The sequence below is a fragment of the Glycine soja genome, chromosome 2 (genome assembly GCF_004193775.1).
Source record: "Glycine soja cultivar W05 chromosome 2, ASM419377v2, whole genome shotgun sequence".
NCBI lineage: Eukaryota > Viridiplantae > Streptophyta > Magnoliopsida > Fabales > Fabaceae > Glycine > Glycine soja.
The window spans coordinates 20,999,267-21,071,355 of record NC_041003.1 but is presented as its reverse complement, the minus strand read 5'-3'; the positions used below and the strand labels follow the sequence as shown (position 1 = coordinate 21,071,355).

Genomic DNA, 72,089 nt, shown 5'->3' with positions numbered 1-72,089 from the left:
AACCACAACTTAGGAACCAACATGAGTCATCATTCATCTAGTGTTAATGGTGAGGGTACTAGTCATAAGGACCCTCTGTCTAGAATATTAGATGAGTTGAGTTCCCTCAAGTTATGGAAAGAAAAACTAGAAAGAAAAGAAAAAGAAAAAGAGAGGGTATAGATAAGTCAAGATGAGAGGGAACAAATAAGGGAAGAAGAAAGAAGGAAAATACTAAAAGAGTAAAGACAAGAAAAACATGCTTCCTATAGTAGTCCTCCTTCAAAAGCCTAAGTGAAGAACTTAGTGACTATTATCGATGAAGGCATAGGTCACATCCTAGACCTCACTCCCATAGGAGAGAAAAGGAAAGAAAGCCTCAAGAGGCTAATATTAACATCTCATACTTCCATGGGAAGGACAATGTAAAGGCTTATTTAGATTGGGAAATAAAGGTTGAGCAACTCTTTGCTTGCTATCATACAAGTGAGGAAAGGAAGGTTCCTTTGGCTACCCTTAGCTTCCAAGGGTATGCCCTCTATTGGTGGACTTCCCTTGTTAGGGAAAGAAAGATTCAAGGGGATCCTCCAATAGAGTATTGGAATGACTTGAAAAGTGCCCTTAGGAAGAGGCACATCGCCTCCTACTATGAAAGGGAGCTTATGGACAAGCTCCCAAAGGCTTAGACAAGGGAGTATGAGTTTTGAAAAGTATAGGCAACAAATGGAACTACTCCTTTTAAGATTTGGGCTTAGGGAGGAGGAAAGAAAAAGCATTGCTAGGTTCCTTAGCGGACTTAATATGGAAGTGAGGGACAAGGTTGAGCTCCTTCCATATAGGGACCTAGATGACCTAGTCCAACTTAGCATAAGGATAGAGCAACAACTTAAAATGAAGCCTACTTAAAAATCTTACGGCTCTCACTCTTATCCAAAGAAAGACCAAGGTCAAGGCATATTAGGGGCTACACCTTCTAATCCCAAAGATGATAAGGGGAAGACAATAGAAAAGCAAATCCCTAAGGCTAGTATGCAAGAGAAGACTAGCTTTATAAAGTGCTTTAAATGTCTTGGAAGAGGACACATTGCTTCTCAATGCCCCACCAAGAAAAACATGATTATGAGAGGCCAAGAAATTTATAGTAGCCAAGATAATTCTACTACTTCATCTTCCTCTAATGAAAGTGAAGAAGCAAAAGGGGAAGAATCTAGGGAAGAAATCTACCCCCAAGAAGAAGGGGACCTTTTAATGGTCAAAAGGCTTCTAGGAGGTCAATCTTATGACTTGACCCAATCTCAAAGAGAGAATCTTTTTCACACAAGGTGTAAATTTTTTTAAAACATATGCTCTCTCATTGTAGATAGTGGTTCATGTTGCAATTGTTGCAGCACAAGATTAGTCTCTAAGTTGAGCCTTGCTATCACTCCCCATCCAAAGCCGTACAAACTTCAATGGCTCAATGAGTAAAGGGAGCTGATAGTCAATCAATAAGTGAAAGTGCCCTTCTCCATTGGAACATATAAGGATGAAGTGATTTATGATGTAGTTCCTATGGAGCCAGGACACCTTCTCTTAGGTAAGCCATGGCAATATGATAGGAAAATCATCTATAATGGCCTAACTAATGAGATAACCCTCACCCACCTTGGAACAAAGTTTGTGTTGTATCCTCAAACACCTTCACAAGTAGCTAAGGATCAAGTAGAAATAAAATTCAAATGGGATGAGGAAAAGAATAGGAAGACAAAAGAAGAACAAACTTTAATAGTTAAGGAGGAGTGTAAGGAGGTAAGTGTCTCCTCCAAGAGGTTAGCTAAGAAGGAAAGTCATTTTGCAATAAAGAAAAATATTAACAAAACTTCCCTTCTAAGACAACCTTCACGTCTTCTCCTTTGTAAAAGAACACTTGTTAGCACTACCATACCTCTTGAGCTTGAGGTTATTCCTCAAGTAAAGTAGTTGTTGGATGAGGCTTTGGGTCGTAAAAGCTTAAATCCTTGTGCTTTATTGGTGCCCAAAATAGGTATTATAAGGCACCAAATCCCTATGATAGGTGGTATGATGAATGTGTTGAGTGGTACAACCTTCTTTTGTAAAATCACCCATGCATCCAACATCTTCATGATTCACATACATAAGGACTCATTAGGTAGGCTTGTTATTATTTTTGGTTTCAATACAAACCTAGGTGCTCATATGGGACACCTTAGGTTTGTCATACTTTTTGGTAGGAGTAATCAACATGAAAATACAGAAAAGGTATGTTTTGTTCCATTATTTTTCTTAAATTTTTAAATAGTGATCAATGGTTTCCACGAACCCTAAGAGAATAAAGGTCATCCCAGAGTGGCCCACTCCACCAAGTATAAGGGAAATTTGGGGCTTGCATAACTTAATAAACTTTTACAAAAGGTTTGTCCCATATTTTTTTATACTTGTATCATCACTCTTTGAGTTGGTGAGGAACCATGTTCACTCATGGGAAGATGCCCAGGAAAAGGGATTTCGGACCTCACCCTACTCTAGCATACCCAACACCACTAATGTATATGTTTTTATTCTTTTTACATGTGTTGAGGGAAGAAGCTCAAAGTTTCAAGAACCTTTGGATTTGAGTTCAAATCCTTTACAAAGGAGAGGGGATGATGCAATCCTACGCCCCAAGGGCATTCGATAAACGACTCCAAGAAGATTGGGCCAAAGATGAAGGAGAAGGCCCTAGGGTTCTCATGAGCCTTAGGATAGATTTTGGGCCCATGGGCTATGTATGTGCCCACTTATCTTTGTAAATATTAGAATAGGTTTTTCTTATTTTGGGCCTTGTATTTTGGTCATTTTAGGTTTGTAGGGTACCCTACAAATTAAGGGCACCCTACCCTACAAGTTACGGGTACCCTAATAGTGTAGGATTTTAGCCTTGTATTTCAGGACATTTTGAGTAGTCTTTGTAGTAGGGACTTTTTTGTATTTTCATGTATTTTGGCATGGGTTGAGCTTAGCTATTGGAGGGGTATAAGCAACCCCTCTCTAGCTTCTCAAGGAAGCTTTCTTCCTTGCTTCTCAAGGAAGCTTCCCATATGTTAGGCTATAAATAGAAACATGTGTAACACTTCTCATAACTTTGATGAATGAGAAACTTGTGAGACACACTTCAAAGTTCAACTTATCTCCCTATTCTCCATCAATTTCTATGCCACAGTCTCTCTTTTATTCGCTTCCTTTCTAAGCTTCTTATCCAAGGCACTCTCTTGGAGGTGAAGCTTCTTCTTTCATGGCTTATTCTTTAGTGGATGGCGCCTCCTCTCACCTTTTCTCCTTTATCTTGCGCTGCAACTCCATGGATAAAAATCACCATTAAAGGACCTTATTGTAGCTCAAAGATCCAGCCTCCATAGAAGCTTATCAAGCAAGCTTCCATCAGATCATCATTCAAATCTCATGAGAAAGGTGTTGCACTTAGTAAAAATAATTCTAACCCTACTCCTACTTCTTCAAAAAAAAGTTCTATTAAATGTTTTAAGTGTTTAGGAAAGGGTCACATTGCCTCCCAATGTGCTAACTAGGACTATGGTTGTGTTGGGTAATGGGGATATCACTAGTGCATCTTCTTCTAGCTCTTATAGTTCTTCTAGTGAGAGTGAAAGTGAATGTGATGTACAGCCCCTGGAATGTGATCTTTTGATGATTAGGAGGTTAATAGGTAATGTGTGTAAGGATAGAGATGAAACTCAAAGGGAGAACATTTTTCATACTAGGTGCATGGTCATGGGGAAAATATGTTCTTTGATTATTGATGGGGTAGTTGCAGTAATGTAGCTAGCCAAAGATTGATTGAAAAGCTTGCTTTGAAAACTTCCCATCACCCTAGGCCTTACAATTACAAACTACAATGGTTGAGTGAGAATGGGGAGCTAGTTGTAAATAGACAAGTTTTGATATACTTCTCCATTGGAAAATATGTTCATGAGATAGTATTTGATGTTGTCCCTATGGAGGCTAGCCATCTTTTACTTGCAAGGCCTTGGCAATATGATATGGATGATGTCCATAATGGTGTCACAACTAATTTTCATTTGTACATAAAGGGCAAAAGTTTACCCTTACACTTTTGTCTCTGAGTGAGGTTTGTGAGGGTCAAATAAAAATGAGAGTGAAAAGAGAAGAGAGAAAATAAGAGAAAAGCAAAAATAATAAAAAGATAGAAAAACATGAAAGGAGAGAAAAAGAAGGAAAAGAATGGAGATAAAAAATGAAACTGTAAAAGAAAAATGAAAATCAGGAGGAGAGAAAAATACATAGCTTGTTCATGAGAGAAAAAGAGGTGAAGAGGTTTGGAGATGTCTTCCCCAAAGACACCCCTCATAAGTTGCCTCCTTCAAGAGGGATAAAGAACCAAATTGATCTCATGCCGGGATTTTACATACCATATAGGCCAACATATAGAAGTAATCCAGAAGAGACAAACAAGAGCCAAAGACAAGTGGAGAGTTTCATTGAAAAAGAATGGGTGAGAGAAAGTTTGAGCCCATGTGCTATGCCTATCATCCCTGTAAATCGAACTCTATCTCAACTTCTAAGGTGCTTGTTAGGTAAGAATTTGAAAACTTGGGAGGAATGCCTACCCCATGCTAAATTTGCTTATAATAGGGTAGTAAACTCTACTACTTCTTATTCTCCTTTTCAGGTGGTTTACAGTTTTAATCCATTGTCCCCTCTTAATTTATTACCTTTGCCTCACACTCACACCCCGTGTATTTTTTCCAAATTGTAGTCAACACCCCTCCTTTTATGCATCCTGAAACCCTTAATTGTTTAGCTCACATTACACCCAGACCCCCCTACTAAACATTGTTTCATAATTTAACAAAAAGTAGGCATATGCTGGTCACATGACTTTTGATGAAAATTTGTCTAAAATACCCTCATCTTCTTCCTCTTAACTACATAAAAGACATGACACCATTTTCAACTTGAAAATATTTTAACACTCTTGCTTCTTCTTTTTTCTTTGATTGGACATGAACCCACCTTGTTGGTACGCATGTGTTAACACCCTTCCTTCTTCTTCTTTTTTTTAGTTCAATTATTTTTTGTGTTGGGTCATTTGGTTGTTGTATTTTTGTTGGACGTGTTCCCAGCAATGCCTATTGATTGAGTATGGTCCTTTGCTTCAAATTTTAGTGTTTTGCATAAAGAAGGAATCTGGAAGAGCACCTGAATTGAAGCAGCGCGCTAAGCGCGAGATCAACTCTCTAAGCGAGTCATCCATCTCTTGCCAGGCTCAGCGCAGCATTGGTGCCAAGCCCAAATCCACTTACTCACGCTAAGCGACAGTGGCGCTAAGCGCGAAGGTGCGATTTCAGAGCCTATTTAAAGCCTGAATTGTCAGAATTAGGGTAACGAAATTATTACGCTTTTGCACAGAATTTTACACACAGACTTTAGAGAGTGAGCTTTGAAGATAGTAGAGGAGAGGCAGCATAGCAAGGAGCCTAGGGTTCATCTTTGAGTGAGATTAGAGAGTGTTTAAGTTATTGTGAGGTGCCAAGAAGAGGAGGAGGGATCCCCCTTCCCGTTTAAGCAACAATTTCTTTGTATTCTCTGTCTAATTGTAGAAAAGCTCTCCTTGTTATGGCTTGCTAAAATCCTAGTTGGGGATTTCTAATGAACAATTGATGTAAACACTTTTCATATCTAATTAAGTGTGTTTTATGTGTTCAGTGCTTCTATCGATACTTCATTGTTGCATGCGTTTGGTCTAATCACCCATTGGTGTGTATTGTTAGGAACTTTAGCACTAGGAAGTGTACTATTTCCTTAGAACTTGATAGAGCAGGGCTAGATAATTGCATTGCTAGGGATAGATTGCAGTTTTTTTAGTTTTTTTAATTATGTTGTGATTATAATGCTGTTTAAATTAAGCCTAGTCCAACAAGAGGGATCTGAGGATGAAGCTTGGTTTAAATTAGTCTAAACTTATGAGGGATCGAGGTTTAGTACTTTAGTCTTCAGCATAAAACACAAGAACATTCTTAATTAGAGAAATATTTTTATATGCATCAACTTGTTTCTTAGAAAGACCCAACGCTTTTAAACCACATTTGTCACTTTTAATTGCTTGCGTTTACTGTTTTTCTAATTAGGATATATCATATTTTTACTTCAATTCACAATTATTATTTTCTGTCAACAAAATGCCTGATTATTGAATACTTGATGACTTGGTGCGCTTGCCGATATATCACTTCCCCTTTGATATAAGTGTTTGTAAATTTAAGAAAAAGGAATTGTGTGGGGAGGCGAACAAGTATTTTGGCGCCGTTGCCGGGGAAACTTTTTCCATTTGGAAAGTTTAGTTCAGTTTGAAGGCATTAATTCATTATTCATTGATTTATTAATTTTTGTTTTTGTTAATATTTGTTTAGTTAAAAATTTATTTTCTTGAATTGGTTAACTGTTGTTCCTGTTAGTGTTTGCATGCGTAGATCTTCTACAGGTGAATTGGTTCCATTGGATTTAGAAATTGAAGCCACCTTTAGAAGCAACAACGCAGAAAGGAAAATAAAGCTTTTGCATGACAGAACAATAGCATCAATCCTTGAAAAGGCTCACTTTTATCAGTCACCATCTTCTAATTCACCTACATCTAGGGAATCTCAAACAAAAGAATTTGAAGCCAAAGTCATGGCTAAAGAGCAACCTCGACGAGTGACCTTGGAAGATTACTCAAGTACTTTAGTGTCGTAATATTTCTCAAGTGTTGCGCGGCCAGAGGGTCGCAACGTGCCCTTCGCGGGCGAGCGAGGGCGAGGCTCACGGGCGCGCTTTCCAAAGGAGGAAAGATGCGCGGAGTCGCCACCAACATTTATTTATGGAAAACGTCGGAAAAACCGAAGGAAACCAGTCAAAATGAAAATTCTAAGTTCGGGAGTTGTATTTACGCTTGAGGAAGGTAGTAGCACCTCTTACGTTTGTCTCGAAGGACAACAGCCTATTTTTTAGAATTGTGGAATTGTGTTATCTTAATTTTTATTTCTTTTTATTTTTTGAGGTCGACAAAAGCGGGGCTTTTGCTCCTACGTACCCTTCTTTGGAGAGGAAATCAGACCTACGTAGTTCTTTCTTATGCGTGAATCAAGTGATTCTTTTTACTTGAGGGGTGATCATTTTAAGGCGTTGGACCTTAAAAATGATCCCTTTTTACTTAGTAATAAATTGAAATGATAAACTTTCAAAACCCTATTTTTGTGGACGAGCATGACTAGGCGAGTTAATTTTAGCCTTAGTTTCACTTTAGTTATTAGTCAATTCAATTAAGAATGAGAAATCCCAAAGAGAAAACGTCCGATTGATTTTTCGCTTTTATTTTACTAAAAAGCATTTTTTGGATTATTATATTATTATTTTACCTCTTTTTTTTTATTTCCAACGTGGTTACGGCATGACCGAACGGTCGGAATTCATTTTAACCAAAATTAACGGATGATACAATTCAAACGATCGGTGGAAATTTATTTTATTTTTAGATTAAGCGAGAAATGACTTAAATAAATGGCTTAAGCACGTCAAAAGGGGGTATAAAAAGTAGACGAAAACAAGAATAAAAATACATGAAACAAAATGTGGACCACCACTGGTACATAGAATGAATTGAAAAGCTTGGTCTGAGGTACTTACCCGTTGAAGACTGAAGAAAACGAAGAACGAACGATGAATCTTGAAGAACGGTCGATAATCTTCGCGTAATTACTCACGGAAACGTTACGGAAGCGCCTCGGCTTGGATTTTCTTCACGGAACTAATTTTCCTCAGCCATTTCGAGAGAGAGAGAAGTGCCTAAGGGGCCGAACCCCTTTCTTCTTCACTTCTCCCCCTATTTATAGCAAAATAGGGGAGAAGCTTGCCGCCCAGCTCGCCCAGGCGAGCAAGGTTGCTTCCTCCAGAAGCAACAGCCTTCTGGAGGAATCTTCTGGAGGGCCCAAGTGGGCCTGGTTGCTATTTGCACCCCCCTATTTACTAAGTGCACCCCCTTTCTATTTTTTTGTAATTCTTTTTCTGTAACGTTACGAAACTTTACGAATTTCGTAACGATACTTATTTTCCTTCTGCAAGGTTATGAATCCTTATGGATTATGTATTTACTCTTTTTTAGCTTTCGAAGAAGTTACAGAAACTCACGGATTGCGCAAAAATACCTCTTTTCGATTTCCGCCACATTACGGAATTTCACGAATCACGCAAGCCTGCTCCATTTCGATTTCTGAGACGTCTCGGGACTTCATTTATTGCATGTCATCAAGTAATAATCCCCGGACGAAATTAGGGTATGACAGTTGCCCCTCTTTACTTACCTCTCATCGGAGATAAGAGGAAAGCAAAGATAGGACACTGATTTCGTCCGTCCTGCCCTTTCTGTGATGACGACTCTCGTCTCCACTCCTTCTTTTTTTTTTCTTCTGCACAAAACAAAATACAAACAGCAACAAAGAACAACGAACATAATATACACAGATACCCATACACATATTTGACGAAGGAACCGATCCGGAAAACAACATAATAACGTGTTTCCTAGTCACCAGAGACTTCGCGCTTGATAAGGGAGGACACATGAACAGCGCTAGGCAATAACATTCATGTGGCTCCGGAACAAAGGTGGAGTATGGAGGATTGCCTTGAGGGTCCGCACTTAGGCAATCATGAAACTCAGCTCCAAACTCGAAAGTCGAGGACACATGAACAGCCCTAAGCAATAACATTCATGTGGCTCCGGAAAAGGGTGAGAATGGAGGATTGCCTTGAGGGTCCTCTCTTAGGCAATCATGAAACTCAGCTCCAAACTCGAAAGTGGAGAACACATGAACAGCGCTAAGCAATAACATTCATGTGGCTCCGGAAAAGGGTGAGAATGGAGGATTGCCTTGAGGGTCCTCTCTTAGGCAATCATGGAACACAACTCCAAACTCGAAAATGGAGGACACACGAATGACAACGCAATTCATTCATGTGGCTCCGGAAAAGGATGAGAATGGAGGATTGCCTTGAGGGTCCTCTCTTAGGCAATCATGAAACACAACTCCAAACTCAAAAGCGGAGGACACATGAACAGCCCTAAGCAATAACATTCATGTGGCTCCGGAAAAGGGTGAGAAAGGAGGATTGCCTTGAGGGTCCTCTCTTAGGCAATCATGGAACACAGCTCCAAACTCGAAAGTGGAGAACACATGAACAGCCCTAAGCAATAACATTCATGTGGCTCCGGAAAAGGGTGAGAATGGAGGATTGCCTTGAGGGTCCTCTCTTAGGCAATCATGGAACACAGCTCCAAACTCGAAAATGGAGGACACACGAATGACAACGCAATTCATTCATGTGGCTTTGGAAAAGGATGAGAATGGAGGATTTCCTTGAGGGTCCTCTCTTAGGCAATCATGAAACACAACTCCAAACTCGAAAATTAAGGACACACGAATGACAACGCAATTCATTCATGTGGCTCCGGAAAAGGATGAGAATGGAGGATTGCCTTGAGGGTTCTCTCTTAGGCAATCATGAAACACAGCTCCAAACTCGAAAATGGAGGACACATGAATGACAACGCAATTCATTCATGGGCTCCGAAAAAGGGTGAGAATGGAGGATTGCCTTGAGGGTCCCCTCTTAGGCAATCATAAAATACAGCTCCAAACTCGAAAGTGGAGAACACATGAACAGCCTTAAGCAATAACATTCATGTGGCTCCGAAAAAGATTGGCAGGACCGAACGGTCCACCAGGTTTTTTCACCTGAAAGGCAAACATGCTTTTTGCAAAGAAAATATAAATCATTCGCGAGAGCACCACATCTTAGAGAAACAATAGACTTGTGCCAAGGGTAATCTTCCTTGTAACCGAGAATGAAGGGTAGGATGTCAACTTCTAGCTTTCAAATGAACACGCAGGGGAAACATCGGGCTAAGCTGAAAATAAATCACTCATAGTGTATAAAACTCACAAGGCAAGTGTCTCATCCTATTCCCAAACCATAACTGCACCATGACTCTATTTTGCACACGACTTCCTATCGAATCAAAGATCAAACGTACGATCACGGACCAATAGGATTTTCTCGAGGTTAGTGTTTTTGGAGAGGAAGCTGGGTGTTTCGGTCTTTTCCTCTTTGTTCAGGTGGGGTGGGATATTGCTAGTCGAGAATGATTTCGAATGGCAATCTGGCTTGAAGTATATTCTTCTAAGGTGTGGATATGGAGCACACTAAAAATGAGGACGCGTAGCCTTCTAAAGGCGAGGGCGTGCAGTCCTCTGATGGCGAGGACATATAGTCCTCTAAAGGTGATAGGTACTAGTACCCAAGGGTCCACCTTTATGAGAAAGCAAGAGATCGACTCATCGAGAGGGCAGGTCATCCAAAAAGATTGGACACGAGATGTAGGAAATCTATGCAGTTAACATGATTTTTAGGGATGCAGACGCATGCAACCTTTATTGTGAAATTTGGTAATGCTGACCTCATATGAAACAATGCAATGCAATAGAAAGTTGTACAATGTTCATGACATTCTTTCCCTATTTTGTGATTTTGATTTTGATTTAATCTGTTTGGAAAACACAGATTGACTGTCCTTTTGAAAAAGGTGATAATTCATGCAACCTTATCCTATCTTTTGCAAATCTCTCTGGGAACTCCCTCAGAGTGTATATTTTGTTTGATTTTGTCACTTGACCATTTTGGAGTGACGGCAATGGAGCCGTTTGACGTTTAATCAATCTATTTGAAATTCCAGGGTTTGTCCCCCTTTTCTTTGTTTAAAAACATCGACGGGTGAGAACTTTTGATCTGTCCCTATGTTCACTTGAGGCTCATGCACGATGCCCCTCATTGCCTCAATGTAAGGCTTTGGGGTACCAATTGTTATCTTTCATCATGACCTTGTATCTGGGAACCTATTGGGTGAAAACTTCTAATCTGCCCCTAGGTTCGCTTGAGGTTTTTGCATGGTGCCTTTCATTGCCCCAGTGTAAGGCTTTGAGGTACAATCGTTGTCTTTCGTCATGACCTGGTAGCAAGGAACCTATTGGGTGAGAACTTCTAATCTGCCCCTAGGTTCGTTTGAGGTTTATGCATGGGGCCTTTCATTGCCCCAGTGTAGGGCTTTGAGGTACAATCATTGTCTTTCATCATGACCTCGTAGCAAGGAACCTATTGGGTGAGAACTTCTAATCTGCCCCTAGGTTCGTTTGAGGTTTATGCATGGGGCCTTTCATTGCCCCAGTGTAGGGCTTAGAGGTACCAATTGTTGTCTTGTTTTCATAACCTCGCAGTGAGGAAGAACGAAAGATGCAGTTGATTCTTGCAAAAAGAATTTTCCAAGGACGAGAAATAGTTGAAGGATCTTTCAGTTGATGGATTAAGTCAAATGACTCCTATGTAGAAGCAAGATGTTTTGATGTCTTGATGATGCTAAAGGATCAAGTGCTTCTAAGTTTTATTCAAGACAAGAATCCAAGAAAATCAAGATATATGATCAAGTTGATCTCTAGAATCTTTAGGAAGAAGTTTCCAAATTGAAAAAACAAAAGGTTTGACCAAAGAGTTCTATCATTTCAAATTGAGATTTTCTCTCTGGTAATCGATTACCAGCAGCTGAAGATGTTTATAACAGTCACTAGAAATTTGAATTCAAAATTTATAACGTGTAATTGATTACACATGGATGGTAATTGATTACCAGCTGTCGCAACCTACCCTTCGGCGGGAGGGCGACGCGTGACTCGCGGGATGCGTGTTCCACGAAAGGAATACGCACGGAGTCGCCACCAACGTTTATTTGAGGAAAACGTCAGAAAAACCGGAAAAGACGCGATCTACGAACTTTTAAGTGAAAGGTTCGGGAGTTGTATTTACGCACGGGGAAGGTATTAGCACCCCACACGTCCGCCCCAAGGGACGGCAGCCTTTAATCGAATGTGCAAACATGACTTTGATTTTTTATGTTCCCTTTTTATGTCTCTATATCCTTTATACCCTTTTTATATTTTCTCTTTTTGTGGTCGACAAGGGTGTTTCCCTTTGCTCCTACGTATTCCTCAATTTGGGATGAGAAAATCAGACCTACGTAGTTCTTTTTTATCAAGTGATTCTTTTTTTACTTTAAGAGGTGATCATTTTAAGGCGTTTGGACCTTTAAAAATGATCCATTTTACTTAGTGAGAAAATGAAATGACAAACTTCAAAAGCCTATTTTTATGGACGAGCTTGACTAGGCGAATTGATTTTAGCCTTTAGTTTCACTTTAGTTATTAATCAATTCGATTAAGAATGAGAAATCCCAAAGAGAAAACGTCCGATTGATTTTCCGCTTTATTTTACTAAAAGATGTCTTTTTGATTATTATATTATTTTTTACCTCTTTTTGATTTCCAACGTGGTTACGGCACGACCGAACGGTCGGAATTTATTTTAACCGAAGTTAATGGATAATAAAATTCAAACGTTCGGTGGAAATTTATTTTATTTTTAAGTTAAGCGAGAAATGACTTAAGTAAAATGGCTTAAGCACGTCTACAGGGGGTATAAAAAGTAAACAAAACGAGAATAAAAATGCACGAAACACAGTGTGGACCACTATGGGTACATAGAATGAATCGAAAAGCTTGGTTCGAGGTACTTACCCGTTGAAGATCGAAGAACGATGAAGAACGAATGAAGAACGTCGAAGAACGGTTGAAACCTTTGCGAAATTCTTCACGGAAAACGTTACGGAAACGTTTCGGAAGCGCCTCGGCTTAGATTTCCTTCACGGAAACGATTTTTCCAAGCAAATTCGAAAGAGAGAGAAGTGCCAAAGGGGATGAACCCTTTTCTTCTTCACTTCCTCCCCTATTTATAGCAAAATAGGGGAGGTGGTTGCCGCCCAGCTCGCCCAGGCGAGCCAGGTTGCTTCCTCCAGAAGCAACAGCCTTCTGGAGGAATATTTTGGAGGGCCCAAGTGGGCCTGGGTGCTATTTGCACCCCCATTTTTACTAAGTACACCCCCCTCTGCTGTTTTTTGGTGATTCTTTTTTCGTAAAGTTACGGAAACTTACGAATTTCGTAACGATACTTGTTTTCTTTCCGTAATGTTACGGAACCTTGCGGATTACATAATCATCCCCCTTTTGACTTACGGAATGTTACAGAACCTCACTTAATTATGCAACGATGCTTCCGTTTGATTTCCGGTGTGTCACGGAAACTTACGGATTGTGCATCAATATTTTTTTGATTTTCCGGCATGTCCTGGAATTTCACAAACTGCCTAATGATGGGTGTCAAGCACCTCACAAGGACCAAAGAAAGGTCGCATGTCATCAAGCAAAGGTCCCCGCACGAAATTAGGGTATGACAGTTGCCCCTCTTTACTTGTCTTTTATTGGAGATAAAAGGGAAGTAAAGATAAGACACTAATTTCGTTCCTCTCGATTTGACGAGAGTCGCGGGTGACCATAAAATCTCCACATGCAAATGACTTGTTGTTCCCAGAATATCACAAATTGCCTAATGATGGGTGCCAAGCACCTCACAAGGACCAAAGAATGGTCGCATGTCATCAAGCAAAGGTCCCCGGACGAAAATCAGTGTATGACACTAATTTCGCTCCTCTCGGTTGACGAGAGTCGCGGGTGACCATGACTTGTCGTTCCTAGAATTTCACAAATTGCCTAATGATGGATGCCAAGCACCTCACAAGGACCAAAGAATGGTCGCATGTCATCAAGCAAAGGTCCCCGGACGAAAATCAGTGTATGACACTAATTTCGCTCCTCTCGGTTGACGAGAGTCGCGGGTGACCATGAAATTTCCGCATGTAAATGACTTGTTGTTCCCGGAGGAACAAAAGGTGCAGAAGACTATGTCAGTCTCTGCATGCTATCAAGCGTTCTGTCTTATAGATAGCAAAAGAATGTTTATACGGATAACCACTCGGGTATTTCCGCGTATCATCGGGCCCGCCGCCTCTGGATGATACAAGGGTGCAGAATGACCAAACTTGGTCTCTGCTTGTCATCGGGTCCGCCGCCTCTGGATGACAAAAGGGTGCGGATAACCGTAAGGTATCTCCGCGTATCATCGGGCCCGCCGCCTCTGGATGATACAAGGGTGCAGAATGACCAAACTTGGTCTCTGCTTGTCATCGGGCCCGCCGCCTCTGGATGACAAAAGGGTGCGGATAACCGTAAGGTATCTCCGCGTATCATCGGGCCCGCCGCCTCTGGATGATACAAGGGTGCAGAATGACCAAATTTGGTCTCTGCTTGTCATCGGGCCCGCCGCCTCTGGATGACAAAAGGGTGCGGATAACCGTAAGGTATCTCCGCGTATCATCGGGCCCGCCGCCTCTGGATGATACAAGGGTGCAGAATGACCAAACTTGGTCTCTGCTTGTCATCGGGCCCGCCGCCTCTGGATGACAAAAGGGTGCGGATAATCGTAAGGTATCTCCGCGTATCATCGGGCCCGCCGCCTCTGGATGATACAAGGGTGCAGAATGACCAAATTTGGTCTCTGCTTGTCATCGGGCCCGCCGCCTCTGGATGACAAAAGGGTGCGGATAACCGTAAGGTATCTCCGCGTATCATCGGGCCCGCCGCCTCTGGATGATACAAGGGTGCAGAATGACCAAACTTGGTCTCTGCTTGTCATCGGGCCCGCCGCCTCTGGATGACAAAAGGGTGCGGATAACCGTAAGGTATCTCCGCGTATCATCGGGCCCGCCGCCTCTGGATGACAAAAGGGTGCGGATAACCGTAAGGTATCTCCGCGTATCATCGGGCCCGCCGCCTCTGGATGATACAAGGGTGCAGAATGACCAAACTTGGTCTCTGCTTGTCATCGGGCCCGCCGCCTCTGGATGACAAAAGGGTGCGGATAACCGTAAGGTATCTCCGCGTATCATCGGGCCCGCCGCCTCTGGATGATACAAGGGTGCATGTCACATGACCTCAGGGTCAGTATGACAAAGATTATGGGGCGGCCGACAAAAGCAAGGCTCTTGCTCCTACGTATCCTCCAATGAGGAATTCAGACCTACGTAGTTCTTGATAACTTGTGAGACTTGAAAAGTCTCCATTGGAAAATGCTGACATCTCCGGAAAGGGCGCAGATGACCATATTGGTCTCTGCTCGTCAATCACACTTGGGATCACTGAATGACGAGGTGCGGATAACCGTAAGGTGTCTCCGCGGGCTACCAGCTCTTGAGTCATGGCAACAAAAGGCGGTGTGGTCGACAAAAGCGAGGCTCTTGCTCCTACGTATCCTCCAATGAGGAACTCAGACCTACGTAGTTCTGGATAACTTGTGAGACTTGAAAAAGTATCGGTGTTTTCTCCACTAAAATGCAAACATGCTTTAGCAAAGAGACAAATATTCCAACTGATTTAGAGCAGCATATGCTTTTTTGAGTGAAAAACAATGCGTCTACCGGGGAAGGAGAGTCTGCTGATGAAATCTCCCATAACCATAAATGAGATTTTGGATGTTAGCATTTCGTTTCTAAATGACAATTTAGAGGAAACACTGGGTTCGACAAAAATAAAAGAAATCCACTCAAAGTGTATCAATCTCGCACAGGTAAGTGTTTCATCCTAATTCCAGACCATAGATATGTCATGACTTGACTTTGCAAATTATTTCCTATCAAATCAAAAATTACATGCGTGATCATGGATCAATAGGGCTTCCCTTGGGAATGGGTTCTTTTGGTGGTTTTTTTTCGGCTTTTGTGTGTTTTTGGCTTTTGATTTTTCTGGCTTTTTCTTTTTCTGTTTTTTTTGTTTAGTGCGGGGCGAGGAAAAAAAAGTCGCTAGCGCACGGGATTTTGGTTGGTAATCAAAGGGAGAAGACCATTTTAGGTCGTGGTTTTCTTTCCTTCTTTTTTTTGTTCATTTGGTGACAATTCTGTATTGTTCAGATATTGTCCGGTCCAAAGACCTCTCTGCACATTTCTTCTGTTTTTCCTTGACCAGGAGCTTCCTTCTTTTTTACTTTCTCCCATTCTTTGGTTGGGAATTTTCTTTCTTTTCTTTTTTCTTTCTCCCACTCTTTGATTGGGAATTTCCTTTCTTTTCTTTTTTCTCTTTCTCCCACTCTTTGATTGGGAATTTCCTTTCCTTCTTTTTTTGCTTTCTCTTTGATTGGAAATTCCCTTTCCTTCTTTTTTTTGCTTCCGAGGGTAAGGTTTATGGTGAGTCAGGATTTTGGCTCAAGGCTTGTAGAATGGCTAGACATGATACATGTCAGGGTTTGGTTTGGTTCAAGGATAAAAAGGGATGCCCCACATTATTTCCATGACACAAATGCAAAAATGATGATTTGGAAATTTTATGCAAAACTGGCCACGCATGCACCTATGCGGACACTCAAGTGTCAAATTTTTATGGTCATGTGATGCTAGGGCTCAGGATTCATTTCCTCTATTTTAGTCAACCCAATGTTTCCAAAATATGTTCTTTTATCAATTTGTGCATTCATCCGAGTCCATTTTGGGCGTCTGGGAAAATCTTCACAGCATTCACCCTTCAGGTGTATACACATTTTTTCAAAAACTAGTTATGATAAGTGAATTTTTCCAAAGAAAAGTTGGAAATCATCTCTTTTCAAAAGCATGTTGGTTTTTCAGCTTGACAACTTATTTTTTCTTTTTTCTCCTTCTTCTTTTTTTTTATCATTATCATTTGTTTATTTCTTTTTCTTGTTTGTTTTGTTTTTTTTTTCTTCTTTTTTCTTCTTTTTTTTTTTTCATGAGGTATTTTGCTACCTAAACATGTGTATATTTTTGCGAGGTATTTTTGCTATATACATGCATATCCCAAGGTATCTTGCTACCTAAACATACATATATATGTTTTGTAAGGTATTTTTGCTGTATACAAGCATATCCAAGGTATCTTGCTACCTAAACATACATATATATATTTTGTGAGGTATCTTTTTGCTACATACATGCATATCTAAGGTACCTTGCTACCTAAACATACATATATATATTTTGTGAAGTGTGTTTTTGTTTACATACATGCATATCTAAGGTATCTTTCTACCTAAACATACATATATATATTTTGTGAGGTATGACTACCTTCCGAGCTTGTGCTCGTTTTATTTAAATTCCTAGGATCATGAGCAACTAGGTGTGTCTTACTATGAAAAGTGATCAAATAACAAGCACAGATTCAAAAGGTACTAGGTTGCCTCCTAGTAGCGCTTCTTTAACGTCTTTAGCTGGACGCCTTATGACTTGTCGGTCACTGACCTAGTACTTTGCTTACCTTTGGCTTTGGACTTGGTCGCCTATGGGTCGGCCATGTGTCGTAGGCAACGCTCTAAATTTTTTGTGGATGAGCAGAGGTGAACTCTAAAGGTGGTGGCGGTGCGTCTATTGCCCGCTACCGGCCATCCTAATGCTACTGTGGTGTCTCGCCCTGCGTCTGCCTGGGGGCGCAGTACTTCTTGATGAAAGCTCGATTAGTAGAGGGCCTGATGCCCTTGCTGGAGGTGACAGGTACTCCGTAGAACTGACAGAGACCCGTAATTAGAGCTTGACAACTCCAAGACCCTGTTGGACTTCTTCGGGTCCACTGGGTGTCTTGCAGGCGCAATCCCTGCAAACAATAGATGAAATCAGAAATCAGTTGAGCGATGTGCATACTTACCTATGATGACGTGACCTTGCCGGGGGGGTACGGGCACCCTGTAGGACTGATAGAGGCCCGTAACCAGAGCTGGAAACCCCAGGGCCCTGTTGGACTTCTTCAGGTTCACTGGGTGTCTTTGTGGGTGCAATCCCTACAAACAAATAAATGGTATCAGAAATCAGATGAACCATATGCATACTTACCCATGTCGGGACGGCACAGACCAACTGATACTTCCGCAGGGGGAGATTGGCATTGCGGTCGCTGGGCAGAATGTTGCTAAGTAGCAATGTCATCTATATCTGTGTAAGAGTGGTCATGTTGGTGCGCATGGTCCGCACTCTTCTCTTTGCAGCGGCACGGGTGAAATCTTGCCCCAGTATGCATAGTAGCTGTGTGATAGCCTCCCTCTCTGGTTGTGCTCGCACAGTTGGCCCTCCTCCAATATCAGGGGGTGGCCCAGGAACCGTTTAAAAGGAAACTACTGGTCCCTTAACCGGGAGTGCAAGTCTCGGTTAAGCATTTAAGGGCAGAGGACCTTAAATTCTTTTAAGGTGTGGATGTCGAGCACACTGAAAATGAGGACACGTAGTCCTCTAAAGGTGAGGGCGTGCAGCCCTCTCAAGGCGAGGAGGTGTAGTCCTCTGGAGGTGAGGGCGTGCAGCCCTCTCTGCTGGTGAGGACGTGTAGTCCTTTCAAGGTGAGGGCGTGTAGCCCTCTGACGGTGAGGGTAACTAGTACCCAAGGTGAGGACGTGTAGCCCTCTCAAGGCGAGGACATGTAGTCCTCTGGAGGTGACGGCGTGCAACCCTCTGATGGTGAGGACGTGTAGTCCTCTCAAGGCGAGGACGTGTAGTCCTCTCAACGGTGAGGGTAACTAGTACCCAAGGTGAGGACGTGTAGCCCTCTCAAGGCGAGGACATGTAGTCCTCTAGAGGTGAGGGCGTGCAGCCCTCTGATGGTGAGGACGTGTAGTCCTCTCAACAGTGAGGGTAATTAGTACCCAAGATGAGGGCGTGTAGCCCTCTCAAGGCGAGGACGTGTAGTCCTCTGATGGTGAGGGCGTGCAGCCCTCTGATGGTGAGGACGTGTAGTCCTCTCAAGGCGAGGACGTGTAGTCCTCTCAACGGTGAGGGTAACTAGTACCCAAGGTGAGGGCGTGTAGCCCTCTCAAGGCGAGGACATGTAGTCCTCTAGAGGTGAGGGCGTGCAGCCCTCTGATGGTGAGGACGTGTAATCCTCTCAACGGTGAGGGTAATTAGTACCCAAGATAAGGGCGTGTAGCCCTCTCAAGGCGAGGACGTGTAGTCCTCTGATGGTGAGGGCGTGCAGCCCTCTGATGGTGAGGACGTGTAGTCCTCTCAAGGCGAGGACGTGTAGTCCTCTCAACGGTGAGGGTAACTAGTACCCAAGGTGAGGGCGTGTAGCCCTCTCAAGGCGAGGACATGTAGTCCTCTAGAGGTGAGGGCGTGCAGCCCTCTGATGGTGAGGACGTGTAGTCCTGTCAAGGCGAGGACGTGTAGTCCTCTCAACGGTGAGGGTAACTAGTACCCAAGGTGAGGGCGTGTAGCCCTCTCAAGGCGAGGACATGTAGTCCTCTAGAGGTGAGGGCGTGCAGCCCTCTGATGGTGAGGACGTGTAGTCCTCTCAAGGCGAGGACGTGTAGTCCTCTCAACGGTGAGGGTAACTAGTACCCAAGGTGAGGGCGTGTAGCCCTCTCAAGGCGAGGACATGTAGTCCTCTGGAGGTGAGGGCGTGCAGCCCGCTGATGGTGAGGACGTGTAGTCCTCTCAAGGCGAGGACCTGTAGTCCTCTCAAGGCGAGGACGTGTAGTCCTCTCAACGGTGAGGGTAACTAGTACCCAAGGTGAGGGCGTGTAGCCCTCTCAAGGCGAGGACATGTGGTCCTCTGAAGGTGAGGGCGTGCAGCCCTCTGTTGGCGAGGATGTGTAGTCCTCTAAAAGCGAGGACGTGTAGTCCTCTCAACGGTGAGGGTAACTAGTACCCAAGGTGAGGGCGGGTAGCCCTCTCAAGGCGAGGACGTGCAATCCTCTGGAGGTGAGGGCGTGCAGCCCTCTGGTGGTGAGGACGTGTAGTCCTCTCAAGGCGAGGACGTGTAGTCCTCTGACGGTGAGCGTAACTAGTACCCAAGGGGAGGGCGTGTAGCCCTCTCAAGGCGAGGACATGTAGTCCTCTGGAGGTAAGGGCATGCAGCCCTCTGATGGTGAGGACGTGTAGTCCTCTCAAGGCGAGGACGTGTAGTCCTCTCAAGGCGAGGACGTGTAGTCCTCTCAAGGTGAGGACGTGGAGTCCTCTGAAGGCGAGGATGTGTAGTCCTCTAAAGGTGAGGGCGTGCAGCCCTCTGTTGGCGAGGACGTGTAGTCCTCTAAAGGTGAGGGCGTGTAGCCCTACGTTGGCGAGGACGTGTAGTCCTCTCAAGGTGAGGGCGTGCAGCCCTCTGTTGGCGAGGACGTGTAGTCCTCTACAGGTGAGGGCGTGTAGCCCTACGAAGGTGAGGACATGCAGTCCTCTGATGGCGAGGGCGTGTGACCCTCTGAAGGTGAGGACATGCAGTCCTCTGATGGCGAGGGCGTGTAGCCCTCTGAAGGTGAGGACACGCAGTCCTCTGATGGCGAGGGCGTGTAGCCCTCTGAAGGTAAGGACATGCAGTCCTCTGAAAGTGAGGACACACAGTCCTCTTAAGGTGAGGGCGTGCAGCCCTCTGTTGGCAAGGAGTGTAGTCCTCTGAAGACCAGGGTACTAGTACCCGAGGGTCCATCCTTATGAGAAAGCAAGAGATCGACTCATCGAGAGAGCCGGTCATCCCAAATTCAAAAGATTTGGACATTTAGATGTAGGAAATCTATGTAGTTAACATGATTTTGAGGGATGCAGATGCATGCAACCTTTGTTGTGAAATTTGGGTAAATGCGGACTTTATATGAAACAATGCAATGTAATGGAAAGTTGTACAATGTTCATGGCATTCTTTCCCTATTTTGTGATTTTGATTTTGATTTGATTTTTTTTTGGAAAACACAGATTGACTGTCCTTTTGAAAGAGGTGATAATTCATGCAACCTCATCCTATCTTTTTGCAAATCTCTCCGAGAACTCCCTCAGAGTGTATGTTCTGTTTGATTTAGTCACTTTGTTAGTGCTTAGCTTTACTTAGTTTTAAAAGATTGGCTAAAATTTTGTTAAAACATAAGCACTTAGACAATGAAGGAAAGCTGGAGTTGCTGCACATGATGTCTAACATTATGTCAAGGAATCAGATTGGGCTGCACAATGCACAAGGCAAGATAAAATGTCAAATGAAGAATTGAAGCTGCAGGATCCACGATGTCGGATACAATGTCCAGGACATCCTGCCCGAAAATACTGGACACATAAATCTGTTATATCTTTAACAGATTAATGTGCAGTCAGCAACAGATTAGGAGCTCTATCTTTAGGAACGAATTAAAAGATAATTAAAGATTGAATTACAAACTTGAATAGTTTCGTTCAGGGATTAGAGATTGAAGATAAAAACTAAAAGATAAAACTTTATCTTTTAGATCTTTAAGTGCAGATTTTTCAGGAGAATGATAGAGCTTATCCAGCGCAAGTTGTTGCAGCCCAGATACGTACACTGCTATATAAACATGAAGGCTGCACGGGTTTTTAATCAAGTCAGAGATTGAAGAGTTATTTTGTGAGTTTTGTGACTTGAGTGTTTTGTGAGCCACCTTGATGTTACCCTAACATCAAGTGTTGGACCTGAGTGTGCAGAGTTGATCTCTATTGTTCAGAGAGCAATCTCTGGTGTGTCTTTGATTTGTTTGTAAACACGGGTGAGTGATTGAGAGGGAGTGAGAGGGGTTCTCATATCTAAGAGTGGCTCTTAGGTAGAAGTTGCATGGGTAGTGGTTAGGTGAGAAGGTTGTATACAGTGGCTGTTAGATCTTCGAACTAATACTATTTTAGTGGATTTCCTCCCTGGCTTGGTAGCCCCCAGATATAGGTGACGTTGCACCGAACTGGGTTAACAATTCTCTTGTGTTATTTACTTGTTTAATCTGTTCATACTGTCATATACAATCTGCATGTTCTGAAGCGCGATGTCGTGACATCCTGTACGACATCTGTCCTCAGTATCAGAATTTCAATTGGTATCAGAGCAGGCACTCTAAATCACTGAGTGAGATCTAGGGAGATAAATTCTGATGAACATGGAGAAAGAAGGAGGACCAGTGAACAGACCACCAATTCTGGATGGAACCAACTATGAATACTGGAAAGCAAGGATGGTGGCCTTCCTCAAATCACTGGATAGCAGAACCTGGAAAGCTGTCATCAAAGGCTGGGAACATCCCAAGATGCTGGACGCAGAAGGAAAGCCCACTGATGAATTGAAGCCAGAAGAAGACTGGACAAAAGAAGAAGACGAATTGGCACTTGGAAACTCCAAAGCCTTGAATGCCCTATTCAATGGAGTTGACAAGAATATCTTCAGATTGATCAACACATGCACAGTTGCCAAGGATGCATGGGAGATTCTGAAAACCACTCATGAAGGAACCTCCAAAGTGAAGATGTCCAGATTGCAACTATTGGCTACAAAATTCGAAAATCTGAAGATGAAGGAGGAAGAATGCATTCATGACTTCCACATGAACATTCTTGAAATTGCCAATGCTTGCACTGCCTTGGGAGAAAGGATGACAGATGAAAAGCTGGTGAGAAAGATCCTCAGATCTTTGCCTAAGAGATTTGACATGAAAGTCACTGCAATAGAGGAGGCCCAAGACATTTGCAACATGAGAGTAGATGAACTCATTGGTTCCCTTCAAACCTTTGAGCTAGGACTCTCGGATAGAACTGAAAAGAAGAGCAAGAACCTGGCGTTCGTGTCCAATGATGAAGGAGAAGAAGATGAGTATGACCTGGATACTGATGAAGGTCTGACTAACGCAGTTGTGCTCCTTGGAAAACAGTTCAACAAAGTGCTGAAAAGAATGGACAGGAGGCAGAAACCACATGTCCGGAACATCCCTTTCGACATCAGGAAAGGTAGTGAATACCAGAAGAAGTCAGATGAAAAGCCCAGTCACAGCAAAGGAATTCAATGCCATGGGTGTGAAGGCTATGGACACATCAAAGCTGAATGTCCCACCCATCTCAAGAAGCAGAGGAAAGGACTTTCTGTATGTTGGTCTGATGATACAGAGAGTGAACAAGAAAGTGATTCTGACAGAGATGTGAATGCACTCACTGGGAGATTTGAATCTGATGAAGATTCAAGTGATATTGATATTGAAATCACTTTTGATGAGCTTGCTATATCCTATAGAGAACTATGCATCAAAAGTGAGAAGATTCTTCAGCAAGAAGCTCAACTGAAGAAGATCATTGCAAATCTGGAGGCTGAGAAGGAGGCACATGAAGAGGAGATCTCTGAGCTTAAAGGAGAAATTGGTTTTCTGAACTCTAAACTGGAAAACATGACAAAATCAATAAAGATGCTGAATAAAGGCTCAGATATGCTTGATGAGGTGCTACAGCTTGGGAAGAATGTTGGAAACCAGAGAGGACTTGGATTTAATCATAAATCTGCTGGCAGAACAACCATGACAGAATTTGTTCCTGCCAAAAACAGCACTGGAGCCACGATGTCACAACATCGGTCTCGACATCATGGAACGCAGCAGAAAAAGAGCAAAAGAAAGAAGTGGAGGTGTCACTACTGTGGCAAGTATGGTCACATAAAGCCCTTTTGCTATCATCTACATGGCCATCCACATCATGGAACTCAAAGTAGCAGCAGCGGAAGGAAGATGATGTGGGTTCCAAAACACAAGATTGTTAGTCTTGTTGTTCATACTTCACTTAGAGCATCAGCTAAGGAAGATTGGTACCTAGATAGCGGCTGTTCCAGACACATGACAGGAGTTAAAGAATTCCTGGTGAACATTGAACCTTGCTCCACTAGTTATGTGACATTTGGAGATGGCTCTAAAGGAAAGATCACTGGAATGGGAAAGCTAGTCCATGATGGACTTCCTAATCTGAACAAAGTACTGCTGGTGAAGGGACTGACTGCAAACTTGATCAGCATCAGTCAGTTGTGTGATGAAGGATTCAATGTAAACTTCACAAAGTCAGAATGCTTGGTGACAAATGAGAAGAGTGAAGTTCTAATGAAGGGCAGCAGATCAAAGGACAACTGTTACCTATGGACACCTCAAGAAACCAGTTACTCCTCCACATGTCTATCCTCCAAAGAAGATGAAGTCAAAATATGGCATCAAAGATTTGGACATCTGCACTTAAGAGGCATGAAGAAAATCATTGACAAAGGTGCTGTTAGAGGCATTCCCAATCTGAAAATAGAAGAAGGCAGAATCTGTGGTGAATGTCAGATTGGAAAGCAAGTCAAGATGTCCCACCAGAAGCTTCAACATCAGACCACTTCCAGGGTGCTGGAACTACTTCACATGGACTTGATGGGGCCTATGCAAGTTGAAAGCCTTGGAGGAAAGAGGTATGCCTATGTTGTTGTGGATGATTTCTCCAGATTTACCTGGGTCAACTTTATCAGAGAGAAATCAGACACCTTTGAAGTATTCAAAGAGTTGAGTCTAAGACTTCAAAGAGAAAAAGACTGTGTCATCAAGAGAATTAGGAGTGACCATGGCAGAGAGTTTGAAAACAGCAAGTTTACTGAATTCTGCACATCTGAAGGCATCACTCATGAGTTCTCTGCAGCCATCACACCACAACAAAATGGCATAGTTGAAAGGAAAAACAGGACTTTGCAAGAAGCTGCTAGGGTCATGCTTCATGCCAAAGAACTTCCCTATAATCTCTGGGCTGAAGCCATGAACACAGCATGCTATATCCACAACAGAGTCACACTTAGAAGAGGGACTCCAACCACACTGTATGAAATCTGGAAAGGGAGGAAGCCAACAGTCAAGCACTTCCACATCTTTGGAAGTCCATGTTACATTTTGGCAGATAGAGAGCAAAGGAGAAAGATGGATCCCAAGAGTGATGCAGGAATATTCTTGGGATACTCTACAAACAGCAGAGCATATAGAGTATTCAATTCCAGAACCAGAACTGTGATGGAATCCATCAATGTGGTTGTTGATGATCTAACTCCAGCAAGAAAGAAGGATGTCGAAGACGATGTCAGAACATCGGGAGACAATGTAGCAGATACAGCTAAAAGTGCAGAAAATGCAGAAAACTCTGATTCTGCTACAGATGAACCAAACATCAATCAACCTGACAAGAGTCCCTCCATTAGAATCCAGAAGATGCACCCCAAGGAGCTGATTATAGGAGATCCAAACAGAGGAGTCACTACAAGATCAAGGGAGATTGAGATTGTCTCCAATTCATGCTTTGTCTCCAAAACTGAGCCAAAGAATGTGAAAGAGGCACTGACTGATGAGTTCTGGATCAATGCTATGCAAGAAGAATTGGAGCAATTCAAAAGGAATGAAGTTTGGGAGCTAGTTCCTAGACCCGAGGGAACTAATGTGATTGGCACCAAGTGGATCTTCAAGAACAAAACCAATGAAGAAGGTGTTATAACCAGAAACAAGGCCAGACTTGTTGCTCAAGGCTACACTCAGATTGAAGGTGTAGACTTTGATGAAACTTTCGCCCCTGTTGCTAGACTTGAGTCCATCAGATTGTTACTTGGTGTAGCTTGCATCCTCAAATTCAAGCTGTACCAGATGGATGTGAAGAGCGCGTTTCTGAATGGATACCTGAATGAATAAGTCTATGTGGAGCAGCCAAAGGGATTTGTAGATCCAACTCATCCAGATCATGTATACAGGCTCAAGAAGGCTCTCTATGGATTGAAGCAAGCTCCAAGAGCTTGGTATGAAAGGCTAACAGAGTTCCTTACTCAGCAAGGGTATAGGAAGGGAGGAATTGACAAGACTCTCTTTGTCAAACAAGATGCTGAAAACTTGATGATAGCACAGATATATGTTGATGACATTGTGTTTGGAGGGATGTCGAATGAGATGCTTCGACATTTTGTCCAACAGATGCAATCTGAATTTGAGATGAGTCTTGTTGGAGAGCTGACTTATTTTCTGGGACTCCAAGTGAAGCAAATGGAAGACTCCATATTCCTCTCACAAAGCAAGTATGCAAAGAACATTGTCAAGAAGTTTGGGATGGAAAATGCCAGCCATAAAAGAACACCTGCACCTACTCACTTGAAGCTGTCAAAGGATGAAGCTGGCACCGGTGTTGATCAAAGTCTGTACAGAAGCATGATTGGGAGCTTACTATATTTAACAGCAAGCAGACCTGACATCACCTTTGCAGTAGGTGTTTGTGCAAGATATCAAGCCAATCCCAAGATAAGTCACTTGAATCAAGTAAAGAGAATTCTGAAATATGTAAATGGCACCAGTGACTATGGGATTATGTACTGTCATTGTTCAGATTTAATGCTGGTTGGCTATTGTGATGCTGATTGGGCTGGAAGTGCAGATGACAGAAAAAGCACTTCTGGTGGATGTTTCTATTTGGGAAACAATCTTATTTCATGGTTCAGCAAGAAGCAGAACTGTGTGTCCCTATCTACTGCAGAAGCAGAGTATATTGCAGCAGGAAGCAGCTGTTCACAACTAGTTTGGATGAAGCAGATGCTGAAGGAGTACAATGTCGAACAAGATGTCATGACATTGTACTGTGACAACATGAGTGCTATTAATATTTCTAAAAATCCTGTTCAACACAGCAGAACCAAGCACATTGACATTAGACATCACTATATTAGAGATCTTGTTGATGATAAAGTTATCACACTGGAGCATGTTGCCACTGAGGAACAAGTAGCAGATATTTTCACAAAGGCATTGGATGCAAATCAGTTTGAAAAACTGAGGGGCAAGCTGGGCATTTGTCTGCTAGAGGAGTTATAGCAGTTACTTCTATCTGAACGTGCTCAAACTTCTCACTCAACATTAATAGCACGTTCACTACTGGGCCAAAACAAATTCAACCTCCGTTTCACACGTTCTCCTACATTCCTCATTCAAACTTACATTTTCGTGGCAATCTCGTTTGCATCAGCATTCCCCAACACTTCTCAGATATTCACGAAACCACTCCCAAAGCTCTGCTTCTCCATGGCTACCTCACCAAAAGAAACCTCATCCCCTGTTTCACCCTCTGTACCATCATCTCCATCATCCTCCAAAACTCCATCAAACCAGGAACAACCTGCACTCAATATCCAATCCATACAAATGATTCCTGGTCCAGGCCCTGTTCCTGAGAAACTGGTCCCTAAAAGACAACAGGGAGTGAAGATTTCTGAAAACCCTAGCTTTGCAACAAGCCCTAGGGAAGAAGACACTGAGATGGATAAGAAGATCCGCAGTTTTGTGAATAGCATTTTGAAAAATGCTTCTGTCCTTGATGCTGATAAAGATGTCCCAACATCTTCCACCCCAAATGCTGAAGTCCTCTCTTCATCCAGTGAAGAGAAATCAACAGAGGAAGAGGATCAAGTCACAGAGGAGACCCCTGCACCAAGGGCACCAGAACCTGCTCCAGGTGACTTCATTGACCTAGAAGAAGTAGAATCTGATGAGGAACCCATTGCCAAAAAGTTGGCACCTGGCATTGCAGAAAGATTACAAAGCAGAAAGGGAAAAACCCCCATTACTAGGTCTGGACGAATCAAAACTACTGCACAGAAGAAGATCATGGACCTCATCAAGGCTGCTGGACTGCTGAAAACTGTCACCAAGTTGGGAGATTGTTATGAAAGTCTAGTCAGGGAATTCATTGTCAACATTCCCTCTGACATAACAAACAGAAAGAATGATGAGTATCAGAAAGTGTTTGTCAGAGGAAAATGTATTAGATTCTCCCCTGCTGTAATCAACAAGTACCTGGGCAGACCAACTGAAGGAGTGGTGGATATTGCTGTTTCTGAGCATCAAATTGCCAAGGAAATCACTGCCAAGCAAGTCCAGCATTGGCCAAAGAAAGGGAAGCTTTCTGCAGGGAAGCTAAGTGTGAAGTATGCAATCCTGCATAGGATTGGCACTGCCAACTGGGTACCCACCAATCATACTTCCACTGTTGCCACAGGTTTGGGTAAATTTCTGTATGCTGTTGGAACCAAGTCCAAATTTAATTTTGGAAACTATATTTTTGATCAAACTATTAAGCATTCAGAATCTTTTGCTGTCAAATTACCCATTGCCTTCCCAACTGTATTGTGTGGCATTATGTTGAGTCAACATCCCAATATTTTAAACAACATTGACTCTGTGAAGAAGAGAGAATCTCCTCTATCCCTGCATTACAAACTGTTTGAGGGGACACATGTCCCAGACATTGTCTCGACATCAGGGAAAACTGCTGCTTCAGGTGCTGTGTCCAAGGATGATTTGATTGCTGAACTCAAGGACACATGCAAGGTGCTGGAGGCAACCATCAAAGCCAACACAGAGAAGAAAATGGAGCTGGAACGCCTGATCAAAAGACTCTCAGACAATGGCGTTGATGATGGAGAAGCAGCTGAGGAAGAAGAAGATGCAGCAGAGGATACAGAATCAAATGATGATGATTCTGATGCCACCCCATGACCATCAGACCTTTATTTTTTTTGCTTTTTACTCTTACTAGCTATTGGGGCATGTCCCTTTGAACAATTGATTGTTATTGGTCTGTAATATTTGCACATTAATTTCATGCATTCTACTTTTGCCAAATTCTGTCTAAAAAGGGGGAGTAGTAGGATATTATGCATGATTTATGATTTTGAGGGGGAGTAGTATTTATATGATTTTGAGGGGGAGTAGTATTTATACTGCTGCTGCTGATGATGATTGATGTAAGCTACTGAAACTAGTAGCTGATAGAAGAATATTCACTTCACAGCAGTAAGAGCATGGAGACAGGGGGAGCAGAAAGCTGATGTCACGTGAGATGTCTTGACATCCTGGAAAAGACTTGTAGATTTGCAACTTGCAGAATTTTGCTGTCACCACTACAGATACTGCTGTGCTTGATTACTCTGATAATGAAAGTTGCTGATCCCACTTGCATGACTGCTCGTACCTGCTCAGGAAGTGTCTAAGTATGTTTTAGACAAAAATTTGCCAAAGGGGGAGATTGTTAGTGCTTAGCTTTACTTAGTTTTAAAAGATTGGCTAAAATTTTGTTAAAACATAAGCACTTAGACAATGAAGGAAAGCTGGAGTTGCTGCACATGATGTCTAACATTATGTCAAGGAATCAGATTGGGCTGCACAATGCACAAGGCAAGATAAAATGTCAAATGAAGAATTGAAGCTGCAGGATCCACGATGTCGGATACAATGTCCAGGACATCCTGCCCGAAAATACTGGACACATAAATCTGTTATATCTTTAACAGATTAATGTGCAGTCAGCAACAGATTAGGAGCTCTATCTTTAGGAACGAATTAAAAGATAATTAAAGATTGAATTACAAACTTGAATAGTTTCTTTCAGGGATTAGAGATTGAAGATAAAAACTAAAAGATAAAACTTTATCTTTTAGATCTTTAAGTGCAGATTTTTCAGGAGAATGATAGAGCTTATCCAGCGCAAGTTGTTGCAGCCCAGATACGTACACTGCTATATAAACATGAAGGCTGCACGGGTTTTTAATCAAGTCAGAGATTGAAGAGTTATTTTGTGAGTTTTGTGACTTGAGTGTTTTGTGAGCCACCTTGATGTTACCCTAACATCAAGTGTTGGACCTGAGTGTGCAGAGTTGATCTCTATTGTTCAGAGAGCAATCTCTGGTGTGTCTTTGATTTGTTTGTAAACACGGGTGAGTGATTGAGAGGGAGTGAGAGGGGTTCTCATATCTAAGAGTGGCTCTTAGGTAGAAGTTGCATGGGTAGTGGTTAGGTGAGAAGGTTGTATACAGTGGCTGTTAGATCTTCGAACTAATACTATTTTAGTGGATTTCCTCCCTGGCTTGGTAGCCCCCAGATGTAGGTGACGTTGCACCGAACTGGGTTAACAATTCTCTTGTGTTATTTACTTGTTTAATCTGTTCATACTGTCATATACAATCTGCATGTTCTGAAGCGCGATGTCGTGACATCCTATACGACATCTGTCCTCAGTATCAGAATTTCACACTTGACCATTTTGGAGTGACGGGAATGGAGTCGTTTGATAATTAATCAATCTATTGAAATTCCAGGGCTTGTCTCCCTGTTTTTTTCTTGTTTAAAAACATCGACGGGTGTGAACTTTTGATCGGCCCCTATGTTCACTTGAGGCTCATGCACGGTGCCCCTCATTGCCCCAGTGTAAGGCTTTGAGGTACCAATCGTTGCCTTTCGTCATGACCTTGTAGGAGGGAACCTATTGGGTGAGAACTTCTAATCTGCCCCTAGGTTCGCTTGAGGTTTTTGCATGGTGCCTTTCGTTGCCCCAGTGTAGGGCTTAGAGGTACCAAGTGTTGTCTTGTTTTCACGACCTCGTAGTGAGGAAGAATGAAAGAAGCAGTTGATTCTTGCAAAAAGAATTTTCCAAGGACGAGAAATAGTTGAAGGATCTTTCAGTTGATGGATTAAGTCAAATGACTCCTATGTAGAAGCAAGATGTTTTGATGTCTTGATGATGCTAAAGGATCAAATGCTTCTAAGTTTTATTCAAGACAAGAATCCAAGAAAGTCAAGATATATGATCAAGTTTGATCTCTTAGACTCTTTAGGAAGAAGTTTCCAAATTGAAACAAACAAAAGGTTTGACCAAAGAATTCTATCATTTCAAATTGAGATTTGCTCACTGGTAATCGATTACCAGTAGTTGAAAATGTTTTAATACAAATTTTTAAAACCTGTAATCGATTACATAAGTCTTGTAATTGATTACCAGAGGGGATTTTCAGAAAATAATTTCCAAGAGACATATCTATTCAAATGTTTTATGAACGGCCATTCAAATGTTTTAAAGAGAGTTTTCATTGCCCAAACAGTTTTATCCTCTCGAAAGATCAAGAGTTTTTCTGAACTGAAATGTCTTATCCTCTCAAAAAGATTCCTTGGTCAACCACTTGCTTATTCAATAAGGAATTTTTGATTGATCTTCATTTTACAATCTACCTCTTTTACGAGAGACCTCTTCTTCTCTTCTTCTTATTTCTGAAAAGGGATTAAGAGACCGTGGGTCTCTTGTTGTAGAGGATTCCTGAACACAAGGGAAGGGTTATCCCTGTGTGCATTGTTAATCCGAAAAGAGAGAGTGATAGTTCAATTGGGGAATAGTCTTTGCATCTTAATTCAACCCCCCTTTTTCTTAAGGTAACTGAGGCCATTTGTCCAACATCCTATTCTTGATAACTCACTTCTCTCTAAAAAGACAAAATGAGGTCACATGAACGTCTATATTTTTACTTGAAAACACAGTCAATCAAATGCTTTTTTATTTTTTATTTTGAAACTTATTTTTTATTTTGAAACTTATTTGTTTTGAACTTTGCTCGTTGTTTTACGGTACCCCTACCAACGTGCAAGATGAGTAATCTCTGATTGAACGGTCTTGGAAGTCAACACTCAGGAGCGCAGGTTGCTTGAGCAAACAGACCAATGGCTTACACTCACATTCCGGTGGAAGTTGAATAAGCAAAGATGTGTTCGTGAGAGGATGTCCATTTTATCCATATCATTTAACATTGTAACTGTGGTTTATGGCATAAACTTGAAAATCCTGATGAGTCATAACAACAGCTTCCAGAATTGCCCCATGTATGGTGTTGCTTGTCAATGTCAGGATTCAACAAGCGATTCTCCTCAAATTTCAGCCAGCCCGTATCAATTAGACCTTGCACCTTATGCTTCAGAGCCCTACAATGCTCAATGGAACGCCCCGGGGCTTCTCCGTGACAAGCACACGTTGCGTTCGAGTCGTATTCTCGGAGAAATGGAGGTTGATGAACCTTGGCTAGGGTTATGGCTACCATTGAATTATCAAGTAGATATGGGATCAAGTTTAGCATATGACAACGGAATTTGGGGTGAACCCTACAGGCTTTTTGCTGCAAAATTCCTTTTTGTTGGTGTTTTTTTTTTTTTTTTTTTTTTGGTTTGTGCTAAAGGTGGTCTTCGTCATTGGAAGTGCGGTAGACAGGCTTTGTGGTTGATTTAGGGATGGCCTTTGTGGATAACTGGGTGGTGGGTAAGGAGGAGGTTTGTTATTGGCTGAGTAATGACATTGTTGGGTTGGTGGGAAACTTGGCCGTATAGGAATGGCAGTCATAGCATGGGTTTCTCCCTCTTTCTCACCCTCTTCATTTGCCCCAGTTTTCTCAGTCGTCCTAGTAGGATGATCAAATTTGCCTCTTTTCGGATCCACTTCGATCTTTTTGCTGGCGAAGACCAAATCTGTTAAACTTGAAGGTGTGTAACCCACCATTTTTTTCATAGTAGAACACCGGTCACGTGTCTACTATCATTATGATAATCTCTTTCTCTGTTTTTGGGGGTGCTACTTGAGTTGCCAAGTCTCTCCATCTTTGGGCGTATTCTTTGAAAGATTCGTGCCCCCTTTTTGCACACTTTTTGTAGTTGCATCCTATCCGGAGCCATATCAGAATTGTACTGACACTGCTTAATGAAGGCAACCATTAGGTCCTTCCAAGAATGGACTCAAGAAGGTTCCTAAGTTAGTATACCAGGCAACAGTTGTCCTAGTAAGACTTTCTCAGGAAAAATGTATCAGCAGTTTCTCATCTTTTGCGTATGCCCCCATCTTCCGACAGTACATCTTTAGATGGTTCTTGGAGCGAGTAGTCCCCTTGTACTTGCCAAAGTCCGGCACCTTGAACTTGGGAATGACCATGTTTGGGTATTAGGAACAACTCTTCTAGGTTAGCAAAGGCATAATCTTCACCTCCTTCAATGGCCCTGAGCCTTTCCTCTAGATGATCCAACTTTCCCATTCCTGCCATAGTCATGAGGGTTTTTAACCGCTGTGGAATGCAAGAGGTGCAGTTGTGGGTGATACTGAGGGCCCTCCAAAGGGTTTTGTAGGGGTATACCACCAACTGCTTGCCCTTCAGTGGTATATCCGAGCCAAGGCTCGAAGTCGGCTAGATTGTGATGGGGAATTTCATGAGTCTCTTCCACGGTTTAAGAGACATGTGCATGATCAGTTTGGGGTTGCTGGCTTTCAATGGGTATAGGAGTGGAGTTATTGACATTCTTATTGGGAGTGTACGCCACATTGGGTGGCGTATAGTTGAGAGGCAAGCCATATGACGGGAAGGCGTGCTCGTTTTGAATTTGCACATCATGGGGGCCGCCCGTACTTCCTAAATCTTTGCCTACCATATTTGAGGTTGGATGATTCATTTGCTTGAGGCCGGATGGGGACGTCGGGTTCACCTTAGCAACAACGCTGGTAGCGGCAATTGCAACCGCATTGGCTTCCATTATCTTCTTCACGCTCATCATGGCCTCCATCATTGTGGCCATTTTCTCTTTAATGGCCTCCATGTCGGCCTTCATCTTCTCTTGTATCTCCTCTACTTCACCCATTATTCTAGCTCTAGCACGAGTTCGGTAAGGGCGTCGTAAAGCGTGTCCCTTTCTTTTTTATAACAATGATTAAGTTCATTTTATTTTATTTTTCAAGGAAAGAATGGAACGAGCAATGCAACCAATGAAAAGCATGGATGCATGCGAATGATGTACAGTTGAAGTATTGCGAATTTTTACGCAAGATATGGGGTTGAATCAATTTAGATTTTCAACATGGTCCATGACATCTTTGTCAAGGTGAAACTGGAAGTAACAAGGACATCAATAATCCTAAATATGTTTGGCAGTAGACGAAGCAGTGATGTGACTCAATTCATCTTTTGCCCCAATTTTGCAAGACGGTTACTTCCATATTTCAACTTGACTTGATGAACCTTTTTGTAAAAGCATGAGCTTGGTTCAACCCTATAATCCAAGGAATGGCAATTCTGATCGCCAATACTTCGACAACATCTCATAGGGATGAATGACTCGGGCATACTTTAAGCTTATGCACGGAAAATGTAATTATGAAATTGAGATGCCCGAAGAAACACCATTTCCTAGTTAACCATGCATTAGGTACCATGTTCAATTATTTTGTTTTTTTAAGTGAAACAGGTTTATGATCCCAACATGGTTGGCTCGTGGTGCCTAACACATGAAACTAAGAATGTAGTGTGAAGTTTCACGCTTCCCCCTTTTTGTTTTTGTTTTGTAGAGGAAAACGCAAGGATGAGCAAACATGAAAACAAATGGTATGCAATTTTGCAGATCAAAAAGTTTGTTGAACGCATATGCATGATGATGCCATGACTCATGCAAAATGTGAGGCTGGAATATGATAACGGACAAATGCAGGATATGTCCATTATGATGTTATGAAGAGATGCTTATGTGGTGCATGATATGAATGCATTTTACGGACACGAGAGCCCGGAAAATTATCTCTTCTTACTTGCGCATTTGGGGGCGCAGTGCCCCATGTGCACAATTAAGAAGGTGATATGGACCTTCCGGCTTCCCGTGACAAAGGACGAGACCAACATACAATGCATGCTAGAGATAAAATGCGGGAGTGACTTGATTCGCACTGATTTTTGGAGTAAAAACGTGGGATAAACTCATTTTATTCAAAAAGTTATAACTAGTCAAGATCTGAGCGACAATACAAACTTCCTAGCGGTTTCTAATCATATGGTCCATTAAGTCTATCATATGTTGACAATAGCTGAGAAGTCTGTGGATCTCCTTGGGGGCGGAGTAGGTGTCCGCCATTGCTTTGGCCTTGGCTAGCAATCGGGGAAGTTCTTGACTCCTGTTCAAAGTAAGAGCAAATCGGCCCATCCTCATTGTTGCCTCTTGGTGCAATGAATCAATTACCTTTTCCCTTGCTTCCCTTTCTACTGATATCTTGGTGTACTCATCCTCTAGCCTTTGCTCGTGAGTCGCCGCTAGATTTAGCTTCTCTTTGCACTTATCGATGATGGCCCACATATTCCCTTCAGTCTCGCTTTAACTGTTGGGACAAATTTCTTTTCGACCTAAGGCAAGCCTTTAGCTCGTCCTTCCAGATCATGCCTTTGACCCGTGATGATTCCTTTCACCTCTTCGGAGCTTGAGCTCACTATTGCTGCCCTATAAAGCCCCTCAAAACTTGTTTTGGTCGTGTTCTTCCTTTCGGGCCTTCTTGGTTTCTCATTCCAAGGCTTCAGCGGTGGCCATATTGACGTCCCTTAGTTCATCATACTCTTTTCAGACTTTGATGGCTATGGACTTGAACTTCTCTTCGACTACTCGGGCTCTTTCAAGCTCTGCCTTTAGGGCTTGTACCTCATCACTTTCTTCCGAAGCTTTAACCTCATCGTCCCTCACAGTCTTTAGATTTGGGAGCCAATCCAATCCTTGTGTTCGGACTCTCAGCCACTTATGATAGCCGCCGATGATCCCATTACTGCTTCCCCTAAGCTCTCTGTCCTTTCTTCACGCCGCATCCCATGCCTTGCGAACTCCTTGGAGTACCCTCGCGTTGTGGTCACTAAAACCCCGTGCGATGAAAGGCGTGATGCTTTCGTCTAATGGCGCTCCTCTCATGGGGTAGCCAAGCTGTCTTATGGCGAGAACGGGATTATAATTAATACAACCCCTTGTTCCCATCAAGGGAACATTTGGACATCCTTCACATGAAGATAGAATCTTGATTCTTCCTTCCTTCTAGCGAGGGAACCAATTAACAGACGCCCCCCCATGCTAGCCAAGAGTTGGTCCCTATTCGCCTTTCCTTTTTCGACGCACGAGCGGTAACCTTGTAGCGGATAGACGGGCCTACCTTCTTGGAGAAAAAGGTGTGAAACCAGCCCCACATAGAGAGCTGGAGTACAACAAACAATCCTTGCATTGCTTTCTTCGCATCTTCGGTCGAAGGTGTCATATAGGTCGGCTAGCATAGCGACAACCGGACTTTCCTTGTGGTTATGATAGGCGAGAAAAACGTCGATCGCTGCCAGGTCCACCAACCCATCCACATTTGGAAAGAGGACTCCCTCGAAAATCAACAGTGTGAGAATATCTATGAATGGGGTCCACTCGCCTTTGTCTGCCAAGATTCTTGCTTTTACCTCCAAATATTTTCTCGGTATTCCGACCACCCCATTTTCGACTTGCCTTTGGCGGTCTAATTCCTGCGCCGAGATTTGGACTTTTTTTTTTAGAAATCCTGGCCAATGAGGGGTAGAACCCTGAGAAGAGGTATGGTTTCCTTCCCCCTAGAGGACATCCTAGGATTTCTTCGAATTCTTCCACCATGGGTGATAGTTGGAAGTCCCCAAAAGTGAAGCACCTCAACGGATGATCATAATACTGGGCAAGGGAGGCAATGGACTCTATGGAGACTTCTACCCTAGCTAGGTCCCAAATCTTACCATAGGCTTTGCAGAAGGCTTGCCGTTGAAGTTGACCCATTAATTGCCCCAACTTTCGTAAACTGGTGACCTCTAAGCTCTTGATTTTGACTTGATAGAACCTCTTTTTAAACGAAGGCTTTTGACTTAATCCCATGTTTTACTAAAGTGAAATAAAATCTAGTGCGAATCAAAACTCCGACATCTATCATGGGTGGAATGGATGAATGCATGAAGAAATGCATATGACACAGATGCAATTTACGAATACGGGAGCCCGAGAAACTGTCTCCTTCTTAGATACAACGTCTAGGGGTAGCAAAGTACCCCAACGTATGTATTTAAAACGGTGACACGGACCCTTCGTTGGTTTGCTAAAGTGAGGGGATCAAAGACGAAACCTACGCATGATGCATATGCGAAAGGCACAACACGGGGATGTACATAGTACGACAATATTCACAAACAAATATAAGCAAAAGGGTATATGATACTTATGCATGGCAGTGTGAAAAATGGCACGCAACGTGTTTGCTCCGTGCCCCTATTTAAGGGACCTATAAGGGAAAGAGCTAACTAGGCTTTTAGTAATAATCCCCAAGGTAATCATATCTCTCTTGATGGTTTCTAGAGGTATCATCCCCTTCGAAGAACATACTGCAGCAGTAGGGACTACTAGCAACAATAAGTTTTCAAAGAGAAAAGCTCTAGATGAGGGTTCACTGTAATCAAGCAAGTCGGAGACCTAGCATGACCACAGATTCACCTCCACTCCTTATGTTCCCATGAACCCGGGTATAGGGCCCTTTTTCACTCACAGTGTGTGCAAATAGTGTTAGTGTTTGTGTGCAGCAAATGAATAAATATTTACCTCATGCATACATTCTAAAACACACTAAAAGCAACAAAAAGTTTATATACACAAGAACATAAGACAAATAAAGGGAAACCAACAAAGGAGAAAGTCATGATAAAACATTGCACAAGATTAAATGGCCTAACTCTCTAAAAAACAGTCCCCAGTGGAGTCGCCAACTGTCGCAACCTACCCTTCGGCGGGAGGGCGACGCGTGACTCGCGGGATGCGTGTTCCACGAAAGGAATACGCGTGGAGTCGCCACCAACGTTTATTTGAGGAAAACGTCGGAAAAACCGGAAAAGACGCGATCTACGAACTTTTAAGTGAAAGGTTCGGGAGTTGTATTTACGCACGGGGAAGGTATTAGCACCCCACACGTCCGCCCCAAGGGACGGCAGCCTTTAATCGAATGTGCAAACATGACTTTGATTTTTTATGTTCCCTTTTTATGTCTCTATATCCTTTATACCCTTTTTATATTTTCTCTTTTTGTGGTCGACAAGGGTGTTTCCCTTTGCTCCTACGTATTCCTCAATTTGGGATGAGAAAATCAGACCTACGTAGTTCTTTTTTATCAAGTGATTCTTTTTTTACTTTAAGAGGTGATCATTTTAAGGCGTTTGGACCTTTAAAAATGATCCATTTTACTTAGTGAGAAAATGAAATGACAAACTTCAAAAGCCTATTTTTATGGACGAGCTTGACTAGGCGAATTGATTTTAGCCTTTAGTTTCACTTTAGTTATTAATCAATTCGATTAAGAATGAGAAATCCCAAAGAGAAAACGTCCGATTGATTTTCCGCTTTATTTTACTAAAAGATGTCTTTTTGATTATTATATTATTTTTTACCTCTTTTTGATTTCCAACGTGGTTACGGCACGACCGAACGGTCGGAATTTATTTTAACCGAAGTTAATGGATAATACAATTCAAACGTTCGGTGGAAATTTATTTTATTTTTAAGTTAAGCGAGAAATGACTTAAGTAAAATGGCTTAAGCACGTCTACAGGGGGTATAAAAAGTAAACAAAACGAGAATAAAAATGCACGAAACACAGTGTGGACCACTATGGGTACATAGAATGAATCGAAAAGCTTGGTTCGAGGTACTTACCCGTTGAAGATCGAAGAACGATGAAGAACGAATGAAGAACGTCGAAGAACGGTTGAAACCTTTGCGAAATTCTTCACGGAAAACGTTACGGAAACGTTTCGGAAGCGCCTCGGCTTAGATTTCCTTCACGGAAACGATTTTTCTAAGCAAATTCGAAAGAGAGAGAAGTGCCAAAGGGGCTGAACCCTTTTCTTCTTCACTTCCTCCCATATTTATAGCAAAATAGGGGAGGTGGTTGCCGCCCAGCTCGCCCAGGCGAGCCAGGTTGCTTCCTCCAGAAGCAATAACCTTCTAGAGGAATATTCTGGAGGGCCCAAGTGGGCCTGGGTGCTATTTGCACCCCCATTTTTACTAAGTACACCCCCCTCTGCTGTTTTTTGGTGATTCTTTTTTCGTAAAGTTACGGAAACTTACGAATTTCGTAACGATACTTGTTTTCTTTCCGTAATGTTACGGAACCTTGCGGATTACATAATCATCCCCCTTTTGACTTACGGAATGTTACGGAACCTCACTTAATTATGCAACGATGCTTCCGTTTGATTTCCGGTGTGTCACGGAAACTTACGGATTGTGCATCAATATTTTTTTGATTTTTCGGCATGTCCTGGAATTTCACAAACTGCCTAATGATGGGTGTCAAGCACCTCACAAGGACCAAAGAAAGGTCGCATGTCATCAAGCAAAGGTCCCCGGACGAAATTAGGGTATGACACCAGCAGTTTATTGAACGTTTTAATTCAAATTTTAAGGCCTGTAATCGATTACACAAGTCTTGTAATCGATTACCAGAGGGGATTTTCAGAAAATAATTGCCAAGAGTCACACCTACTCAAATTTTTTATGAATGACCATCAAAGGTGACTTGGAAACATAAACTTAAAGGGAGTTTTCATTGCCCAAAAAGTTTTATCCTCTTAAAAGATTAAGAATTTTTCTGAACTGAAATATTTTATCCTCTCAAAAAGATTCCTTGGTCAACCACTTGCATATTCAATAAGGAATTTTGATTGATCTTCATTGTACATTCTATCTCTTTTGAGAGAGATTTCTTCTTCTCTTCTTCTTATTTTTGAAAAGGGATTAAGAGACCGTGCGTCTCTTGTTGTAGGGGATTCTTGAACACAAGGGAAGTGTTGTCCCTGTGTGCATTGTTAATCCGTAAAGAGAGAGTGAAAGTTTAATTGGGGAATAATCTTCGTATCTTAATTCAACCCCCCTTTTTCTTAAGGTAACTGAGGCCAACATTCTATTCTTGATAACTCACTTCTCTCTAAAAAGACAAACTTTCCGGAATGATAAAATGAGGTCATATGAACGTCTTGAAACACAGTCAATCAAATGTTTTTTTTTCTTTTTGAACCTTTTTATTTTATTTTAATTTTTATTTTTATTTTGAAATTTATTTGTTTTGAACTTTACTTGTTGTTTTACGGCAGCCCCACCAACGTGCAAGACGAGTAATCTCTGATTGAATGGTCTTGGAAGTCCAAAATCAGGAGCACAGGTCGCTTGAGCAAATGGACCAATGGCTTGCACTCAATTCTGGTGAAAGTTGAAAATCCTGATGAGTCATTAGAGACATCTAACAACAGCTTTCAAAATTGCCCCATGTGTGGCATCTCTTATTAATGTCAGGATTTACATGCGATTCTCCTCAAATTTCAGCCAGCCCGCATCAATTAGACCTTGCACCTTACGCTTCAGAGCCCTACAATGCTCAATGGAATGCCCCAGGGCTTCTCCGTGACAAGCACACGTTGCGTTCGAGTCGTATTCTCGGAGAAATGGAGGTTGATGAACCTTGGTTGGGGTTATGGCTACCATTGAATTATCAAGTAGATATGGGAGCAAGTCAGCATAGGACACTGGAATTGGGGTGAATTCTACAGGCTTTCTCGCTGCAAAATTCATTTCTTGGTTGGTGCTCTTGGTTTGTGCTAAAGGTGATGTTCGTCATTGGAAGTGTGGTAGACAGACTTTGTGGTTGTTTTAGGGATGGCCTTTGTGGATAACTGGGCGGTGGGTAAGGAGAAGGTTGGTTATTGGCTGAGTAATGACATTGTTGGGTTGGTGGGAAACTTGGCTGTATAGGAATGGCAGTCACAGCACGGGCTTCTCTTTCATCCTCACCCTCTTTATTTGCGCTAGTTTTTTTGATTTGTCCAAGCAGAATAATTAAATTTGCCTCTTTTCATACCTGCTTTGATCCTTTCGTCGGTGAGAACTAAATCAGCGAAGCTTGAAGGTGTGTAACCTACCATTTTCCATAGTAGAATACTGGTAATGTGTCTACTATCATTGTCATCATTTTTTTCTTCCATTGAGGTGCCACTTGAGCTGCCAGGTCTCTCCACCTTTGGGTGTATTCCTTTGAAAGATTTGTACCCCCTTTTTGCACCTGTTCTATAGTTGCATCCTATCCGAAGACATTATACTGACACTGCCTAACGAAGGCAACCACTAGGTCCTTCCAAGAATGGTCTCGAGAAGATTCCAAGTTAGTGTACCAGGTAACAACTACCCCGGTAAGACTTTCTTGGAAGGAATGTATCAACAATTCCTCATCTTTTGCGTATGCCCCCATCTTCCGACAATACATCTTTAGATGGTTCTTGAGGCAAGTAATCCCCTTGTACTTGTCAAAGTACAGCACCTTGAACTTGAGAGGGGTGATGATATTGGGTATTGGGAACAACTCTCCTAGTTTAGCAAAGGAATAATCTTCACCTCCTTCAATGGCCCTGAGCCTTTCCTCTAGATGATCCAGCTTTCCCATTTCTGCCATAGCATGAGGGTTTTTACTTGTCGTGGAATGCAAGAGGTGTAGTTGTGGGTGATACTGAGGGCCTTCCGAAGTGTTTTCAAGGGGTATACCACCAACTGCTTGCCCTTCAGTGGCATATCCGAGGCAAGGCTCAAAGTCAGCTAGATTGTGGTGGGAAATTTCATGTGTCTCCCCCATGGTTTGAGAGACATGTGCATGATCAGTTTGAGGTTGTCAGCTTTCAACGAGTATAGGAGTGGAGTTATTGACATTCTCACTGGGAGTGTACGCCACATTGGGTGGTGTATAGTTGGGAGGCAAGCCATATGGTGGGAAGGCATGCTCGTTTTGAATTTGCACATCATGGGGGTCGCCCGTACTTCCCAAATCTTTGTCTACCATATCTGAGGTTGGATGATTCATTTGGTTGATGTCGGATGGGGACATCAGGTTCACCTTAGCAACAACGCTGGTAGCGGCAATTGCAACCGCATTGGCTTCCATTATCTTCTTCACGCTCATCATGGCCTCCATCATTGCGGCCATTTGCTCTTTCATGGCCTCCATGTCGGCCTCCATCTATTCTTGTACCTCCTCCTCTTTACCCATTACTCTAGCTCTAGCACAGGTTCGGTGAGGGCACCGTAAAGCATGCCTTTTTTTTTCTTTTTTATAACAATGATTAGGTTTTCTTTTTCCGTTCAAGGAAAGAATGCAATGAGCAATGCAACCAATGAACAATATGGATGTATGCGAATGATGCACAATTGAAGTATTGCGAATTTTTACGCAGGATATGGGGTTGAATCAATTTAGATTTTCAACATGGTCCATGACATCTTCATCGAGGCGAAACTAGAAGTAACAGGGACATCGACAGCCCTAAATGTGTTTGGCAGTAGACGAAGCAATGATGTAACACGATCCATCTTTTGCTCCAATTTTTTGCAAGATGGTTACTTCCATACTTCAACTTGACTCGATTAATCTTTTTGTAAAAGCACGAGCTTGGTTCAACCCCATACCCCAGAGAATGGCAATTTTGATCGCCAATACTTCAACAACATTTCATAGGGATGAAAGACTCGAGAATACGCATGCTATGCATGGAAAATGTAATTATGAGATTGAGATGCCCGAAGAGACATCCTTTCTTAATTAACCATGCATTAGGTACCATGCTCAATCATTTTGTTTTGTTGTTTGTGTTTTTTGTTTTTCAATTTTAGAAATGGGTTTATAATCCCAACATGGTAGGCTCATTGTACCTAACACATGCAACTAAGAATGCATCATGAATTTTCATGCTTCCCTTTTTCTTGTCTTTGTTTTGTAGAGGAAAATACAAGGATCATGTATGAGCAAACATGTAGAACAAAAAGTATGTTGAACGCATATGCATGATGATGCAATGACTCATGCAAAATGGGAATGTGATAACGGACAAATGCAGGAACGATATGTTCATTATGATGCTGAAGAGATGTTTATGCGGTGCATGATATGAATGCATTTACGGACACGAGAGCCCGGAAAATTATCTCTCCTTACTTGCGCATTCGGGGGCGCAGTGCCCCATGTGTGCAGCTAAGAAGACGATATGGATCTTCCGGCCTCCCATGACAAAAGACGAGACCCACATGCAACACATGTGTGACGGTATGATTCAGATGCGCATGCATGAAACGGAAAGGAAACAACACAAAGGGGTAATTTACACATACGAAACTGCAAAGATCCAACTTTAATGCTACGTCTTGGGCATGATGGCGCCTCAACGTAGTATTAAAAAGGTTACATATTACTCTAAAGAAACCAAACATCACTAGCCAAACTATAAACTGGTGCTATTTACCAAAAAAATGCATGAGGACGAATAGCACGGAGCGTGTTTGCTCTTTGCCCCTATTTGGGAACCTATAGGACAATATCTAGGGGTCTCTAATAACTACTCCCCAACAATTCATAACTCACACGGCTGTTTTCTAGAGGTTTCATCACTCAAGATAATAATATTGTGGCGGTATGGAATACCAGCGACAACACATTATAAAGAGAGAAAGCTCTAGACGAGGTTTCACTATTATCAAGCAAGTTGGAGACCTAGCATGATGATAGATTCACCTCCACTCCATAAATTCCCATGAACCCGGGTATAGGGCCCTTTTTTTACTCAAACTCGTGGATGCTTAAAATGCAGTGTAAAGAATGCAAAATAGGCAACAATTATTTACATTTTACACAGTTCAATAAAAGCACACCCAAAGTTTCACAATTCCACAATTCCTAAAATAGGCCTAACTCACAAAAACTCCCCAGTGGAGTCGCCAACTGTTGCAACGTGCCCTTCGCGGGCGAGCGAGGGCGAGGCTCACGGGCGCGCTTTCCAAAGGAGGAAAGATGCACGGAGTCGCCACCAACGTTTATTTATGGAAAACGTCGGAAAAACCGAAGGAAACCGGTCAAAATGAAAATTCTAAGTTCGGGAGTTGTATTTACGCCTGAGGAAGGTATTAGCACCTCTTACGTTTGTCTCGAAGGACAACAGCCTATTTTTTAGAATTGTGGAATTGTGTTATCTTAATTTTTATTTCTTTTTATTTTTTGAGGTCGACAAAAGCGGGGCTTTTGCTCCTACGTACCCTCCTTTGGAGAGGAAATCAGACCTACGTAGTTCTTTCTTATGCGTGAATCAAGTGATTCTTTTTACTTGAGGGGTGATCATTTTAAGGCGTTGGACCTTAAAAATGATCCCTTTTTACTTAGTAAGAAATTGAAATGATAAACTTTCAAAACCCTATTTTTGTGGACGAGCATGACTAGGCGAGTTAATTTTAGCCTTAGTTTCACTTTAGTTATTAGTCAATTCAATTAAGAATGAGAAATCCCAAAGAGAAAACGTCCGATTGATTTTTCGCTTTTATTTTAATAAAAGGCATTTTTTGGATTATTATATTATTATTTTACCTCTTTTTTATTTCCAACATGGTTACGGCATGACCGAACGGTCGGAATTCATTTTAACCAAAATTAACAGATGATACAATTCAAACGATCGGTGGAAATTTATTTTATTTTTAGATTAAGCGAGAAATGACTTAAATAAATGGCTTAAGCACATCAAAAGGGGGTATAAAAAGTAGACGAAAACAAGAATAAAAATACATGAAACAAAATGTGGACCACCACGGGTACATAGAATGAATTGAAAAGCTTGGTTTGAGGTACGTACCCGTTGAAGACTGAAGAAAACGAAGAACGAACGATGAATCTTGAAGAACGGTCGAGAATCTTCGCGTAATTACTCACGGAAATGTTACGGAAACGTTACGGAAGCGCCTCGGCTTGGATTTTCTTCACGGAACTAATTTTCCTCAGCTATTTCGAGAGAGAGAGAAGTGCCTAAGGGGCTGAACCCCTTTCTTCTTCACTTCTCCCCCTATTTATAGCAAAATAGGGGAGAAGCTTGCCGCTCAGCTTGCCCAGGCGAGCAAGGTTGCTTCCTCCAGAAGCAACAGCCATCTGGAGGAATCTTCTAGAGGGCCCAAGTGGGCCTGGTTGCTATTTGCACCACCCTATTTACTAAATGCACCCCCTTTCTATTTTTTTGTAATTCTTTTTCCGTAACGTTACGAAACTTTACGAATTTCGTAGCGATACTTATTTTCCTTCCGCAAGGTTACGAATCCTTACGGATTATGTATTTACTCTTTTTTAGCTTTCGAAGAAGTTACGGAAACTCACGGATTGCGCAAAAACACCTCTTTTCGATTTCCGCCACATTACGGAATTTCACGAATCACGCAAGCCTGCTCCCTTTCGATTTCTGAGACGTCTCGGGACTTCATTTATTGCATGTCATCAAGTAATAATCCCCGGACGAAATTAGGGTATGACACAGAGGTTCAGGCACAAAACTTTCATGGTTTACCAAATGAAGACCCATACTCACACTTGGCAACGTATATTGAGATTTGTAATACTGTTAAGCTTGCTGGTGTACCTGAAGATGCTATTAGGCTCAGCCTGTTTTCATTTTCTTTATTTGGGGAGGAAAAGAGATGGTTGCATTCATTCAAGGCATCAGTTTAAAGACCTGGGATGAAGTTGGTGAGAAGTTTCTAAAAAAATATTTTCCAGAGTCTAAAACTGTAGAGGGAAAAGCTGTAATTTCTTCATTCTGTCAGTTTCCCGACAAATCTTTGAGTGAGGCATTAGAAAGATTTTGTAGCTTGCTGCGGAAAACTCCCACTCATGGTTTTTTAGAGCCTATACAGCTGAACATCTTCATTGATGGGTTACGACCGCAGTCAAAGCAGTTACTCGACGCTTCTACGGGAGGAAAAATTAAGTTGTAAACACCTGAAGAAGCCATGGACTTAATTAAAAATATGGCTTCCAGTGACCACACAATTTTGCATGATAGAGTTCATATTCCTACCAAAAAGAGTTTATTGGAGCTTTCATCTCAAGATGCCTTGTTGGCCCTAAATAAGTTGTTGTCCAAGCAACTTGAAGCTTTAACTAAAACACTAAGTAAGTTGCCAACTCAATTGCATGCTAGTCAACCTTTACCTTTATCTATTTTGCAAGTTACAGGTTGCACACTTTGTGGTGGAGCTCATGGGTCAGGCTTGTGTATTCCCACTAAAGAAACATCTCATGAAGTTAATTACATGGGAAACTAGCCTAGACAAAATTTTAATGCAGGTGGATTTTCTAGATTTCAACATGGGCAACCTTACCAATAGCATAATCAATGGAGAAATCACCATGGTAATCAGTTCAATAAAGACCAAGGTGGGCTACCTAACAGGCCACAGCAACAAGGGCCTAGCTTATCTGAGAGAACAACAAAGCTGGAAGAAACTCTTGCTCAATTTATGCAGGTGTCATTGACTAATCATAAGAGCACAGAGTCAGCCATAAAAAATCTAGAGGTCCAGGTAGGGCAACTAGCCAAATAGCTTGCAGAAAAATCTTCTAGTACTTTTGGAGCTAACACTGAGTAGAATCTAAAAGAAGAATGCAAGGCTGCGATGACCCGAGGAAGGAAGGTAACCATGGAGGAGGAGAAGAAGATGAAGAAAATGGTAGAGGATGACAAACAACAGCTGGTAATTGAGCCAACACCTAAACCATTGCAACCCTTTTGTGAACTTATAAAGGAAGAAGAAGAAGAGGAGGATGAATAGAGGAGAGAGACACCAATAAATTTGAGTGAAAAAGAAATAAATGAAAAATAAAAGAAGGAAAAAGAAAAAGATAATGAAAAAAATGAAAAGGAAAAAGAGAGAAAAGGAGTATGAGTGAGTTAGCAAGAGAGAAAAGAAAGGAAGTAGCTTCTAATGAGAGAAAAGAGGTGCCATACCTTTTGGTACCTTCCAAGAAAGACAAGGAACGCCATCTGGCGAGATTCCTTGATATTTTTGGAAAACTAGAAATTACTATGCCTTTTGGAGAAGCTCTACAACAAATGCCACTCTACTCTAAATTTATGAAGGATATGTTGACAAGGAAGAACAAATACATTCACAGTGAGAATATAGTAGTGGAGGGTAACTGCAGTGCAGTCATTCAAAAGATCCTTCCACCAAAGCATAAAGACCCTGGGAGTGTGACCATTCCTTGTTCAATTGGTGAAGTCTCGGTGGGAAAAGCTCTCATTGACTTGGGAGCCAATATCAACTTGATGCCACTCTCCAAGTGTAGAAGGTTGGGGGAGTTGGAAATAATGCCTACAAGAATGACTTTACAGCTAGCTGATTGCTCCATAACCAGACCCCGCGATGTTATTGAAGATGTTTTGGTTCGAGTCAAACATTTCAATTTCCCAGCTGATTTTGTAGTGATGGACATAGATGAGGATCTTGAAATTCCCATAATTTTGGGACACCCTTTCATGTCCACTACAAGTTGTGTAGTAGACATGGGAAAGAAAAAGCTGGAGTTAGGCATTGATAATCAGAAAATCAGCTTCGACTTGTTTGATGAAGAAAAACATTTGTCAGACCAAAATGTCTGCTTACAGGTGAAGGAGTTTGATGAGAAGGTTCTGAAGGAGAGAACCAAGATTAATCCAGGATAACAAAGCTATGCGTCAAGCTAATTATGTTAAACAAGCGCTTGCTAGGAGGCAACCCAGTCATTTATTTTTAATTTTGTTTTGTTTGCATTGAGTGTAGTGGATTGCTTGTGATTGTGTGTTATTTCAGCTTGATTAGTATTGAAAAAGGGGGTTCATAAGCTTTGGTGAAGCGGTGAACAGAATTTAGAAAATTTTTTAGTTGTTCAATCGCTAAGCGCGCCTCTCGCGCTAAGCGCCAAGTCTTCACGCACTAAGCGAGCCCTTGCTCGCGCTAAGCGCTTAGACCCCTGATTAGTGGCTGGATGGTAGCGCTAAGCCCAATTATCTCTCTGGATTTTAATTTCTCGCATTGGGCTTAGCGAGGTGATGCGCTAAGCACAATTCCCTCTTTGTTTTGGAAATCTTTGGAATAGCTCTTATCGCCAGCTAAGCGCTAAGTGCAAGCCATCACTGCATGGAGGAGCATGCTTATGCACTAAGCCCCACCTTTGGAGGCTAAGCGCAAATTGCAGGACCAATTTGAGTTGCAGGAAGCACTAAGTGCAGGTCCTCACGCTAAGCCTAAAAACCTCTCTGGAATTTGAAATTTATGAATTGGGCTTAGCGAGAGAGGTCGCGCTAAGCGCTTGGGCCTTAAAATCCAAACATTGTGTTCTCACGCTAAGCACGCAACATGAAACTGCTAAAATAAAATGGCAACTGCCTAGGCAGTTACCATTTTATGCTAAAGAGCATTTTTTTTTCCCACACACACTTCTGTGACTCGGCCATTTCTTGCATTCCTTCTGTTATGTGCATCAAGTCCCTGCATTTCCCACATTTTGCTTCTTCTTTGCAGTTCATACTTCACAATCCAAGTAAGCTTTATTTTCTATTAAAGTTGCAAACCTTAGGATACAGGACTTAGTAGTTTGTAGGTTGAATTTCTGTTTAGGTTTAGTGTTATTAGGTTAGTTATGGTTAGAATAAACTAAGGGTTTCGCTATGGGAGTATTGTAGTTTGGTTTAGGGGCCTAATAGAGGCCTTAGTCGAAAGGGGTGAAAAACCCCTGGGTTTTTTTTGGAAATCGTGATGAACGCGCTAAGCGTCGTGCTGCGCTAAGTGAGTTCATCGCTTCTGATGAAGATTTCAGATTTCCAGATGAACACGCTAAGTGTGGCCCTGTCACATGATCACCCCCCATTGCAATTACTTTTTGTGCATTTATGTCTCGAGGAAATTTCAATGGGGGTTTACCGGAAAGCGCACCGGGTCGTCAAGTATTTAAAATTAAAATGGATGAATCTGAGTATCAAACACAGGGAACTAATGTTAGCCTTAATTAAGTTCATAATCTAAGCATTTTTTAGAGAACATGTATAAGTGATAATTTCAAACAGAATTTAAAATAAACTTGTATGCTAAAAACTATAAAATGCAAGGTAAATAAAATAACAACAGTAGGTAGATATGTTGGGTCTTTCTAACGAACAAGCTGATGCATAGAAATATATTTTTCTAATCAATTGTGGTCTTGTGTTCTATGTTGTACCCTAAATTACTAAACCCTCGATCCCTCGTCAGGCTGAATATCCAAGCTTCATCCGCAGATCCCTCATTTAAGACTACACCCAATTTAGACAGCCCTCTTAGGTTTAGACTAACCTAAACTGAGTTTCGTCCGCAGATCCCTCATGTAAGACTAGGCCTAAACTAAACAACATTATTGTAACAACATAATTAAAACCAAACCTTAACCCGCAAATCCCTCATGTAAGGCTAAGTTTCAATCCTGCTTCAATCAAGTTCTAAGGCAATAGTACATTTCCCAATGCTAAAGTCACCTAACTGTGCACAGAAATGGGTGATCAGACCAAAAGCATACAAATATTAAGCATTGACGGAAGCATTGAACACAGAAAACATAATCAATTAGATATTAGGTATTTACATCAGTTGTTCATTAGAAATCCCCAACTAGGGTGTTTAGCCAGTCATTACAAAGAAACCCTAACTATAAATGAGATTAAAAGCAAAGAATGATAGTTCCTTACACAAGAAGGGGGATTCCTCCTCCTCTTCTCAACATCTCACACTCACTCTCTACTCAATAATCTCTCAAATGACAAAACCTAGGCTTCAATGCACAAGCTGCTCCTCTTTTCTACTTCTAGGGCTCTTTTCCCCAAATAGGCCTGTGGCAGCTCTGGAATTCTGTGTCCTGGCCGTTCTGTAGAAGCTGTCATAAAAGGTGTTGTAAAAGATGTAAAAGTTGTACCCTAATTCTGTACAAGACAGACTTTAAATAGGCTCTGAAATCGCGACGCTACGCTTAGTGCCACCCTCGCGCTTAACGTGAGTAAGTGAAATTGGGCTTAGCGCCAATCTCGAGCTTAGCATGGTTGAAGGCACCTGCTGCACTTAGCGCACGACTCTGATGCTGATGCTCTGCCAGATTCTCCTTTGCACTAAGCGCGCTGAAACTGCGCTTAGCGGTGGATATGCGCTTAGCCCAACTGCTACATTTTGCAATTCAAAACTTAGCCTCTTTTTTACCTGAAAATACACAGATTTCATCATTAAATCCAATGGAAATGTTCTAGAGACAGCGTTAACCATAAAATAAGATTTATTTACAAAAATCACTACAAAATAACCATAAATTGGAAAACTATACAAGCTTTGGAAAATGATTTCTATACAAAAGTTAGTCATATGAAGCGACTAATAAACTCCCCCAAATTTACAGTTTTGCTTGTCCTCAAGCAAAGAAAGAATAGTTCACTTGTCCTCAAGTGACAAAGACAATGACCAATCAAAAGAAAATGGTGTTTAATTCATCAAGGACATCAACCATATGAACTGAATATCATGGAATGCTTAAATCAATCACTTCTTACAAGCATGCAGGTTTTCAAAGATAGGAGCACAAGTATTAGAGTCATAGCTGAAATAAGCTAGTAAGCATGACAAAAATCAAGGAAGAATCATCAACCAAAACTTCACAGTCATTGTTTTACTCAAACTCAAGTGTTTAGGCTTATTCCATCATAAACAACCAACACAAGTTCCAACCTTTGCATTTCATCTCATATCATACAGTAATGAACACACAAAAATGAATCCGAAGGACTTTCTAGGCTTGTAATGGGGTTAGGCTACCAACAATTCATGGTTTTTCTAGGATTCAAAAGCTTAGGTTCTAGGAGAGCATTCATCCATAGAATAACCTTCATTTTTTTTTTCATTCCTTCCCCATACTTGCCCTTTTTCTTAGGCACTTAGCTTTCATACCTGAATTTATAGCATACACACTTATTAACTTCATTTATACTTACAGTTTTTTTTTTTAAAAAAAAAAGAACAAAAGTAGTGTGTATATATTATTTTCTTTGACCATTTCTATCCTTACCCAGTGCCTCCCCCAAATTTGAAACAAATTTACCTTGATAATACCTCACCAAAATTTGGGACAAATTTGCCTTGAACCATCTTCTATGGATGATGCTCTCCTACAACCTAAAATAAGGTAGCAGAAGATACAACTGAATAGGCTCAAGGTTTAATCAATCAATCAATTCATTCAGCTCAAACTGGGTGCAAGGGATAATTCATTCAATCACAAGGTTAACTTTTTGGCTAAGTAGCTATTCATAATCAAACATGGCCTTCATCATTCTCAAGTTCATGCATCCAATCCATACTTCAGAGATTCACGCAAAAATCAGCACTAAATGATAGTTGTTTCTCTCAAAATTTTAAAGTTCACACTCTCACCGGGATAAGGTTAATGCATTCCTTCATAATCAATCTGACAACCAACTAACATTTTCAGACATAATTCCAATTATATGCTCATTCTCTTCTAATGACGGCAAACTTGATCCAAACAATCATCCAATCATCCCAATCCATTCAATTCATACATTTGCTCAATCAAATCATTTCCAAACACTTATTCCATACCAAACAATCCACTACATACAATGTTCAATCAATTCACTGTTCAATCAAGCTTTTTGTACAAGCACACAAACAACTATGCTACTGAAATTAAAATGCTGAAATATAAAAGCTGAAATTTAAATGACATAAATCATAAAATAACTGAAATTAAACTAAAGTGTTCATAATGCAAAAAATTTAAACGTCCTGCTCCTCCTGTGGCTGGTCTTCATTAAGATCCAGTGCTGATGGTTGAGTCTCCTCAGGAGCAAGTGCAGATGGTGGAGATCGCTATGGGGTCTGAGCTAGAGTGGTCTCCTCCTCTGCTAGTGCTGGTGGCTCCTCAGTCATAGGCTCCTGGGTTGTGGAGGCCCCACTCCCTCTAGAGGAAGAAGGCTAGTCTCTTGGCCAGGCCACCTATGCGTCACACTCCTCCATGCTCATAATGAAGGGAAAACCCAAGCCCTGAAGGATCTACATGATGATGGACTGCCCTCTATGGATGCTCTGGAGCATGGAGTGAAGCATCTGAGGAGTGAAAATAAAATCTGTTGGACCTACAGAGAGAAGAGCTGGTAGTGGAATCTATGTGGGTGTGGGACGAATCACTGGGATCTCTACGGAGGAAGAAAGAGGAAGTGTAGAAGAAGAAGGACCTCCTGTCTCTGATGGTGCTGTGGAAGAGGCCTCAGATCTCTTTCCTCTGGCCTTCTTGGGTCCTTTGAAAGTTATTGTTGGATCATTGAGATTTCAACAGTTCTTCTTAATGTAAGCCAAATTAATGGCAGGACTCAGGCTCTCATGGGTCAAGGAATCAGAGTGGACTCCCCAGGCTTTACATAAAGCAGTGATTAGGGCAGGAAAGCCAAGCCTCGAGGAGTCATGTTGTGCTATGAGTGTAATCTGACTGGAAATGAAGGATCCAAGATTCATATCCATCTTCTGTATGAGTGCATATACTAACTTGGCCCTATCTAAATTAATGTCAGAAGTATGAGAGGTGGGGGCTAGGTTAGAAAAAGAAAAGACACTCCAAGTTTGAGCAAGAGTAGTCAAATTTTTCCTTAAGATCTTCAATGGTAGTCCATCTGAATTCAATTCAAATCCCTTGCTTGGAATACACAAACAGGTTGCTAACTCTTGCGGGTTTGGTCTTAACAACACAAATCTTGCATATGCCAGAAGACTTTCTCTTTCCTCTATAATCACTGGTGTTTCTAAAAAAGAGTTGAGGGCAGCTGAGTCAAATGGAATCCATTGCCCTTTAACCTTGACCTGTTTTGGTGACTTGTCTTCCGGATCATACACATTTGCATCAAACTCCCGTACAAGTGCCACATCTATATTTCCCTCTACCAGATTTGCTACCTTCTTATGCCAATTCCTTCTGTTTAACTTCAGCCGAAATTCCTCAAATTCATTAAATGACAACTGCACATTTCTTTCCGGAATAATCTTTCTGCCAAAGATATTGTTTTTATAACAATCTCATGCTTCTGGGGATGAAAATTTGTGTCTATCATATATAGTTTGAGAAGATGAAGAAGCAGGGGCTTTTCTTTTCTAAGATGCCATCTGCAAAATATAAGACAAAACACACAAGATTAGCACAGGTTTATTCAAAATTAAACTGAAAACAGAGCTGGGCGCTTAGCGCAACATGCTAGCGCTTAGCTCGAAGACACATAAAACATTTTTTCTACAGAATAGGCTTAGCACACAGGGGCGCTTTGCCTAAGTCTACAATTTTTAGAAACAATAGAGAACTGGGGCTTAGCGCCACATGCTGGCGCTTAGCTCAGCCTCAACAGCGAGACACTGAGGCTTAGCCCACAGGCACGCTCAGCCTTATTACAAAGGTTAAAGAAACAGAACCTAAGTGGCGCTTAGCTCAGTAAGCTAGGCTTAGCGCCTGAACTACACTGGTATCTCAGTATACCATTGACGCTTAGCGCACAGGCACGTTTAGCATCTGCATCATTTTGGTTCAACAACCAAGATGAATGCACTTAGTGTGACATGGTCCGCTTAGCGCGATCATCAGAAATTTGAGGTCCTAAAATACCTAACCCTAAAACTAAGTAACTTAACCTAACAACAATGCTAACTAAGAAAACATAAATCCTCTATCCTAAGGTGTGAAGCATGAAATACAAAGCAAAAATGAAATCGGGTAACTTACTTGGATTGTGTAATGCAAAGTGTGAAGAAGCAAGGGAATGCAAGGGGCAAATAAGCACACAGCAGAAACAGAAATGCTCAGGGATGAGAGAGTATAGAGGTTTGGGTGCCAAGGTGATGTAAGCTCCATTGGAGCTTGTAGGCCTAGGATCTTCTTCATCAATGAATTCCTTTGCTTCTTGGAAGATGAATGGCAGCGGAATGGAGAAGGAAGAGAGAGAGGAGACACTACTTTAAGGAGAAGATGAGTCTAGAAGAAGCTCACAACCATAGGAGGCCATGGATAAGAGCTTAGAGGAAGAAGGAGATGAATGAAGGGAGAGGAAGAGAAGAGCACGAAATTTTGTGCTCTAAAAGAGCTCTGAAATCTAAAGTTTAATTTTCAAATGATCAAAGTTGAAAAATGCACACACATGGCCTCTATTTATAGCCTAAGTGTCACACAAAATTGGAGGAAAATTTGAATTTCTATTCAAATTTCACTTGAATTTGAAATTGAATTTGTGGATCCAAATTTTGGAGCCAAAATTTCACTAATTATGATTAGTAAATTTTAGCTATGGTTCAGCCCACTAATCCAAGATCAAGTCCAAGATTCTCCACTAAGTGTGCTTAGGTGTCATGAGGCATGTAAAGCATGAAGGACATGCACAAAGTGTGACTATATGATGTGGCAATGGGGTGTAGCAAGCAAATGCTCACCTCCCCCTCTAAAATTTAATTGGATCAGGCTTCTCCCAATTCAATTAAATTTATTTTCAACCACACACATCAAATATTCACTTAATGCATGTGAAATTACAAAACTACCCCTAATACAAAAAACTAGTCTAGGTGCCCTAAAATACAAGGGCTGAAAAATCCTACATTTCTAGGGTACCCTAACTACATTATGGAGCCCTAAATACAAGGCCCAAAAATAATGAAACCTTAATCTAATATGTACAAAGATAAGCGGGCTCATACTTAGCCTATGGGCCCGAAATCTACCCTAAGGCTCATGAGAACCCTAGGGCCTTTCTTGCATCTCTGGCCCAATCTTCTTGGAGTCTTCTATCCAATGCCCTTGCGGGGTAGGATTGCATCATTCCCTCCCCCTTGAAAAGGATTTGACCTCGAATCCCAAGGTTCTTGAAACTCTGGGCTTTTTTCCTCAACACCTGTAAAAAGAACAAAAACATATGTATTAGTGGTGTTTGGTATGTTGAAGTAAGGTAAGGTCTGAAAACACATTTCCTGGGCATTTTCCCATGAAGGAAAATGGTTCCTCACCAACTCAATGAGTGGTGCTACAAGTATAGAAAAATATGGGACAAACCTTTTGTAAATGTTTGTTAAGTCATGGAAGCCCCAAATTTTTCTTACACTTAGTGGAGTAGGCAATTCAGGAATGACCTTTATTCTCTTAGAGTTCATGGGAACCCCTTGATCACTATTTAAAAAATTAAGAAAAGTAATGCAATAGAATATATCTTTTTCTTTATTTTCATGTTGATTATTCCTACCAAAAAGTATGACAAACCTAAGGTGTCCCATATGAGTACCTAAGTTTGTATTGAAACTAAAAATAAGAACAAACCTACCTAATGAGTCCCTATGTACACAAATCATGAAGATGTTGGGTGCACGAGTGATTTTACAAAAGAGTGTTGCACCACTCAAAGCACTCATCATACCACCTATTTTAGGGATTTGGTGCCTAATAATACCTATTTTGGGCACCAAGAAAGCACAAGGATTTAAGCTCTTGCGAACCAAACCCTCATCCAACAACTCCTTTACTTGAGGAATAAACTCAAGCCTAAGAGGTGTGGCAATGCTAACAAGTGTTTTTTTGCAAAGGAGAAAATGTGGAGGTTGTCTAAGAGGGGAAATTTCTTTAATATTTGCCTTTATTTCAAAATGTCTTTCCTTCTTAGCTAACCTCTTGGAGGAGACACTTACCTCCTTACACTCCTCCTTAACCATTAAAGGTTGTCCTTCTTCTTGGGGGTAGATCTCTTTACTAGATTCTTCCCCTTTTGCTTCTTCACTTTCACTAGAAGAAGGGGAAGTAGTAGCCTCATCTTGGTTACTATAAATGTCTTGACCCCTCATAATCATGGGTTTCTTGGTGGGGCTTTGAGAAGTAATGTGCCCTCTTCCAAGACATTTAAAGCACTTTAGAGAGCTAGTCTTCTCTTGCATACTAGCCTTAAGGGGTTGCTTTTCTATTGTCTTCCCCTTATCATCTTTGGGCTTAGATGGTGTAACCCCTAAGATTCCTTGACCTTGGTCTTTCTTTGGATAAGAGTGAGAGCCATAAGATTTTGAAGTAGACTTCCTTTTAAGTTGTTGCTCTACCCTTATTTCCCTATCTAAGTTAGCCTCTACATTGTCCTTCCCAGGGAAGTATAGGAGGTTAATGTTAGCCTCTTGAGGCTTTCTTTCCTTTTCTCTCCAATGGGAGTGAGGTCTAGGATGTGCCCTATGCCTTCCTTCATAATAGTCACGAAGTTCTTCACTTAGGCTCTTGCAAGAGTTACGACTACTATAGGAGGCATGTTTTTCTTTTCTTAACTCTTTTAGTATTTTCCTTCTTTCTTCTTCCTTTATTTTCTCTTTTTCATCTTGACTTATTTCTTCCACTCTTTTTTTTTCCTTTTTCTTTTCTCTCTTTTTTTTCTTTCCACAACTTAAGGGATCTCAACTCATCTAATATCTTATACAAGGGGTCCTTAGGAGTAAAACCCTCACCATTAACACTAGATGAAGAATGAAGACTCATGTTGGTTTCTAAGTTATGGTTCTTTCTTGTTGGGGGTTTGAAAACAAAAGGTAAAAGAAACTATGATTGAAACTAGCCAAAATAAACACTAAAACAGGTGTGAAAGATAAGGTAAAAACTAATTGGTAAAAGGCAAGCTACCTAAGCGGTTTGATAATGGAGGGTAAAGGAAATAAGCTATAAAAGTAAGCAAGAAATTAAAGTGCAAGAAATGCAAACTAGGCGGATCCTAAGAGTGTTTGGATGGCCTCATTTAAGGTTCCCAACAAAACACTCACTATCCTAAGGGAAAATTGCCTAAAATTATTACACACAAATGGAAGTAGGGTGACCTATTGGAGGCTCCCAACTTACTTCCAATGAAAGGCCTTTTTGTTACAAAATTTGAATGCAAAGAAAATTGCCAATTACAAAATTACAAAAAAAAAAGTCCTCAATTGTGGTGGCTATTCTCTCTTTGGTGTTTCACTAAATTTGGAGTGCTTCTTAGTCCAATAGCTCTTAAGGTGGTTGGCCCCTTGCTTCTTGACTCAAATTCTTCAAGGGATGGCACCAATCCTCCTTTCCAATTCCCTATATGGCAACTTACAACCAAGGAAACAAAGAGACAAGCAATAACCAAAGACCAAAAAAAATGAAATGAAAGCTAAACAATAAAGTTTTAGCAAGACAAATTTTCAATGATTATTCAACAATTAAAGCAATGAAAAGCACACAAAAGCAAGCTAGGACTCAAAGAGAAACCTAGAATGGCTCTAGAGTATAGTATAAAAACTAAAAAAAAAAGACTCAAGAAACCTCTAGTTTTGGCACTTGTTTTTACAATAATTTTCAATTGAAATTTCAGAACTAGGATTGGTATAAAATAGGCACCAATTATAGAACAAATTTTGAGTCAAAACAAAAAGCACACTTCCCTTTCACTTTTTTTTTCCTGGACACTGATTTTTCAGCCAACTTGTGTGATTTTTCTTATTTTTTTTCCTTTAATCCAAATCACTTGTTTCTTTTTTTATAATTTTGGTCCAGATGTCTAGAAAATTCAGTAAACATTTCATCTCAAAACACACAGTGACCAATTCCCAGTAATTTATACAAGTTCGTATGTTCAAGCTGCCAGCACCAGCGATTTCAACCTAGAAATCAAGAGTAGTGTTTATATTGCTTAAGGCTTGGATAGTTACAATTTGTGTTTGCTTATGCTCAATTATCTTGAATAACACAATTCAAGAGAGCTTAAGACTTATTTTGATTCACAAATCCAGCCACAACTAAGCACCACAGCTCAACTTCATCATAGAAATCATGTAGGAAACATAGAAAACAAAAAAAAAAGAGTTCAACAACAAGACTACTTCTAGGAATTGATTTAGAACATGTTATGAACTAAACAACATGCATGAATTAGACTCAAAATTCAAAAGGTAGGCTAAGAATGACAAGAATACATGAACAAATTTATCTAGAATTCAATCACCAGAATAAAAGTTCAACACAAACTTAGAACATAATGTGACAATTACTATGACTAAACATGACTCTAAGACAACATGGATTAAGTGATTTACACTTAGATTTTTGTGTTTTTTTTTCTAATCAATATTTTGGAATAAAATTTAGATCTAAGGTTTAGCACAAGAATATTATGAATGAAAAAATGATAGAACCTAAAATCAACACAAAAACATGATTCAAGAGTAGATCTACAAAATTTGAACCATAGAAATGCAAGAACAAGTATAGATCTAAGATTTAATCGGTTTATTTTTTTTTAATCTACTCTAAACAGCACCAAACCACGAGACAATGGAGGACATACATGGACAATAAGATGAAGAACAAGGAATTAAAGATAATTCACCGAACAAAAAGATAGAGGAAGCAAAAGAACATCACCTAGAAGAAGATGCTCTTGATACCACATGATGTAAGCTCCATTGGAGCTTGTAGGCCTAGGATCTTCTTCATCAATGGATTCCTTTGCTTCTTGGAAGATGAATGGCAGCGGAATGGAGAAGGAAGAGAGAGAGGAGACACCACTTCAAGAAGAAGATGAGTCTTGAAGAAGCTCACCGCCATAGGAGGCCATGGATAAGAGCTTGGAGGAAGAAGGAGATGAATGAAGGGAGAGGAAGAGAAGAGCATGAAATTTTATGCTCTAAAAGAGCTCTGAAATCTGAAGTTTAATTTTCAAATGATCAAAGTTGAAAAAATGCATACACATGGCCTCTATTTATAGCCTAAGTGTCACACAAAATTGGAGGAAAATTTGAATTTCTATTCAAATTTCACTTGAATTTGAAATTGAATTTGTGGATCCAAATTTTGGAGCCAAAATTTCACTAATTATGATTAGTGAATTTTAGCTATGGTTCAGCCCACTAATCCAAGATCAAGTCCAAGATTCTCCACTAATGTGCTTAGGTGTCATGAGGCTTCTCCCAATTCAATTGAATTGATTTTCAACCACACACATCAAATATTCACTTAATGCATGTGAAATTACAAAACTACTCGTAATATAAAAAACTAGTCTAGGTGCCCTAAATTACAAGGGCTGAAAAATCCTACATTTCTAGGGTACCTTACATATATTATGGAGCCCTAAATACAAGGCCCAAAAATAATGAAACCTTAATCTAATATGTACAAAGATAAGCGGGCTCATACTTAGCCCATGGGCCCGAAATCTACCCTAAGGCTCATGAGAACCCTAGGGCCTTCACTTGCATCTCTGGCCCAATCTTCTTGGAGTCTTCTATCGAATGCCCTTGCAGGGTAGGATTGCATCACAAGATAACAACCCAAGTGCCTCTACCTCTACATTTTAAAAACTGAAATACGTATGGTGTGCTTAGCGCGCAACTACGCTTGGCGTGCCAACGTGATGTTTGAGTCTAAAACACTGGCGCTTAGCCTAGCCTCGCGCTATGCCCAACTTGAAGTTGTAACTTCCACTAAGCATTTGAGGCTTAGCACAGCAGCGACGCTTAGCACTTTCTGCAACACCAAAAATCTTTCTGCAACATGCGCTTAGCCTGAGATGCGAGGCTTAGCGTACATCAAGCTTCAACTTACAATGAGTGATTCAGGCTTAGCGCCACTACCTGTGCTAAGCGCACTTCCAATGATTTCAAAACAGAATGATGTTGCTGCTTAGCGCATCCTTTCCCGCTAAGCCCAGCTTGAAAGCTCAACTTACAAAATGAATATAGGGCTTAGCGCAGGATGGCGCGCTTAGCGTGGCTATTATAAATTTTCTCAGAGTGGAAGTGGCGCTTAGTGCATCATCCACGCTAAGCCCGCAGCTTAAGGTGCAACTTACAGTGAAGATGTTGGGCTTAGCACAGCGATGTGCGCTTAGCTGAACCATTTAGCCAATAAATCAGGGGTCTTTGCGCTTAGGGCGAGCTAGCTCAGCTTAGCGCGTGAAGAGATGGCGCTTAGCCCAAGGTTTGCGCTTAGCGGATATGCAATCTGAAAATTTTCTAAGTCATGTTCTGCTTATCTCTTCACAAATAATTTTAACCCTTTTTGTTCATTACTAAACATGATGAAATCAATCATAATCACAAGCAAGATGTCCTAACTACATGCAAGAAATAAAAATGAAGATAGAGAAGGGAAAGAAAAGTCGGGTTGTCTCCCAGTAAGCGCTTCTTTAACGTCATTAGCTTGATGCATCATCCTGTTATCCATGATCCAATAATGTTCCACTTCAAGGACCTTCTTCTCAGGTCTTCTTTCCTCCATCACATGAACTTTAAAATAGACATTCCGGTCAAGTGGCTCTTTATCTTCATGAAATAAATCAAAGCTGATTTTATGATCTTCTATGCCCATTTGCAACATCTTCTTTCCCATATCTACTACACAGCTTGCAGTAGACATGAATGGGCGACCAAGAATGAGAGGAATATCAGTGTCCTCTTCTATGTCTATCACAACAAAATCAGCTGGGAATATAAGGTGTTTCACCTTCACTAAAACATCTTCAATCACTCCATATGGTCTTGCGATGGAGCGATCAGCTAATTGGAGGGTCATGTGTGTAGGTATTATCTCTATCTCTCCAAGTCGCCGGCACATGGAAAGAGGCATTAAGTTGATACTAGCTCCCACGTCTCTGAGAGTTTTTCCTATAGCAACCTCACCAATGGAACACGGTATCGTGACAACTCCAGGATCTTTGTGCTTAGGTGGAAGAATGTGTTAAATCAAAGCACTACAATTGCCTTCCACCATAATTCTGTCACTGTGAATGCTTCTCCAAAGGGTAAAGTAATTTCCAGTTTCTTGAAGATATCAAGAAATCTGGTCAAATGTCTTTCTTTCTCTTTCTGGGAAGGTACCAAAGGATAAGATACTTCCTTGCCTTCATTTGGAGCAGTATCCTTCTTCTTGTCAATGTTTGCCTCACTCTTGCCTTTCCTCATCTCAATATCATCAACTTTCTTTTTTGTTTTTCATTTTTCAACTTTTTTTCTTTTTCTTTGTCTTCTTCTTTTATTCTTTCTTTTTCTTTCTCTTTTATTGGTGTCTCTTCTTCCTTGTCATCTTTAGTCTCCTCATTAATCTTTTCAAGTTCAACAAAATTAGAAATAGGTTCAAGTGCTGGCTTAGGTGCCAACTATTGTTTATGTTCCTCCATCTTCTTTCCAGCTTCATTATCATCTCCTTGGATTTCCATTCTACTTCTAGTCATCACAGCTTTACATTCCTCCTTGGGATTTTTCTCTGTATTAGCTGTAAAACTGCTTGATGATCTATCCGCCAATTGCTTTGCAAGCTGTCCCACTTAAACCTCAAGATTCTTTAAGGCGGACTCTTTGCTCTTCTGATTGGACATAGAAACCTACATAAACTGAGCTAGAGTCTCTTCCAACTTTGTTGTGCGATCATAGAGACTAGGCCTTTGTTGTTGTGGCCTTGTGGATGGTCCACCTTGATCTCTATTGAACTGATTTCCAGGGTGGTTCCTCCATTGTCCCTGTTGTTGATTATATTTCTGGCCATGTTGAAATCCAGAAAATCATCCTACATTAAAATTGTTTCTGGGCTGATTTCCCATGTAATTAACTTAACGAGTGGGGTGTTCTTCAATAGGAATATAGCATCCAGATTCATGAGCTCCCACACAGATGGTACATCCTGCAACCTGCAAAACATAAGCATGTGAAGTATGTGCAGAATGAATTTGAGTTGGCAACTTACTTAGTGTTTCAGTCAAGGTTTCCAGTTTCTTAGACAACAATTTGTTTTGTGCCAACAATGCATCTTGGGAGGTTAACTCCACTAAACTCTTTTTGGTGGGAACGTGAGCTCTATCTCTCAAAATAGCAATGTCACTTGCAGCCATATTTTCAATGAGATCCATGGCTTCTTCAGGGGTCTTCAATTTGATTTTCCCACCTGCGGAAGAGTCTAATAGCTGTTTGGACTGGGGTCTCAGGCCATCTATAAAGATATTGAGCTGTATCGGTTCGAGAATCCATGAGTGGGAGTCTTTCTCAATAAACCACAGAATCTTTCCAAGACCTCACTCAAAGATTCATCAGGAAATTGATGAAAAGAAGAGATGGCAGCTTTTCCTTCTGCAGTCTAAGACTCAGGGAAATATTTCTTCAGAAATTTCTCAACCACTTCATCCCATGTCTTAAGACTATTACCTTTGAATGAATGAAGCCACCTCTTGGCTTCTCCCGATAAAGAAAATGAAAACAAGCTCAGTCGGATTGCATCTTCAGTCACTCCATCCAACCTAATAGTATTGCATATTTCTATGTAAGTGGCTAAGTGTGCATATGAGTCTTCATTTGGTAATCCATGAAACAAATTATTCTGAATCAACTGAATCAATGATGGTGGATAAGTAATGGTTTGAGCTTGAACTTTTGGTTGTGCAATGCTGGTGAAAAATTGTGGCACATTAGAACTTGAATAATCTTCTAGAGTAACTCTTCTTGGCTCTTCAGCCATGATGTAGTCTTCACTAGGATCTAAATAAGAATGTTCTGCTATAGGAAAACTAGAAAATCCCTCAGAAGATTGAGGTTCTTCCTCTGGAATTGCTACAGCCTCTAAGTCCTGCAAAAATTTTCTAATTCTCTCTTGATTATGCCTTCTACAAGTGGTGTTAATCTCCAAATCAACGGGAATCAAATCACCTGTAGAAGATCTTCTTTGCATACAAGCACAGTACAACAGTTATCCAGTTCAAAAGAACAATGAATGTACTAAACTACTATGTTAGTCAAAAGAATAAAAAAATTGAAAAAGTAAAATTAAAGAATGCTGCAAACTAAACTAAACTCTACTAACAATTTAGATCACCGGCAACAGCGCCATAAATACTTTGATCACCCCCCATTGCAATTACTTTTTGTGCATTTATGTCTCGAGGAAATTTCAATGGGGGTTTACCGAAAAGCATACCGGGTCATCAAGTATTTAAAATTAAAACAGATGAATCCGAGTATCGAACACAAGGAACTAATGTTAGCCTGAATTAAGTTCAAAATTGAAGTATTGTTGAGAGTGTAACACCCTGATATATATATATATATATATATATCTGTGTGTGTGTATGCCTTGAACTAGTCATGTGTGCATTTCTTGATATGGATGTTGAATTATGTGGAGTTTTGTTGAGCTAAGTTGAAAGTATGTGATTTTAGATTTTACCAAAACCTAGTTCAATAAAATTGTGATACCGGATTCGTTAACCGTTGGATCGTCTTCAAATTTTGTCTAGACATCCCTAAGATATGTTTCTACAATCTTTCGTTGGGCTCTTGAAAATAATTACTTTTGGTCTCCCGCTAAGCGAGAAAGGCGCCCTAAGCGCAATTCCAACCAAGGGGAATTGCACTAAGCGGCCCAAAGCTATGCTAAGCCCAATTCCAACTGAGAGGAAGTGCGTTGAGTGCCCAGAAGGTGCGCTAAGCGAGCCCTAGTGCAGAGGGGGCTGCACTAAGCCTAAATTCTTGCGCTAAGCACAAGAAGTGGGCTTCGGCTTAGCGAGACAGGCTCGCTAAGCGAAAGTTGCAGGTTATAAATATATCCTTAGCGTGAAAAACACGATCTTCACTCCCCTCTTCTCCCAAAAACGTCTCCCAAACCCTAAAACCTTATTTTCCACCACCGGTGGCCGTCGTGAGCCGCCATTACTTGTCGTTGAACCCCCACACCAAGAGGAACACTTTAATCGAAGCGGAATCCTCAAAATCCTCCTCAAAGATTCGATGGAGAAAATCCTTCAATCCTACATTTCATAGTTTCTATAAGGTAATCTTGACTTCTAAGCCTTCTCCTAACTAGTTTGAGTTCCTCTTAGTGTCTCTTATGTGTTCGGTACTGTAATAGGGTGTTTTTACACTTCCTTTGAAAAATCCTAGAGAATGAGACATTGTAAAAGTTATCTTTTTATAACCTTGAGGTTGTTTTTGCGGCTCATTGTTTTAGGCATGAAAAATATATTTACATGCGAAATGCGACTCATTGTTGATGTTGCTATTGGTGACTTTAATTGATATGTGGTGATGTTCATATTTATGATGATATTGATTTGAGATGACGTTGTTAATAAAGACCATGTCAACATGAGTTGATGGTATTGTTGATGATTATGTGAATATGAAATGAGGTCGTTGTTGTGTTGATAAAGTCATTGAGACGAGATGATGTCTATGTTAAGAATGATGTAAGAATGGAATGTTGATTGATGTTGGAAATGCTTTGGCATGTGCATGTTGTGTATGTTCGTGGGGGTCAATGTGCACTAACCTTCTAGGGTCTTTGACACTTCCTTTGGGCCACATTCATACGTTGGATGTTGTGTATGTTCATGGGGGGCGAAGTGCATTGACCTTCTAGGGGCTTTGGCACTTGCTTTGGGCCATGTTCATACGTTGTATGTAGTGTATGTTCATGGGGGGTAAGTGCACTAACCTTGTCAGATGGCCCAGACATGGGTGACAAGCGTGGTTAAAGAATCTAAGTATTCTGAGGGGATGCTTAGGCGCTTTAATTGGTCCATGGTCTTTGGCACTACTTTTGGCCATGTTCATAGCTCATACGACACATGAAATAGAGTAATTGTGGCAGATTGTACTTTATACTGAGGGGGCTTGTCACCTGGTAGGGAACTCCTTTTGGCCCCAGGCTGATCACCTATGGGGGGGAGTTACGTTCACAACTGGGTGGTCTCGACGAACTCTGCATGGTTTCCTAAGTGAGAGTGTCGTGTGGACACGCTTAGGCTATTTCTTGGGATTTGGTTGTTGGTACGTACCACATTGCATCTGAGAGTTGAGTCAGGTGCATGCATCATTCTGTGTTGTCTTGATTGGATCCATGGATGGATGATGAGTAATTGTTTAATGTGGACAATGAACAATTGTTGGATAGTGAATGTTGCGTAAGCTCATGATGTTTGCTTATGTTTTCTTGCTAATTGTGATTATTTGGATTTAACATTGGTTCTTTTTATAATGAACTCACCCTTGCAATTTTGTATCGTGTGGTTGATACCTGTGATGATTGCGAACCTTGTTTGTGGGAGCAGAATGACAGCAGTAGAGTGCAGGGATGAGATTCTGTGGAGGAGCCGCCAAGCCGACATGATGATGTTGGGATTATTTTGGGGAGAGAGTTGTGTTTTGTTAATCAACTCCTCCATAGTGGTTCGTGATTTCTTTTGTTGGATTAAGGATGTAAATCACAGATTTAATTATATCTACAAATTGGTTTAATCTTCATTATGTGCATGATGTGTATTGAACTACTGTATTAATATTCATGTATTCGGTTAAACATTGGTGCGTGTTTGGGGATATATATATATATATATATATATATATATATATATATATATTTGTGAAGTTCAAATTTACTATGATTTTGATAAGCAAAAATAATGGAGTTTTCATAAAAGAAAGAAAAAGAATTTAATTTTCCAGTTATTAGAGTGGTGATATCGTAGCCACGAGACAAGTCGTTACATTAGTGGTATCAGAGCAGGTCGAACCTTTTGGCCAATGAGTTGTGAGTCTGCTATGTTTTTCTATGCATTCTCTGGTTGCTTTGTTGAATGCGTGAGGTTGGTTGTTTGCTAATGCTTGATGTTCGTTGTTGGCTATTAGCACTTACTCACTAGTTGTGTTTCTATGAGTTATAGAGATTTGATTGTTGTAGTCATATTGGATTTGTTTTCCTGATGTCTGCTATACCATGAGTTTCAATGCCAAGTCATGGATTATCAGACTGGCCATCTGTATAATTTGTGAAGGGCAATGGGATGATATGGCAAGCGATCAGAAAATACAAATGATGGAAAGAGAGTGTTAATGTATTGAGGCATCAATTCTCAAAAGTAACCAAGTAGGAACTTGTGATGGTTTTGATTTTGGGTGGTTCTTTATTTGTGTGTATTCCTTCCAAGTCTAACACCCTGGTGTGTATAGGGAGTGATGGCTGGACGGAATGATTGTGCGATAGCTGATGCCCTTCAAGCCTAAGCTCGGGCTATGGGGAATCCAAACAGGGGAGAAGCTGGTGGAGTTGTTGAGTACCAGGGGTTGGACCGCTTCCAACGAAACAACCTTCCTTTTAATGGAGGATACAACCCTGATGGTGCTCAGAACTAGATAAGGGAAATTGAGAAAATTTTTCGAGTTATGGCATGTTCGGAGGGGAAAAAGGTTGCTTTTGGTACACATACTTTAGTGGAAGAAGTTGAGTATTGGTGGGAGAATACTCGCCAATGCCTAGAGGCTGAAGGTTAAGATGTGACCTGGGATGTCTTCAAGAGGGTATTTTTGGAGAAATACTTTCCTGAGGATGTTAGGAACAAGAAGGAGATGGAGTTCTTGGAGCTTAAGCAGGGAAACATGACTGTGGCTGAATATGCAGCCAAGTTTGAGGAGCTGGTGAGGTACTTTCCCCATTATCAAGGGAGAGAAGGTGCAAGTTCCAAGTGTGTAAAGTTTCTGAATGGCTTACGACCTGAAGTGAAGCAAGCTGTAAATTACCAAGGTGTTCGTCAGTTCCCACTTTTGGTTAATATGTGTCAGATTTGGGATGAAGACTCCCGAGATAGGGCGACCTATTATAGGAGTACAGGTCCAATGAGGAACAAAAAGAATGGGCCTCGACCTCGGGGAAAACGATACTCGACTCCTCCTAAGCAATATGGTAACCACCATGAAAATCAGAGGACTGTTGCTAAGGGAATTGCAGGTGGTAGTGGTAGCAAACCCAATACTTTCCCCACTCAGATCACTTGCTACAGATGTAAGACACCAGGGCACATCTCCTCGAATTGTCCAGATAAAGATATAAATTCTTTTAATTGTAGACAAAAAGGGCATTTTCAAAGAGATTGTCCACATCTCAAGAAAGAGAAAAATGGTGGGGGCCTGAATGACCAAATTGGACATCCAAAGGCCACTGGAAGAGTCTTTACCCTTAACGGTGCTGAAGCTTCGAAATCCTAGGATCTAATCCAAGGTGAATGTTTCATAAATGGAATTCCTTTACTTGTGCTGTTTGATTCCGGTGTAACCCATTCTTTTATATCCTATTCATGTGTAGAGAAAAGTAAGCTTTATGTGTCTTCTTTAAATAAAAATCTGATTGTAAAAACCCAACTAGTGGTTCTGTGTTAACTTCTGATGTTTGTTTGGACTGTCTTGTGGAAATTTCTGGTAGAACATTCTTGACTAATTTGATTTGTTTGCCTTTGAGCCAGGTTGATGTTATTCTTGGTATGGACTGGTTATCTTCCAACCATGTCTTGTTAAACTGTTTTGATAAAACAGTGGCGTTTGATGATTCTGGAGTGAGTAAGGATGTTCATCTCTGCAAACCAAGTTGTGACATCTTTAAAAGAAGATGGTCAAGTGTACATGATCTTGTCTAACCTAGTGATAGAGATAAAGGTTTCCATGTCTGACCTCCTTGTTGTCAGAGAGTTTCCTAAAGTATTTCCTGAGGATATATCCGGTCTGCCACCCGAGAGAGAGATAGAGTTTTCCATAGACTTAGTACCTGGTGCTGGACCCATATCCATAGATCCTTATAGGATGTCTCCTATAGAGTTAGATGAGCTTAAGAAACAGTTAGAGGAGTTGTTGGAGAAATGGTTTGTGAGACCCAATATGTCTCCATGGGGAGCACCGGTGTTGTTAGTGAAGAAGAAAGATGGGACCATGAGGTTGTGCGTAGACTACTGCCAGTTGAATAAGGTAACGATTAAGAATAAGTACCATTTGCCTAGAATAGATGACCTTATGGACCAGCTGGTAGGAGCTTGTGTGTTTAGCAAGATAGACCTTAGGTCAGGTTATCATCAGATCCGAGTGAAGTCTGAGGACATATCTAAGACTGCTTTTAGGATCCGTTATGGTCACTATGAGTATCTAGTCATGCCCTTTGGTGTGACTAATGCTCCTAGTGTGTTTATGGACTACATGAATAGAGTCTTTCACCCTTACCTTGATAGTTTTGTGGTGGTATTCATAGATGATATTTTGGTATACTCCAAGACTAGAGAGGAACATGAAGAACATTTGAGGATTGTGCTGCATACCCTTAGGGACCGACAACTCTATGCTAAGTTGTCCAAGTGTGAGTTTTGGTTAGAGAAAGTTAGTTTCCTAGGGCATGTGATATCTCAAATGGGCATAGCTGTAAATCCATCTAAGATAGAAGCCATTCTTGAGTGGGAGAGTCCTAAATCTATTTTTGAGATTAGGAGTTTTCCCGGTTTGGCAGGATACTACCGAAGATTCATAGAAGGTTTCTCCAAGTTAGCTTTACCTTTGACTAAACTAACTCATAAGGGTCAAGCTTTTGTGTGGGACACCCAGTGTAAGCATAGTTTTCATACCCTTAAGAAAAGATTGACAACCGCTCCAGTGTTAGTTTTGCCTAAACCGAGAGAACCCTTTGAGGTGTATTGTGATGCATCAAAGATGGGTTTAGGAGGAGTGCTGATGCAAAATGGCCAAGTGGTGGCCTATGCTTCTAGACAACTCAAGACTCATGAGAGGAATTATCCCACTCATGACTTGGAGTTAGCTGCTGTAGTTTTTGCCCTTAAGATGTGGATGCATTACTTGTTTGGCTCCAAGTTTGAGGTGTTTAGTGGTCATAAGAGCCTTAAGTACTTGTTTAGTCAGAAAGAGCTAAACATGCGTCAAAGGAGATGGTTAGAGTTTCTTAAAGATTATGATTTTGAGCTTAGCTACCATTCCGGCAAAGCTAATGTAGTGGTTGGCGCCTTGAGTAGGAAATCCCTACATATATCAGCCTTGATGGTTTGAGAGATGGATCTCCTAGAACAGTTTAGAGACCTTAGCCTTGTACGTGAGGTTACTCCTAATAGTGTGAGGTTAGGAACTTTGAGGATTACTAGTGAGTTACTAGGAGATATCAAGGAAGGCCATAAGATTGATCCTTTTCTGAGGACCCAGTTAGAAGCTATAGAGTCAGGAAGAGATAGTAGTTTCAAGGTTGGATCAGATGGAGTCTTGAGACTTCAAGATAGGATTTGTGTTCCCAATGTGCCTGAACTTAGGAAGATAATCCTAGAGGAAGGACATAGGAGTAACTTGAGCATACATCCTGGTGCTACCAAGATGTATTAGGATTTGAAGATGATGTTTTGGTGGCCCAACATGAAGAGAGAGGTTAGTGAGTTTGTGTATGCATGTTTAGTCTGTCAGAAGGATAAGATAGAACACCAGAGACCTTCCGGGAAGTTACAACCTTTGGAGATACCCCAGTGGAAGTGGGATAGTATTTCCATGGATTTTGTCATAGGACTACCTAGAACCCCCAGAGGTTTTGATTCTATCTGGGTTATTGTTGATAGGTTGACCAAGTCTGCTCACTTTATTCCCATTAATATTAGATTTTCCATGGAGAAGTTGACCTCCCTATATATTAGTGAGATTGTTAGATTACATGGTGTGCCATCTAGCATAGTGTCTGATAGAGATCCTAGGTTAACCTCTAGATTTTGGGAGAGCTTGAACAAAGCATTGGGAACCAAGCTTAGACTAAGTTCAGCCTACCATCCTCAGACTGATGGCCAAACTGAACGGACCATTCAGTCATTGGAGGACCTGTTAAGGGTGTGTGTCTTAGAGCAAAAGGGAAGTTGGGAGAGTTTCCTGCCATTGATAGAGTTCACTTACAACAAAAGTTTTCACTCTACCATTGGCATGGCTCCCTATGAAGCTTTATATGGTAGAAGGTGTAGGACACCTCTATGTTGGCTAGAGCCCGGAGAAGACCTCACCTTATGACCTGAAGTGGTACAGCAAACCACCGAGAAGGTGAAGTTGATCCAAGAAAGGATGATGATGAGAATCCTAAAACTGTTCAAATACAGGGACCTATGACCAGGAGTAGGACCAAACAGCCAGTGGATACCCTCCAACAAATGGTAGCAGGCATACTTAGCAAGGCCTAAGTGGAGAAGGAAAAAAGCCCAAATGGAGAAGGACGAAGGCCGAAGTGGAAAAGGACGAAGCCCCAAGTGGAGAAGGATGAAGGCCCAAGTGGAGAGGGACGAAGGCCCAAGTGGAGAAGGACGAAAGACCCAAGTGGAGAAGGATGAAGGCCCAAAAGCGAAGGCACTACTAAGCATATTAATCGCTGCTGAAGCCCAAGATTAATTTGAAGGCCCATGCCAAATATGTTCTATTTTTATTAATAATTTTTATTTATTATAATTTTGGCCCAAACTGTTTAGAAGGCCCGTGCCTTTTTTATCTTTTTGTTCAGATACACTATAAGTATTGGTTTTTGTTTTCAATAAAGGAAACTTTTGGCATTTTCATAAAATTTGGTGAGAGCTTCTCTCTGGGTTCCTTGTTGAACCAATCTCAAACTTATCAAGGTAATTCTTGTGGCATCTACCCTGACTTATCTTCCTTCACTAGAGTGGCGTCATCCAAATCTTCGTAGCCTGTATCAAGTGATCCGCTCCTAGTCAGGTTCACATCATCTGGTATCAGAGCTTTGGCTCTTGATACAGGTTCTATCCTATCCAATTCTTTTTTTTTCTCTGTAATTTGTCCAGGTTCATGTTTTGTCCTTGTTCTGTTATTTGTTGTCTTGTTTGCATCTTGTTGTGTTCTTGTTTGTGTCTTTGTTTCGTTCTTGTTCTTGTCTTGTCACGTTTTTGTTCTTGTTCTTGTTTCTTGTTTCTTTCAGACTTTGTGTCAAAAAAATCTGTTTGAACTCTGTTTCAAGTTAAAAAAAAGTTGCATAAATTTTTTTAAAAAAAAAGAGATGAAAAGAAGAAAAAAAAAAGAAAGTGGGTGTTTGATCTTTGAACACGAAATTGAGGCAGTTAGAAGCGTTTTTTTTTGCAAGTCTGTTATTCAAATCTTTTTTATTCTATCTGTTATCTTATCTATTATTTTATTTGTTATCTTCCTTGTTTATTCTATTTGTTATCCAAATCTGATCTATTATCCAAATCAAATCAAATCAAAATTTGTTATCCAAATCAGATCTGTTATCCAAATCAAATCAAATCAAATTTGCTATCCAAATCAAATCTAATTTGTTATCCAAATCAAATCCAATCTGCTATCCAAATCAAGTCTAATCTGTTATCCAAATCAAATCCAATCTGCTATCCAAATCAAATCTAAATCCAAATCAAGTGTAATCTGTTAGCCAAAATCAAATCTGATTTGTTATCCAAAATAAATCTGCTACACAGTCTGTGATAATTAAACTGTCTTTCCTATTATATACCTTGTGTGTCTAATTTGATTCATCCAGGAACTTAAGAGGGAGTGAGTAGTAAAAGGCAATAGTGAAAACATCACACAAAAGCCTATATTGAGGGCCTCAAACACGAGTGAACTACCATCAAAGAGAGAAACACGTGAGTAGAGTGTGGTGAGGTCCTGAAACTTTTGTTTAATTACTACAAAAGATTTTCTTCTTTGTTTATTATGGAAGGAGCTGGTGATGGTGGTTGTGATTATCATCAATTGGACAGATCTCAGTGCTTATTACTGGACGTGATGACTACACAAATGCAACAATTGTTGAACCATAACAATGAAGAGCTCTACAGACGAATAGAAGGACTAGAGCACCAAATGAACCCAAATGCTGGGAGACCTTATGGTAGGAACATAAGGGTCAATAATGGACCGAACCGAATAGAAGGGCAAGACAGAATTGAGGGAGTAAAACTCAATGTTCCCCCTTTTAAAGGCAGGAGTGACCCAGATGCCTACCTTGATTGGGAGATGAAGATTCAGCATGTATTCTCCTACAATGATTATCCTGAAGAGCAGAAGGTGAAGTTAGCAGCAACTACATTCTCAGACTATGCCCTTGTTTGGTGGAAGAAAGATCAAAGAGAGATGAAGAGAGAAGAAGGGCGGGAGATAGATACATGGACTGAGATGAGAAGGGTTATGCGAAAGAGGTATGTTACAACTAGCTACAGTAGAACCATGCGACAAAAACTCCAGAGGTTATCCCAGGGAAGTTTGATTGTTGAGGAGTACTACAAGGAGATGGAGATGGCACTAGTGAGGGCCAACATTGAAGAGGACACCAAAGCAGTGCATGATGGCTTCACCAACAAGATTTCTTTCCAGCACCATGACCAAAAAATTATTCTTAAACCTCTATCCCTCAAAGAAGTGTGTGATGACCAAATCAGAAGGAGAGAAAAGAGAGAACAAGAAAAAAACAATAGTGAGACACCATAGAGGAATAGAAAAAGGAAGAGTGATACACCTGAGAGATGGAGTGATACACAAGAGAGAGAGAGTGATAATTCTAATCAGTTAACTATTTATGTTTCTCCTAGTGTTCAACCCTTATTGTAGGAATTTAAAGATGTTTTTCCCAAGGAGATTCCTCATGGACTGCCACCTTCAAGAAGCATAGAACATCAAGTTGATCTCCTTCCAAAAGCTTCATTGCCTAACAGGCCAACTTACAGCAGCAAGCCCTAAGAGACTCAAAATAAGGATGCACAGGCCAAAGTTGAGTATGTGAAAAGATTGTATGACCAAGTGAAGGTGCAAATTGCAAAGAAGAATGAAAGCTATGCCAAGCAAGCCAACAAGAGAAGGAAGGAAGTGGTACTTGAACCCGATGATGATCCTAGACATTTGAGGGCAAATGTTTTCCAAGAAGGAGGGAATGATGAGAATCCTAAAACTGTTCAAATACAGGGACCTATGACCAGGAGTAGGACCAAACAGCCAGTGGATACCCTCCAACAAATGGTAGCAGG

The 72,089-nt window shown here is 41.1% G+C and overlaps 2 protein-coding genes across 2 annotated transcripts; both read left to right on the top strand.

Annotated features, from left to right (window-relative positions):
• Positions 1-46,145: 46,145 nt before the first annotated feature.
• LOC114373643 lies at positions 46,146-46,928 on the top strand. Its single transcript, XM_028331154.1, has 2 exons — positions 46,146-46,398; positions 46,486-46,928. The coding sequence occupies exons 1-2, from the start codon at positions 46,146-46,148 to the stop codon at positions 46,926-46,928; spliced, it is 696 nt and encodes a 231-aa protein (XP_028186955.1).
• An 18,733-nt stretch (positions 46,929-65,661) lies between these two features.
• LOC114373632 lies at positions 65,662-66,297 on the top strand. Its single transcript, XM_028331142.1, has one exon. The coding sequence runs from the start codon at positions 65,662-65,664 to the stop codon at positions 66,295-66,297; it is 636 nt and encodes a 211-aa protein (XP_028186943.1).
• The last annotated feature ends 5,792 nt before the right edge of the window (positions 66,298-72,089 follow it).

What these genes read in the sequence shown, in the direction of transcription:
- LOC114373643 (XM_028331154.1), top strand. Translation starts at nt 46,146, where the DNA reads ATGAGTGAGTTAGCAAGAGAGAAAAGAAAGGAAGTAGCTTCTAATGAG. An exon ending in TGAGAATATAGTAGTGGAGG is followed by an intron (nt 46,399 to 46,485) that starts GTAACTGCAGTG and finishes CAATTGGTGAAG; the next exon opens with TCTCGGTGGGAAAAGCTCTC.
- LOC114373632 (XM_028331142.1), top strand. Translation starts at nt 65,662, where the DNA reads ATGGAGTTCTTGGAGCTTAAGCAGGGAAACATGACTGTGGCTGAATAT.